The 72,089-nt window shown below is 38.0% G+C and overlaps 2 pseudogenes across 1 annotated transcript; one reads left to right on the plus strand and one right to left on the minus strand.

Moving 5' to 3' along the window:
* The first annotated feature begins 33,150 nt into the window (after nt 1-33,150).
* LOC114255845 (putative mitochondrial-processing peptidase subunit beta, mitochondrial) lies at nt 33,151-51,640 on the plus strand (annotated as a pseudogene).
* Nucleotides 51,641-52,616: 976 nt separating this feature from the next.
* On the minus strand, nt 52,617-55,462 carry LOC114255866 (sister chromatid cohesion protein SCC2-like; annotated as a pseudogene). Its single transcript, XR_014336860.1, has 7 exons — nt 55,455-55,462; nt 55,003-55,131; nt 54,634-54,924; nt 54,193-54,556; nt 53,997-54,059; nt 53,763-53,888; nt 52,617-53,209 (listed from the first exon to the last, which is right to left on the minus strand). The product of XR_014336860.1 is annotated as a sister chromatid cohesion protein SCC2-like (transcript).
* Nucleotides 55,463-72,089: the final 16,627 nt, after the last annotated feature.

Here is a 72,089-nt window from a genome sequence, read left to right on the forward strand (position 1 = left end):
TATTGAAATGCAACGTCCATCTGGGGCATCTGCCTCACATCCAGCGTTGGGACCCCAGCCAAACTTTGACCCACTTCCGCCAGTTGAAGATTTGCAGTGTCCGAATCCTCGAGAAAGGTTGACTCAAGCTCAGGTGCTCAGACCCCTGGTACAGCCTAATGAGCGGCTTTATTCCCTTGATGTTAATGAGCTCAATCCGACTGCAATGAAGATTGCGAACCTTGAGAAGCAATTCAAAAAACTCCATTCCCGACATTGAGGATGGGCACACCGAGGCTGCCGTTCGGCTCCCGGACAGATTCAAAATGCCATATATCGACCGTTTCGACGGGTCTGGAGATCCAATGGTACATATCCGACTTTTCTTGGACGTCCTGAAGCCGATGGGTTTGACCAAGCCACAGAAACTCTCCCTGTATGGAAGAACCTTGTCGGGTGTAGCAGCCACTTGGTACGCTAAGTTGGAAGATAAAGTGAAGCAAAACTGGGAAGAATTGGCTGAGGCCTTTGTTGATCAGTATTCTTACAATACCCAAGTTGAAATGACCATGCAAGAGCTTGAAGCAACCTGCCAGAACCCAGCAGAGCCTTTTGTGGAATTTGTTGCGAGGTGGAGAGCAAAGGCAGCACAGATGATAGATCGCCGCCCTTCTGAGAGGGATCAAGTACAGATGATGGTGCGAAACCTCGAGCATGATATGTTGCAAAAGTTGATAGTCGCTCCGCTATTCACTTTCAAAGGTTTGCATGATCTGGGGGTTCAGATCGAGAATGCGTTCAACAGTGGGATCATTCCCAGAACAAGTGAACCGACGAGGAAGGTTTTTGCAGGGAGTACCAATGCTGGTAGTAGCGTCATTCCCAAACCCACCGAGATCAATGCAGTCACCACAGCCAACCCTTTTGCCAAACCAAGCCTACAAACAGCCGGCCCAGCCCGAGCTCAGGGCAGAACTTTCACTCCCCTCTATAGGAGCCTGACTAGCACACTAAAAGCCTTGATGGAAAAAGGACATCTCAAACCCCTCGATCCTTAACCTCTTCCCAACCCACTCCCAGCCAGACATAACCCCGCCAAGTACTGTATGTACCATCAGCAGCGCGGTCATGGCACCGACCGTTGCTACCGCCTTCGTCATGAGGTCCAAAATCTCATTGACAACCGGACGATAGCTCCACCTTCAGACCCCAATGACCAAACATCTCCTGCTTACCTCAATCTCATCTACATACTGCCATCCACCTTTGACCCCAGCATATACATCACCCCGGCCCATCTACCCAAGCCTGAGGTGTTTATCCCAGAAAGCATGGACTTATGCATGATGGGTACACCCGAACCTCAACCATTTCAAACCCGTGAACCCACTACTTCTGAGTTGATGGGAATGATTAAAGATCTTCAAAAAATCGTGACGGATCTGGCCTCCGGGACATTGGCTCCATCATCGACCACACCACATACCGGGAACCTCATGTCGAAAGACTCCCCGATGTTGGGACGGGCTGCGTTTGAGGAAAGCCAATCTCTTGACAAAGTGGAAGCGACTAGTAGGAGCAAAGTAGGGGCAGGCATTGGTCTCCATGAACACCTTCGGTGGGATATTGAGGCTTTGAAAGCTAAGGGACTGAACAAAGAGCAAGTCCTCGCAGTTGTTGCAAAAGCTGTGGATGACACTTTCGCTGCTCAAGTTGGGGGCGGTCTGAATCAAAGGGAACATCGGGAGAAGGACTGTCATACTAGAGACGATCCTGCTATCTCTAATCCTCCACTCGGAAGAGATCGGCAAACCAGGCCAGCACCTGCCAATCCCTTTGCTGGTGCGTCCAGTAAAAATCCACAAGCCTTGAAGTACCAACCCCGAGGTCGGAGGGTCTTCCATGCCCTCTATATGCCTTTATCCAAAGCTCTCCAAATTCTTGTTGGACAAGGCCATCTCAAACCCCTTGAGCCTCGGCCTCTCCCGAACCCTCTTCCGGCTACACATGATACTACCCAGTACTGCGCGTACCATCAACAAACTGGCCATACTACCAACGCCTGCTTCCGTCTTCTCCATGAAGTACAGGATCTATTTGACAATGGAGTCATCCCCGCACCAGGTCCTGCAAAGTCTATCGGCACTTGATCAGTGAACTTGTAGGGGATAATGTGATGTGATCGAGGGATGAACCACCTGCGGGCAGCGCCCAATTACTCCAGATATGGTGGATGGCATGCACTGTTTTAAGCATTGGCGAATGCTGGTTTCCGACTCGGGTATTGGGTCAGTCTTGTTGTTTTGTTTTGAGTCTGTCTTTTTGTTTTGAGTCAGTCTCTTTTTTATTTTGGATCTGTCTTGTTGTATCGAGTCAGTCCTGTTGTACAGAAGTCAGGTGATTCCGGGGGTGTTACCTCGGGCATCACTATTTTGTTTTGTGTTTGTCTTTTCGCTTTCTTTTGAGTCTGTTTCTGCCATGGAGCCAGTTACACCAACAGTTATGAATGAAACAGCAGTGGTTTTTCATGCTTTTGTGCTTACTTCTGCCTTGTGTCAGTTGTACCAAAAAGTCGAATGGGACGACAGTGCATTTCACCTGCTTCTCTGTGCTTTTAAGTCATTGCGTTGACCTAAGTTTTTCGAAGCTGTTTTTGAACATTGTGATGAAAATGAAGAGGAAGGAATTCCTCAGGTTTTTGCAAAAATTTGATCATTTGAGAGAAAGAGAGGCATGCTAAGCCTTTAATGATCGAGATCATGCTTGTTAATATGAGTACTGAGAAGGATCCTGGCTTGATCCAGATTGGTCCCACACTGTCTTCAGCGCGAGCGACTAGTCGCTTTCTGAAAAGATTACAAAAAAAATGTTTTGCGCGATCCTGCGAAGACCTGTGTGGAATCGCTCTTGAGATTGTGCAGCCTAGGATTGCTCTCAGCCTCGAGACTCGACCCCTCATTTTCAAACCTTGAACTTGGATTCAGAAGGTTCAACGATCAACCACAATGTGAGGCCTGTGTGGCTAGATTTGAAGCAGCCCTCGAACAAGAGGCACCAAAGTTAGGTCAAGAAGATCAGATCTCATCAGAAGAAGCTTACAAAGCAAAGCAGCAGCCATTCTCCTGGATTCAGATGACTCCAGGATCTCAAAACCATTTGGCATGGACTTGTTATACTTTTACCCTTGAGAGGCTCGCTGGGCCGAAAACCCGGAAGGGCGACCCAGGCAAAAGTTAGAGCAAGAGAAAAATACAAAAAGCAAAAAAATGTAAAGAAAAGAACAAAAAAGAAAATCAAAAAAGAAATGAAATGAAAAGAAATGAAAAGAAAAGAAATGAAAAGAATTGAAAAGAAAAGAAAAACAAAGCTCGCAAGGTCGAAAACCCGCATCGGGCGCCTTGGCAAAAGTTAGAGCCTAAAAAGGAGAGGTTAAATACCCGAGTGTACCTTAACCCCGAACTACGTAAGGCTTGATTCCCATGTTTGGGATACGTAGGCAACTTCATTCTGAAGTCCAGCCGTAAAACACTTCAAATTCAACTGTGTCCATGTAATGGTTCTAGTCATCTTTGTCTTTTCTGTATTCGGGAGTTCGGTTGCAATCGTCGCTCTGAGGACTGATTATAATGCGCTACGGTGCCATTCAGACAAGGGGCAACTTTCCGTTGCCATTCAATGCGCTGCGGTGCCGTGCAAACAAGGGGCAATTTTCCGTTGCCATGTAGCTCTCTTCGAGCAAGGGGGCAATTTTCCTCCAAATCTGAGGTTGTGCGTCTCAATAGTGGGTTCCGTGCTTGTTAAGCATTGGCCGCTTGCAAAAATAGTTTTTGAGAATTTTTACTGAAGCTGACTACTTTTCTCGAAAATTATTCCATTTTTCCAAAAAACTGGACCATTTCTTGGACCCAAAAAAGGAAAATTTTCAGTGCTTATAGCCTAACTTGCATGATTTCAAATCAAAAATCGAACAAGTGTGTTAATCTAACTCTCATGTTGGTCAAAATTGTTTTAGTAGAAAATCAAAACAAAAAATGGTCAAAATAATGAACTAGGGGCACAGTTGAGTCAGGCTTCCTGTCTTTTTCCTGTTGTCAATGCACCTGCCAGAAAGGGCACTCTACCTACCAGAAAAGGGCACCACTGAAGCTGACCGCAAAAGGGCAGAAGGCTCTCACATCCTCCACGCAATGAGGTATCAAGCCAAGTGCGAAGCACGAACGGGAACGGATCAAGATATTCCACTCCTTTGTTTGGACAGATCTAATCACGTCCAAACTCCCCAGTAAGAGCATCGTCAACCAATGTCGATTGCAGATCTGCTGCACATCCAGCCGCATCGCAACCCCTCTGTGGGAGAAAGTTCACTATTGTGAGCAGAAGAAGAGAATCTAGCAGAATGCTTGGGGCAAGAACCCGCAACTTCCCGTTTATTCATCAACCACCTTGGGGAGGGATGAAAAATGAGAGATTAAAGAATAGAGAGATGTGCATTGAGAGAAAAAGTGAGAAAATGGCTTTTTCAGAAAAACAGAGCCTGAGGGCCGAGCGATGTGAGAATCACAAATGAGAAAGGGTGGGAAACAATACCTGGGGAAACAGGCTCCATGTGCACATTTGAGTCTTGTGTTTATTTTGTCTGTCTCGATTCTTGTTTTGAGTCGATTCGAGCGTGTCTCGATGTGTTTAGGTTGTTTACCTTTGTTTTTTCCCTTGTCGAGTCGTTTTGGCTGTGGCCAGTCGTCGGCTCAATACCCGGTTAAGAACTCATTTCTCAATTTCCAAAAAAATCATCTTGTGCTCAGAGTGCTGTGCCATTCTCCACATTTGTGCAAAACAGTATTCGTTCTTCCATAAAACTGCAGGGTCCACCCCCGATAAGTGTGAACAGTAGAACAAGGGCCTATCTGAAGCTATGTAGGTTCCAGACTGCAAAGCAAAAGAAAAAGAAAATTTGGAGCATCTTAGGGTGTTCCAGCTTTGGCAAGATCCAAGACTGCATTTCAGGTGCACCTTCCCAGACCTCGCCATTTCTCTGGAGTATGAGTGTATCTCAACCCCAAGTGTAAGCCTGCTTCAAGTCAGAATGGCAATTAAAGCAGCAACAGATGTTATCTCTCGCCAATATAAACGGGGTGTCCCCTTTTGAGCTGAGCGTATTGCCAAGTCCTCCGAAAGGTAAATCGGAGGCACCAGAGTACATGTTTGATGCCCTTCCATTGCATAGAACGTGCACTTTCATATACACTTCTGTGACATGCGTGCCGCACATCGTTATGATTCATGCATAGAATATGCTTGCTTTCGATTCTGCATAGAATTTTCTTTCAATATTGCATAGAATATGCTCCTATTTCTTACATAGAAAATGCTCGTATCTTTTGCATAGAAAATGCACTCTTCCATACTTGCATAGAAAATGCACCTCATTTACATAGAACATGCATTTGTTCGCGCTATCTTGCGCACCTTACTTGCACTTGTTAGTGCATTGTATTTTCTTCGCTCTATTTTGCGCATCGCACTGTTTTGTGCATTACATTTCCTTCGCGCTATTTTGCGCATCGCACTATTTTGTGCATTGCATTCACTCGCGCTATCATGCGCACCTTACTTGCACTTGTTAGTGCATTGTATTTTGTTCGCGCTATTTTGCGCATCGCACTTGTTAGTGCATTACATTTTGTTCGCGCTATTTTGCGCATCGCACTGTTTTGTGCATTACATTTCCTTCGCGCTATTTTGCGCATCGCACTATTTTGTGTATTGCATTTGTTCGCGCTATCTTGCGCACCTTACTTGCACTTGTTAGTGCATTGTATTTTCTTCGCGCTATTTTGCGCATCGCACTGTTTTGTGCATTACATTTCCTTCGCGCTATTTTGCGCATCGCACTATTTTGTGCATTGCATTTGTTCGCGCTATCTTGCGCACCTTACTTGCACTTGTTAGTGCATTGTATTTTCTTCGCGCTATTTTGCGCATCGCATTGTTTTGTGCATTACATTTCCTTCGCGCTATTTTGCGCATCGCACTATTTTGTGCATTGCATTTGTTCGCGCTATCTTGCGCACCTTACTTGCACTTGTTAGTGCATTGTATTTTCTTCGCGCTATTTTGCGCATCGCACTGTTTTGTGCATTACATTTCCTTCGCGCTATTTTGCGCATCGCACTATTTTGTGCATTGCATTTGTTCGCGCTATCTTGCGCACCTTACTTGCACTTGTTAGTGCATTGTATTTTCTTCGCGCTATTTTGCGCATCGCACTGTTTTGTGCATCACATTTCCTTCGCGCTATTTTGCGCATCGCACTTGTTAGTGTATTACATTTTGTTCGCGCTATTTTGCGCATCGCACTATTTTGTGCATCACATTTCCTTCGCGCTATTTTGCGCATCGCACTATTTTGTGCATTGCATTTGTTCGCGCTATCTTGCGCACCTCAATTGCACTTGTTAGTGCATTGCATTTGTTCGCGCTATTTTGTGCATCGCACTGTTTTGTGCATTACATTTCGTTCACGCTATCTTGCGCACCTCACTTGTACTTGTTAGTACATTGCATTGTTTTGAGTACAAACTGGCTTCGCGTGGCGTATAAGTCCAATTATCAAAGTCTTCCTGCATATCATTTGCATCCTGCCCCTGAACTACGCTGGTTTGATTCCTTGCAAAGGGATACGTAGGCAGCCTGTGGGCACAACCATTTATTTATCGGTATTTTGTTTGTTTGTCCAAGTCTTCGGCCTTGTCAAAAATGGGTCGTCTCTGGGCTTTGACATTCACTCCCGTCATTGTTATGACTTTCGAGTTCTGTCAAAGAGGGGCAACTGTAGACACCCCATTTTTGACCGTCCTCAAGACTTGGATGTCACTGTTTGAACACACGGTGATCTTCCATGATTGTGTTCGTTTGGAGTTCCCGGAGGTCTCGGCTCGCGCGCCTTGCCTCAGGATCCCCGAACTCGACTGTTTAGTGTCTGGTTTTGCACCGAACACTTTTGTTTTGCCTTAGAGGGGCAGGGAATGCCTTATGAGACATCCCCATACACCACCGGCAGTGGCTGGAGGCCACCGGCTGGTCTTTTTCTTCCATCGGCAATTTTGTTTGCCGGTCGGCACACTTTATTGCCGGTCGGCATAATATGTTGCCGGTCGGCACCTTTTTTTGCCGAAATAGCTTTTTTGGGCAGCCGACCACTGTTCCTCCACTTTATGGAGATATTTTGTGCCAGCTGTGATAGCTGGCACCAACTCCTTTCCCCTCCATACACGTGTATGGAGGGATTTCCCTCTAGCCAAGCTTGTTGAATAAGCTTTGCAAGAGGGATCCTTATAAGAGAGAGGCTTTCCTCTTGGTTCTAGGTTAGAAAAACAGAAGCAAAATCAGTCTTGAGAGATATAGATACATATTATCTCTATACCTCTCTCCCTCTCCCTTCTTGTGTGTGTTTCTTGGCCCAAAAGGTGTGTTTTACCTTACTTTTGCACCATTACACACACCATTACACCTTAGTCTGAGATTGAGGGACTTGGGGGAGTTGTTTCTTGAGTTTTGGACTGGTTTTGATCCAAAGAAGGAGGTTAGGCCATTTGTTCTTCAAGGGTTCTTCAAGGGTGAGCATCTTCCCTTTTATTCCCCAAACTTGCATTGGTTTTCTACCTATTTTGTTTATTGTTTTGGCTCTTGTGTATAACATAAAAAAGGCTCATATTTTCCTGCTCTAACACTTTCATTAAGGTCACTTTGTGGTTAGATTGCAAACTCACCCTCTTAGGCCTTGTTTAGCCTATTTTGGTGCCATTTTGATAAGGTTTTGTGCACTTCAGCCTCTTGATCTTCTGATCACCAAAAATCAGTGTATTTTAGTGTCAAAAAAGTTGGTTTGAAGTCTTGCATAGGGGAGGGACACCCCTCTCCCTTTATGGTTTTGTTTCCTTGCTTTTTGGGCTCAAAAGGATAGCATGTGTGCTTGTTGTTTCTTGGCTTCATTTCAGTACTTTTTTAGGCATCTTAGGTCTTACATAACCTCTGTTTTTGGTCGGATTTGGGCCCTCTTGTATGCTTGTGATACTTGCTTTGTATTGCTCCATCTTGCTTAGAAATACATCCCATGATTAGGCCATGATTTTTGTGTGTGTTGGCTTGGTTCCATGAAGCATTTAGCATTGTTTTTCCATGCTTAAAATCTGTTGGTTATCAACTTGGTCATGTTTGGCATATTTGTTATGGTTGCTATGTATTTTGGCTTGTGAGCCCTCAAGTATATGAGTCATAAGTGCTTTGGTTGGTCTACTTTGATGAGTGGAGGTTGTTTGCCATGCCATTTTAGTCCAAAAATCATGCCTACATGTGTGCATGCACGGTCTTTTCCATATCTTGAGGTTGTGTCTTCCTACGCCTAAGAATGAGCCTTGGTGTATTTGTTTCATGGGGTTTATTTTAGTTGCCATATTAGGAGTTTTTGGGGTCCTATGTTGCATGCCAAAACTCTGTTTTTACTTGTTTTAATCATGCCATGAATGGCCATGTTGGTGGGGTTAAGTTGTCTCCTTTAGTGCCTTAGCTTTGGGACCATAAGTTTGCTTGTTAACATGAGTTGATTGTCTATCATTTTAAGCACTTTTGGCCACTGTTTTGAGAAGGGTGAGGGCCTGCCCCTTTGCCACTTCGAGCCCTCTTGCATGCTTGCTCTATGTTTGCCGCATATTTGTTCCATTAAGCTTTGTAGCATATCAATTCCATGGTCAATTTGCTCCATGTTTGCATCATGTTTGTATCTTGTGTGCTTGGTATCATACATTTTTGTCATGATAGTTGCATATTGCTTGTTGTGTTTTCCATCTTGGTGGCATGACACATTTGAGGCTTGTGAGCATTACATGCATTGCATTTACTTGGTTTGGGGTGTCAAACCAAGTGCGGGAGTCAAGGGCCATTCATACTTCAAGTGATGTAATGTGCCTTGATCCCCGGTCATCGGGACCTTTGACTCCTACTTGATAAGGCCCCGGTTTTCATGTTGTTTGTTGCATGCATTTTCATATCAAATGGCAAATTCGATCCTTTGACCCACCATGTACCATTGATGGTTCAAGGATCGAAAGTCATGCTTCTTTGAGTTCAAAATATGATAAGAAGTAGGACCATGCTTACATGTGTCCAAAAACCCCATACTATGCACTGCCTGTCCTCTGTTTGCTGTCAAATTGTCTGTTGCAGGAAGTCTCTGCCGACCGGCAGAATTTAGTGCCGACCGGCACTATCTGGAGTGCCGATGAATCTGATAAAGTGCCGACGGGAATTTTGGAGTGCCGGTGGCAATTCTGTCTGGCCGGTGGTGCTCTGCAGGATGCAGAGAGCTTGTTCCAGCACTTTGGAAATTTTCAGAAAGACAAGGCAGTACAAACAGAGGCGACAAGAGTATAGTACGGGTTTTCCGGGCAGGACGGATTCGAGCATGCATCATCTGCGCGCCCCGAGGCAGAGGCTGTGGCCACCCTCTTCATTCTTTTGCTTCCTTTTTTTTAATTAATTTGGAAATTTTGTAATAATTTTATTTGTTCATTATTTTGGGACTGTAATATTAATTCGAACCCTCTGAGTGAGGGTAAACATGTAATAAGTGTGGGTGAGTGTGTGTATGTCTTCCAATCCCCATTTCTTTCTTCCCTTTTATTTACCAGCTTATGATGGTAGATTAGGGCATTTTTGAAATTAGCATACCTTATGATATGCATGCGTGCATTCATGCATCTGTTAACATGCACCGGGCTCGGTACATCATGCTAACCGCATTCGTATTTTCAAATTCCAAAATTGAATACATGAATTAGTTGGTTGCATATCGTATGCCATATCTAGGTTAAACGAGCCTAACTAGAATTGCACCTTGTATGTGTTGCATTAGGCAAAATAACATGAACTAGGACACGCACATTTGCTAACTAGTTTATTGTTTTGGCACGGAGTACAATGTAAGTGGTTATGCTTTAGCATCCAACATGCGTGTGAATGTTGCCATGACAGTATGCTTGCCATGCGGCTAAGTGCTTACATGAGATAAACTGCTTGAATGCCTGTGGGTGGAGGTCAAATTGCTTAAATTGGGATAATGCGTTAAAACTGTGATTTTTAAGCCCACTAGATAGTGGCAAAACCATCTTTTCCAAAAGCCCACTTGAGGGTGGCAAAATCTGCATTTTAGCCTACTTGCGAGTAGCAAACCATTTTCAAAACAAACATGAAATGTTTTGTTCCAATTTGGGCGATTTGGTCTATACTTGTTTGCTGCGCGTATAACATAGTAATTCTAAGCTAATAATTGGTTTAAGAACACGTAAAGTTTTCAAAAACGGATATCACGGTTAGTAGAGGCCGGTCTTTGGACCGGGCGAAAGGGGGTGCTCATAGCTGACCTTCCCCGATCGTACCCAAGCTCCCGAGCCGAGACAACTCCGGTGATGACGGACACGTGGCCTTCGGCACCGAGTCAGGGTTTCCTAAATTCTCCCATAAAAAATATTTAGGTGGCGACTCTGTATCTGGCAAAGCAGTCCATGTTTGGCACTACTTTTTCAAAAATCTGTTTCTCAAAACGATTTGCCAGATTTGGACTCTTTGGTTCAGATTAAGAACCGTGACACAAATCGAGTCCGAACTGTAGCACGAGGCCTCCCTCCGCGGGCGCCGTCTACAACAGCCACATCTCTCTTCATACCGCGCCACCAAAACTGGTGACCCAAATCCCGATACATCTTAGTACCTCCCGGATGCACCGCAAGGCGCAAATGATGGAACTCTCGGAGTACTGCCTCTCAACAAGACTCCGGCACAAACAAACGGTCTCGGTATCTCACACTCAGGTCGGGATACACCGTCAAACCCTTCTCAACCTTCCCACTGGAGATCTTCTCTCGGAGGGATTCTACCTCAAGGTTACCTCTCTGTGCCTCTAACACTCGTGTCACAAGTGTAGGCTGCGCAACAACAGAAAACAAGGCCGCAGCCTCAACGGATTCGCCAAGTAGCAAATCAAACTCGCCAAGTGCTCCCAACATCTCCCATTCTCGGATGGCTATACTAGCTACATCACTAATGGATTTCCTACTAAGGGCATCGGCCACAACATTGGCCTTTCCCGGATGATAATGCAACTCAAAATCATAATCCTCAATAAACTCCATCCACCTTCTCTGCCTCAAATTCAAGTCTCTCTGTGTAAACAAATACTTTAAGCTCTTGTGGTCCGAGAACACCTCGAACTTCTCACCATAAAGGTAGTGCCTCCAGATTTTCAAGGCAAAGATCACAGCCGCTAACTCTAGGTCGTGTGTAGGGTAATTTTTCTCGTGTATTTTCAACTGACGTGAGCCATAAGCTACCACTTTCCCCTCTTGCATCAACATACAACCCAAACCCTCTCGTGAGGCATCACAATAAACCGCATAACCCAACCCTCTCTCCGGAATAATCAACACCGGAGCGGTGGTCAATCTAACCTTCAGCTCTTGGAACGACTTTTCACAAGTCTCACTCCACACAAACTTGACTCCCTTCCGAGTCAGCCTAGTCAACAGTGACGCTAACCTGGAGAAATCTTTCACAAACCGGCGGTAATACCCAGCCAATCCCAGAAAACTGCGGATCTCAAACACACTCTTAGGCTGTGCCCAATCTTGCACTGCCTCTACCTTGGATGTATCAACAGACACTCCTTCCCCGGACACCACGTGGCCTAAGAATTTGACTTCCCTCAGCCAAAACTCACACTTCCCAAACTTGGCGTACAGCCTATGGGCTCTAAGCAATTCAAGCACCACTCTCAAGTGTTCTTCGTGCTCCTCCTCAGAAGGCGAATAGATAAGAATGTCGTCTACGAAAACGACTACAAATCGATCCAAGAATTCCTGGAAGATCCGGTTCATCAAGTCCATAAAGACTGCCGGTGCATTGGTAAGCCCAAATGGCATCACCAGAAACTCATAGTGGCCATACCGCGTACGGAATGCCGTCTTCGGAATATCCTCTTCCTGACCCTCAACTGGTGGTAACCCGATCTCAAGTCTATTTTAGAGAAACAACGGGAACCCTTCAACTGGTCAAACAAATCATCTATACGGGGCATAGGGTACTTATTCTTAACCGTAGCCCGATTCAACTTCCGGTAGTCTATACACAATCTCAAGGCACCATCTTTCTTTTTAGCAAAGAGGGCCGGTGCTCCCCACGGTGAAACACTAGGGTGAACAAAACCCTTATCTAGCAATTCCTGGAGCTGAACTTTCAACTCAACCAACTCTGCTGGAGCAAAACGGTAAGGTGCCATAGAAATCGGCACCGTGCCGGGCACTAAATCAATAGAGAACTCTATCTCTCGGTGAGGTGGCAAACTAACAAGATCTTCGGGAAAGACATCCGAATACTCACAAACCACCCTCGGCAATACAAGCTGGGTCTCACCACTCTCACCTCTCTCAAAGCTAGCAAGTAGACCACTAAGCTCACTTCGCCCTCTCGAATCATACCCTGGTGGTAAAACACAACCAACCCGGTCTCCCAAGAAATGGAACCACTCCCCGCTCAAGGTACATAACGTGACCCTCTGGCGGTAGCAATCGATAACAGCCCGGTATGACGATAGCCAGTCCATACCCAAAATAACATCAAAACCCTTCATGGGCATGACAACAAATGGAAAAGGAAGCTTATGGTCGGCGACCTCTATATCACAACCTCTAACACCTTGTTTCAAGATCAACTCACCACCCAAAGGCGATACCACACAAATAGGAGATGTAACGCCCTCAAAATAATAACATTAAACCCATTAAATAAGATTCATTAACATATGAAATAACCATATTCTTCCATTTATCAGAATTCCATTACATAAGTATTACATGTTAACAACAAAAGCAAAATGCCCTACGGGCTTACAGCTTTCCAAGTTAACACTTGGTTACATTAAAAGAGTACTAACTCAAACACATTAAGCCCTTGGCTTGAATTTACATGTAATACATCAAAAAGTAAAACAACAAAAGTATGTCCGCCTCTAGCCTCCTAAGCTATGTCCTTGGAGGTGGCATGCTACCTGTACCTGAAAATGATATTCCCATATAGGGTGAGCCACAGCCCAGTAGAAATACACTAAACCAACCATGAACAATGACTAAAATATTAGCAATTGATAGATGGCTAACACTGATACATTCACATAAATCACATATTTATGTCATACGACTTATGAGTCCAAGTTACCTTTCATTTTCCCTTTTTCAACGGATAGGCATATGAGCACTGCCCACATTCTCAACAGATATGTATAACAACAATATCCACATTCTCAGATAAGCAAATAAGCTATATCCACATTCTACAACAGATATGTATAACAACAATATCCACAGATAAGCATATAAGCTATATCCACACTTCACAAAGATAAGCATATGAGCTCTATCTCCACTTCTCTAGACAAGCATATGAGCTTTATCTACGGAGTTCATCCTCTATCTTCTCCCAACACTATCCGGTTTAGAGGTACATCCCCTGTCTTCCCCTAAACCGCGGAGTACATCCCCCATCTCCTCCTCTACACATAACGTACACAAACACATTGGTTCTATATACAATCACTCAATACATATAATTAATGTATTCTATCAACCGTCAAATTCCATGACACATTCCATTGATTAGTTTCCGTTTGCCTAATCATCATGCATTGTCTACAACAATCACGACTATCCTCCACCGATAGCCCAAAGCAATTATTTCAAAACAGAAAATAAATGCACAATGGATATTCAATCAACATTTCATTTCGGTGTGTGATAAACAATTCAACTACACCCTTTAACCCCATACATTCCCAATCTCGACAATTCCATTTCATTTCCTCATTTCTCACAATTAATTATCCCAATTAATCAAACAATGTAATTAGGTCATTATCCATAATTAACATTTCAACCCTTAGGTCCCATTTTCATCAATGATTCTACATTTATTCCATTTCTCTATGCCAAACATGCATCTAGGTTTATTACGAATAAAACCCTAACTTTTGTAAATTAATACAAAAGTCCCAAACTTTCACAAAATTACCAAACCAACCTCAACATCTCAAAATACTAAAATTTAAAGACAAAATCCATAGAGAGGAGTAAGATATCCCTACCTCAAATTCGGAGTCCCAAAGGAGAAGACGACAAAACCCAACGTGCTCCAAAACCCGAGATTTTCAGATTAAAATGTAGCCCTCGACGATCAACAACTTTTTTGTAAAGGCCAAAGGTGAGTAAATCACTCCTACTAGATCAAAACCTAGAGAGAAGGTAGAGTTCTAGAGTGAGAGGCTCAACAATGGTGATTTTGGAAAAGTAAGAGAGAGAAGAGAAAGTAAAAAGTGATTTGAAAAGTCACAATTTCGGGACTTAAACCCAGTCTCCCGCTCGAGCGTAAAACACCCCGCTCGAGCGTCACTCACAGACTCCCGCTCGAGCGTCCAAACTTCCGCTCGAGCGCCGGATGCACTCTCCCAGCACTTATACAGAACCAGGCCTCTGCTCGAGCTTCCAACTCTACGCTCGAGCGTCACTCAGACAACCCCGCTCGAGCGGCCAATCCCACGCTCGAGCGTAACGCTGCACAGGAAAATACTGAATGGGTGTAATCTCCGCTCGAGCGCCAAAACCCCCGCTCGAGCGTACAGGCCAAAATCTGGGCAACTAGTTTTGGTTTCTAAACTCAACCAACCTGTAACAAACCTGCCCAACACATCCTATAACTCAATTACGAAGTAAAAAGGATGTAAACAAAATAATAAACAACTACCAACATCCACGAACACATGTCCGGATCACGGTATAACAAGGGTAAACCCGGGATCGCTATAACCTCCCCCCCTTAAAGAATTTCGTCCCCGAAATTAAGCACAAGTTTTCAAAAACAAGTTTTTCTTCATTTTAAACAATGTTACACTTTACATTCAACAATTCAACCCATTACCGGTCACCCCTCCCTTTACCAAGAGGCATTTCACAATATGTAAACAACATATGTACTTCCAACATGCATCAACATTATGCACTATCTTTCCAATTTCAACAATATATTCAACATATACAATGTTACATTCAACTTCCATATGAGGCAAGTTCCAAAACATACTTCCAATAAACCAAAACATTTTCAATGTTTCACAACTTAAGACATATATAAAAGCTCTTAAGTTCAACAATAGTTCAAAATCTAAATACAAGATTACATATCAACAAACAAGTCCGGATATTTCTCGCGGACTTCCAACTCACGTTCCCAAGTGGCCTCCTCCACTCCGTGATGTTTCCACAAGACTTTCACCAAAGGAATGGTCTTGCCACGCAAGACCTGATCCCGCCTATCCAAGACCCGAACCGGTCTCTCCTCATACGAGGCATCCTCATCTACCTCTAAATCGGTCCAATCCAACACATGTGATGGATCTGGCTCATACTTCCGAAGCATACTCACATGAAACACGTCATGCACTCCGGACAACTGCGGTGGTAAGGCTAACCGATAAGCAACCTCGCCAATCCTCTCAAGGATCTCAAAAGGACCAATAAACCGAGGGGATAACTTCCCACTCTTCCCAAACCTCATCAAGCCTCGCCTAGGTGATATCTTCAGAAAGACATGATCACCTACCTCAAACGCCAAAGGCCTCCTCCTACGGTCGGCATAACTCTTTTGTCGACTCTGGGCTGTAACAAGCCTCCTACGGATAAGCTCAACTTTCTCCGTCATCTCCCTAACCAACTCCGGACCCAACAAAGGTGCATCACCCACCTCGGCCCAACAAACTGGAGACCTACACGGTCGGCCATACAAGGCCTCAAACGGTGCCATACCGATGCTAGACTGAAAGTTGTTGTTGTAGGCAAACTCTACTAAGGGTAAGTGCCTCTCCCACGTCCCACTGAAGTCCAGGACACAACCCCGAAGCATGTCCTCGAGGATCTGAATAGTACGCTCGGACTACCCGTCAGTCTGAGGATGATAAGCCGTACTAAAGGTCAACTTAGTGCCCAAAGCACTCTGCAAACTCTGCCATAACCTAGCAGTAAAACGAGGATCTCTATCTGAGACGATCGTCACTGGGACCCCGTGCAATCTCACTACATCCCAAATATACAAGTCGGCAAGATGATCTACCGAATCTCTCACGCGCATAGGAATAAAGTGCGCCGACTTAGTCAACCGGTCTACAACCACCCAAATAGCATCACTACCCCGCTGAGTCCTCGGAAGACCTACAACGAAGTCCATAGGTAAGGGTTGCAACAAACCCGCTGGCCTCTGATGCTCGGCCTTCACTTGCTGACAAGTAAGGCACTTCGATACGAAAACAGCCACATCTCTCTTCATACCGCGCCACCAAAACTGGCGACTCAAATCCTGATACATCTTAGTACCTCCCGGATGCACCGCAAGGCGCGAATGGTGAAACTCTCGGAGTACTTCCTCACGGCAAGACTCCGGCACAAACAAACGGTCTCGGTATCTCACACTCAGGTCGGGATACACCGTCAAACCCTTCTCAACCTTCCCACTGGAGATCTTCTCTCGGAGGGATTCTACTTCAAGATCACCTCTCTGTGTCTCTAACACTCTAGTCACAAGTGTAGGCTGCGCAACAACAGAAAACAAGGCCGCAACCTCAACAGATTCGCCCAGTAGCAAATCAAACTCGCCAAGTGCTCCCAATATTTCCCATTCCCGGATGGCTATACTAGCTACATCACTAATGGATTTCCTACTAAGGGCATCAGCCACAACATTAGCCTTTCCCGGATGATAATGCAACTCAAAATCATAATCCTCGATGAACTCCATCCATCTCCTCTGCCTCAAATTCAAGTCTCTCTGTGTAAACAGATACTTCAAACTCTTGTGGTCCGAGAACACCTCGAACTTCTCACCATAAAGGTAGTGCCTCCAGATTTTCAAGGCAAAGATCACTGCTGCTAACTCTAGGTCGTGTGTGGGGTAATTCTTCTCGTGTATTTTCAACTGACGTGAGCCATAAGCTACCACTTTCCCCTCTTGCATCAACACACAACCCAAACCCTCTCGTGAGGCATCACAATAAACCGCATAACCCAACCCTCTCTCCGGAATAATCAACACCGGAGCGGTGGTCAATCTAACTTTCAGCTCTTGAAACAACTTTTCACAAGTCTCACTCCACACAAACTTGACTCCCTTCCGAGTCAGTCTAATCAACGGTGACGCTAACCTGGAGAAATCTTTCACAAACTGACGGTAATACCCAGTTAATCCCAGAAAACTGCGGATCTCAAATACACTCTTAGGCTGTGCCCAATCTTGCACTGCCTCTACCTTGGATGCATCAACAGACACCCCTTCCCCGGATACTACGTGGCCTAGGAATTTGACTTCTCCTAGCCAGAACTCACATTTCCCAAATTTGGCATACAGCCTATGGGCTCTAAGTAACTCAAGCACCACTCTCAAGTGTTCCTTGTGCTCCCCCTCAAAAGCAAAACATTACCTGCTTGAGCGCAAAGGTACCCGCTCGAGCGTAGAATACACACATCTAGTACTTTTATAGACATTGAACACCCGCTCGAGCGCAAAGATACTCGCTCGAGCTCGACCCGCTCGAGTGTAATGGATCCCGCTCAAGCGTGAAAAGCACACCTGCAGTATTTTTGCAGACGCACAAAGTGCTGAAAGGATGCAAACTCCGCTCGAGCGCAACAAGACCCGCTCGAGCGAATCACTAAAAATCTGGGCAACAAGATTTGAGACCAAAACTCAACCAACCTATTCGAAACACGCCCAAGGCATTTCTAAACTCAACTTCAAAGAATTAAATAACGGAATTGAAATATATACCACAACAGACATCCACGGAACCAAGTCCGAAATACAAAATCAAAGGAAGGAAAACCGGGATCGCTATAGGAAAAATGCACAGTTGGAGAATGGAGTGCATTATTATGCAACGGTGATAATGCCAAGACTCACAGAAATCGAAAATAGAGAGAAGCATGTAAAAGAGGCTCATGACAAATTGTTGAGAGAATGTAGACATCCCCGAACGCCCCGGGAGGGTGAGTCCCGTTCTGTTCATTTGGGGTCACTACAGCTCGGACTCGATTTGTGTCACGGTTCTTAATCTTGAACCAAAGAGTCCAAATCTGGCAAATCGTTTTGTGAAACAGATTTTTGAAAAGAAGTGCCAAACATGGACTGCTTCGCCAGATACAGAGTCGCCACCTAAATATTTTTTATGGGGGAATTTAGGAAACCCTGACTCGGTGCCGAAGGCCACATGTCCGTCATCACCGGAGTTGTCTCGGCTCGGGAGCTAGGGTATGATTGGGGAAGGTCAGCTATGAGCACCCCCTCTCGCCCGATCCGAAGATCGGCCTCTACTAACCGTGATATCCGTTTTTGAATACATTATGTGTTCTTAAACCAATTATTAGCCTAGAATTACTACGTTATGCGCACAGCAAACAAGTATAGACTGGATTGCCTAATTTGGAAATAAGCATTGCATATCCGTTTGTTTTGGAAAAATGTTTTGGAATTTGCTACTCGCAAGTAGGCTAAAATACGGATTTCAACGAGTTTTTCCAACTTAAACAATCCAACCTTCACCCACAGGCATTCAAACAGTCTAACACATAAGCATCTAGCCACATGGTAAGCATGCTATCATGTTAACATTCACACGCATACGAGATGCTAAAGCATAAATACTTACATCGTACTCCAAGCCAAAACAATAAACTGGTTAGCAAACATGCGTGATCCTAGTTCATGTTAAATTGACTAATGCAGCACATACAGGATGCAATTAGATAGGCTCGGCTAATCTAAACATGGTATGTGAAATGCTATAACTATCACGTATTCAATTTGAAATTGAAGTACAAATGCAGTTAGAATGATGTGCCGAGACTGGTGCATGCAAGGCAAATGTATGAATGCACGCATGCATTGCATAAGGTATACTAAATTAAACATGACCTATTACTAACCATTAAAACGGGTAAGTAAAAGGGAGGAAAGACGTGGGGTTAAAAGACATGCACACACACTCAGCCACACTTATTACAGATTTGCCCTCGCTCGGAGAGACCGAAAGAATATTACAAATAATTAACCTACAAGCTAATTTACAAACCATCTAATTAGCTAAGCAAATTAACTAATCTAGGGAAAACAGATAAATCGCCTCAGGAGGAGAGCTCGATGCAATGCATGCTCGGTCCTACTCGGAAGTGCACCGCCATGCCTAGGCTGCCTCTGTTTTCCTTGACATACTCCTCTGGAGACTTCCAAAGTCTCAGGACTGCTTCCTTGGACATTGGGGGACACCACCGGCTAAATGGGATTGCCACCGGCAGTGGAATGCGGTCACCGGCCATTGGTGAAGCCATCGGCCGAGGGAGGATTGCCGGTCGGCACTTGGCACTGCCGGTCGGCAGAGAGTTCCTGCAGAACCGGCAATTGACAGCAACAGAGGGCAAGGCAGAGCATGGCAGTACAATTCAAGCCATATATGCACCAAACATGTTCCTTATCACGTGAATGAGTCAAAGGGACATGCTTCTTGGTTCTCAGACCATCAATCGCGCATTTCAATACGTGATGGCCCAAGAGACCAAGTGTGCACATTTTGATGTCAAATGCAATGCAAACCAACAAACCAAAGCCCAATTCCTATCACTAAATCAAGGAACAAGACATGCATGCTAAATGCAATGCAACCTAGGCATGCGAGCTAAGGATGCAACATGGTGATGTAAAGAAGCAAGCAATGAACAAGCATGCAAGCTAGTGGACATGCAAGATGTGATGCAATCAAATCATGCAAAGCGTAAGACATGTAACAACATGCAAAGAGTGGACTTAAACTAATTCGGGCAGCTCTAATTAGGCCCAAAACAGTGGCCATAAACTTAAGAAAAGGGACCAAACACACTTACACACATGCACATGTTAAGGCCTAAGCACTTAAGCATCAAAGGGCATCTTTTAAGCACACTTAGAAGGGAATAATCATGGATATGGGGCATGCATTAAACTCTGAAAATTATGCAAGAACATGGTGCCAAACCAAGCAAGCAAGATAGGCTAAACATGCAATAAATGGCCCAAGCATTCAAAGCAAACTAATGAAGTATTGAACTCCACTTAGCAAGACCAAACATGGCATGAACTTATTAACCCAAAACAAAGTTTTAGCACATTAAGACAAGGCCTAAAGATCACTTAAATGGCATCCAAATGACCTAAATTCAAAGGCATGCACAAATGCCAAAACATGGAGCATGCTACACAAGTTTTCAAAGCATTAAAGAGGTGTCCAAGGCAAGCATATGAGCATGTCAAAGGGACTGAAATTATGCTCTAAATGGTGCCAAACCAATAAAATAAAGCAAGTAATGCATGCTACACACTCATACACTTAGGGCCAACAAGCCAAAATGCAAAGGGGGCACAAAATGCATGGCAAAGTCGATCCAAACAACTATGGACAGACCTCAATCATGACAAAATAAGCACAAAAGCTTCACAAGGCTAAGCCTAAAACATGCTTGAACAAGGGTTTACAACCTAAGGCATGTTAAGGCCTAAACATGGCATTACAAGGTAGGCATGCTAAGCATGCATGGTGTACCAAAACCAACAAAAAACAGAGGCATATTATGACATAATAGGCACAAAAAATAGCCAAGGCATGATCAACATGAAGCTTAGCTAGGTGCTCCCTCAAGAGGCCAAAAATGGTCCTTTTCAAGGACAACAAGGAGAGGGGGTGGCCCTCTCCTCCCTAGGACCTCAAGGCACCATCCTCACCTCTGAAATCCCTCAAGATTTCAGTGGTGAGGAGGCCCAAACATCAAGGTCCCGGAGCTCACTCAAAATAGCACAAAATGGGGCCTTTCAAGGCCTAAGAGGGGTCAAACTCTTCCAAACCACAAAACACTCTAAACAAACTATTTAGAGGGCCTAAAAATAGAACTTTTTTGTATTATACACTAAGCACAAAAATAGTTCTAAGATAGGTAAAAAAAATAATGCAAAAATGGGGAATATAAAGGCAAGTTTCTTACCCTTGAAGACTTTCTTCAAAAATGGTGGACCAGCTGGTTCTTCAAGCTCAAAACCACCCAAGAACTTCAAGAACAACCTCTTGGAACCTCAGTAGCCAAGGGAAGGTGTAATACTATGTGCTTGTGTGCAATAGTAAGACACAAATGCACCTAGACACACACAAGAGGGAAAAAGATAGAGAGAATGTGTATCAAACCCTAACCCTAAAACTAGAGCTCTTCTCTGTATTTTTTATCTCTAAAATGTCTAACCCTAAAGCCAAGATGGGAGGGCTCCTCTTATAGAGGAGCCAATCTTGTAAAGCTTACAAGGTAAGCTAACAAGGAAGCCATCCCTCCATACACGTGTATGGAGGGGAACAAAAAGCCATACAGCTGTCCTAAAATATCTGCAAAAGCAGATGAACAGTAGTCGGCTGGCCAAAAATGTCATTTTGACAAAAATGACTGCCGACCGGCAACAAAGAGTGCCAACCGGCCACATACATTGCCGATGGAAACAAAAACCAGCCGGTGGCCTCTAGCCACTGCCGGTGGTGTGTGGGGATGCCTCACAAGGCATTCCCTACCCCTCCAAGGCAAAACACAAGTGTTTGGTGCAAAACCAGACACAAAACGGTCAAGTTCGGAGATCCTGAGGCAGGGCGCGTAGCCGAGACCTCCGGGAACTCCAAACGAACACAAACATGGATAATCACCGAGTGTTCAAACGGTGACGTCCAAGTCTTGAGGACGGTCGAAAATGGGGTGTCTACAGAGAAGTGAAAAAGAAAAAATCTATGAAGCCTTCTGAAAATTTACATGTAATCGAGTAATATTTTCCTTTTTTGAAATAAAATTTCCAGCATTTCTTCCTTTTTTATTTATTTATTTATTTATTAATTAATTTATTTATTTTATTTTTATTATTATTATTAAATTCTGTCTTTGTACAAAAAAAATTTGTTTGTTAGTGCAGATAAGGAGTATGGCAGATAAGGAGAAAAAAAATATGTATATATACTCCCCCTAAAGTTATGCACAGAATATACACACGCCTTTATATATATATATATTTATAATGATTGTTTATCTCAAAATATATGAGTCTCTCCCTGAATTAATGCACTAAAAATTACATAAATTTGAAGAAACAAATTACCAATCTATAATACCAAGGGCCATTAAGATCCGACCATAAACAACTACACCAAGTGCACTAGCATAAAAGGCGAAAATAAAAATAAAAACAATTTCTTCAGACAAGGTAGAAGCAACCATTATTAAATCCAAGAGAATTTGGAGCACATACAACAAGTAAAAAAATATAACACAGTGCAACAAAAATTTTAACATGTTGATCGGTGATGACCTTGATGATCGGAAGAAATAGAGAAGATTGGGTCGATCGGCGAGGAATTTGTGTAGATCGATAATGAATCTTGATGGATCAGTCACGGATCTTGATGGATTGGTAATGGAACTTGATGAATCGGTAAAGATGGTGATGTAGATTTCGGGTAGAGAAGTGATGGAGTTTGGAAGATTGGTGAGAGATTTGGGTGGATGGTGATAATGATGAAGGTGATGGATGATTTTGTGGATGGTGGATGGTGGAGTTGGTTGTAGGCTATGCTGAGGGTAGAGATGGAGTCGACTGAGGGAATGAGGAAGAAGGAGAGAGCGAGATAGCACGAGAAAGAGAAAAAGTGAGAGTAAAGGAGAGAGCGGGTGAGAGATAGAGACGGAGCGGTGAGAGAGAGAAAATATATGTATATAATTTTGTTATTATTATTATTATTATTAGAAATATTTTATTTAATTATTTATTATTATTAAATTATTATTATTATTACTATTATTATTATTATTATTATTTATAATTTTTTTAATATAAACACTATATTGGAGTATTCATCATACCAAGTTCAGTTCTAATATAACAAAATTGTTCTTCATTTAGAGACTTGGTAAAAATGTCAGCTAATTGATGATTTGTAGGCACAAATTTGAGTTTAATGTCACCTTTGAGTACATGATCTCTTAGAAAATTATGCCTTATTTCAATGTGTTTAGTGCATGAGTGCTGAATAGGATTTTTAGAAAGGTTAATGGCACTTGTGTTGTCACATTTTATAGGAATATGATCATAGTGAAGTCCAAAATCTTGAAGTTGTTGTTTCATCCAAAGCAATTGTGCACAACACCCAGCGGCGGCAATGTATTCTACTTCAGCAATTGACAGAGCCAGTGAGTTTTGTTTTTTGCAAAACCAAGAAGTGAGTGAGTGTCCAAGAAAATGACAAGTGCCACTAGTGCTTTTTCGGTCAAGTCTACATCCCACAAAGTTGGCATCTGAGTAACCAAAAAGTTCAAAGGTGTTCCCTTAGGATACCATAATCCCAAATTTGGAGTACCGACAAGATATCTGAAAATGCGTTTGACTGCGGTGATGTGTGACTCTTTTGGTGCGGATTGAAAACGTGCACATATACAAACACTGAACATTATGTCGGGCCTACTTGCAGTAAGATAGAGTAAAGAACCAATCATACCTTGATATTTCTTTTCATCTACAGGTTTACCTTGCTCATCTTTGTCGATTTTTATCGATGTGCTCATTGGAGTTACTGCAGGCTTTGATGATTCCATTTCAAACCTTTTGAATAGATCTTTGATATATTTCGTTTGATTCAAATGGATTCCATCATTAGTTTGTTTAATTTGTAGACCAAGGAAGTAATTTAATTCCCCCATCATACTCATTTCAAACTCACCCTGCATGTCTTTAGCAAACTCTTTGCACAAATTTTCATTAGTAACACCAAAAATGATATCATCAACATAAATTTGAACAATTAGCATATCTTCTTTTTTTATTTTTATAAAAAGTGTTGTATTAATTTTTCCTCTACAAAAACTTTTGTCAAGTAGAAAATTATTCAATCTTTCATACCATGCTCTAGGAGCTTGTTTCAAGCCGTATAAAGCTTTTGAAAGTTTGAAAACATGATCCGGGTATTTATGATTTTCAAAACCGAGAGGTTGTTCAACATAGACTTCCTCTGAAATATACCCATTTAAAAAAACACTCTTAACATCCATTTGATATAATTTAAAATCTTTAAAACACGCAAAAGCAAGTAACATTCTAATAGCTTCAAGTCTAGCAACTGGTGCAAAAGTTTCATCAAAATCAATTCCCTCTTCTTGATTATAGCCTTGAGCTACTAATCTAGCTTTATTTCTAGTAACAACTCCAGATTCGTCCATTTTATTTCGAAAAATCCATTTTGTACCAATAACGGGATGATCCTTAGGTCGAGGGGTCAAAAACCAAACTTCATTTCTTTCAAATTGATTTAATTCTTCTTGCATTGCTAAAATCCAATTTTCGTCATTTTCAGCTTCTAAAAATGATTTTGGTTCAATTTGTGAAACAAATGCTAAGTTACCACAAATATTTTTAACGGAGGAACGAGTTTTTATACCTTCCGCCGCATCACCTATGATGAGGTCTTTGGGGTGGCCATGAGCATACTTCCATTCCTTTGGTAGATTTGAGTCACTTCCTGGAAGAGCATATATTTCTTAAAGTTTCTCCATTGTCATTTCTTCTTCATGTTCGCGTAATGGATTTTCTTCATTTTCCTTTTTGTAAATGCTCTCCATGCTAGGTTGATTTTCTACAATATCATTACTTACAAGATTCTTGGAAATAATATCGTTAGATTCATCAAAAACAACATGCACAGATTCTTCAACAAGTAGAGTTCTTTTATTGAATACTATATAAGCTTTACTGGACATAGAATAACCAAGAAATATAGCTTCATCCGATTTAGCATCAAATTTTTCTAAGTTATCTTTATTGTTATTTAATACAAAGCATTTACAACCAAAAGCACGCAAGTGACTAATATTAGGTTTTCTACCTTTCCAAAGTTCATAAGGGGTTTTCTTAAGAATAGGTCTAATCATGGCACGGTTTATAATATAGCATGTAGTGTTAATAGCTTCTGCCAAAAAATATTTAGGCAAATTATTTTCACACAGCATAGTACGAGCCATTTCTTCAAGAGTTCTTTCAATCACACCGTTTTGTTGAGGAGTCCTAGGGGCTGAGAAATTATGATCTATTCTGAAGTCATCACAAAACATAATAAAATCATCATTTTCAAATTCTCTACCATGGTCATTTTTAATACTGCAAATATTAAGATTTTTATCATTTTGAATTCTTTTACAAAGTTTTGAGAAATTATAAAAAGCTTCATTTTTGTGTGCTAAAACTAATACCCATGTATATCTAGTATAATCATCAACACAAACAAGGGCATAAGATTTTCCTCCTAAACTTAATGTTCTAGATGGTCCGAATAGATCAATATGCAAGAGTTGAAGCGGTCTAGTAGTTGAAACAATATTTTTGGGTTTAAAAGAAATTCTAGTTTGGTTTCCAAATTGACACGCATCACAAAGTTTATCTTTTTCAAAAATAATTTTTGGTAAACCTATGACTAACTCATTTTTTGAAAGTTTGGAAATTAAATCAAAATGAGCATGTCCTAATCTTCTATGCCAAAGCCAACCATTATCATTTATAGCAGATAAACATTTAATGTTAAAATGAGAAGATAAATCATGTAAATCAAACACATATACATTCTCATGTCTATAACCTACAAATAAAGTTTTGTTTTCTAGGATGTTTTCAATAGTGTAATGAGTTTTCTCAAAAATAACTCTATAACCTTTATCATATAATTGACTAATGCTAAGCAAGTTATGTTTTAAACCTTTAACAAATAAAACATTTTCAATAATAGGAGAGGGATTTTTACCAATACTTCCTACACCAATGATTTTACCCTTGCTATTGTCGTCAAAAGTCACATATCCGCCATCCTTTGGTTGAAGAGTGGCGAACATAGCTTTATTTCTAGTCATGTGCCTCGAACATGCACTGTTGAGAGACCATCTATCATTACTAGATTTTGTCTTGAAACATACCTACAAAAATTTGATTTTTCTATTGGTACCCATTTTTTCTTGGGTCCATAAAAGTTAGAATTTGATATTCTTGAACTGTCCTTAGGGGCCCACATCTTTTTTATTTTAGCAAAATGATTTCTTTTAACAGGACATGAAGGTGAAATATGACCTTTTGTACCACAAAAATGACATGTGAGATGAGAGTGATTAGAAGATGCATACACAAAGCCAATTTTGACAGTTTTTACTTTTGAAATTAGTGAATTTTGAAAGGGTATTTTTCAAGTCTTCAATATTTTCTTTCAAAATAATTTGCTCTTTTTTTAAAGACTCATTTTCTTTTTGTAATACAACTAAATGTTTTTCAGAAATTGAAGACTCTTTTCGAGTTAAAATCTCATTTTCCTTTTTCATTTGCATGGCTTCATTTTCTAGAACATTTATCTTGGAAGTCAATGATTCATTTTCTTTTGATAAACTTGAAATTACTTTCTTTTGACAATTACTTTTCAAACTAAGTTTCTTAAATTCAGCATGTAATTCATCAAAAGCCAATTGTAATTCATCAAATGTAAAGGATTCGTCATTTATCTCATTTTCGTTTCCAAGTGCCATTAAGCATAGGTTAGCAACCTTATTTTTGAAAACTTCGGTTTCTATGTCGCTTTCATCATTATCTTCTCCCCATGCTGCAATCATAGCTTTCTTCTTATCCTTCTTGAATTTTTTCTTAAGTTTTGGACATTCTAATTTGTAATGTCTAGGTTTGTTGCATTCGTAGCAGGCTACTTCAGATTTTTTGTGATTTTCTCCTCTTTGAAAACCCCTGTTGTTGAAGTCTTTTCTGAAAAAATTTCGTACGCCTTGTTTCTTTCTCACAAACCTTTGGAACTTTCTAGTGATGAATGCCATTTCCTCATCCTCATCTGAATCATCTTCCTTATCCTCTTAATGTTTCAAGGTGGATTTGAAGGCTATTCCTTTCTTCTTGTTGTTATCCTCCTCTTCCTTTCCTTCTTGCATTATGAGCTCATGAGTTAAGAGAGATCCCATTAACTCATCTAGACTTAGCTTTGATAAATCCTTGGCTTCGGTAATGGCAATGACTTTTGTCTCCCAACTTTTTGACAATGACCTAAGCACTTTTCTTACAATTTCAGCATTAGTATATATTTTTTCAAGAGAAGTTAAACCATTAATAATATCAATAAAGCGAGTAAACATTTGAGGAATAGTCTCATCAGGCTTCATTTTAAAGAGTTCATAATTATGGACTAGCAAACTGACTCTAGATTCTTTAATTTGTTCGGTTCCCTCATGAGTCACTATAAGCTTGTCCCAAATTTCTTTTGCGATTTTACATGTGAAAATTCTATTGAACTCGTTGGCATCTAAAGCGCAGTACAACATGTTTGTGACTTTGACATTAATTTGGGCCATTCTAGTATCTAATTCATCCCACTCATCTTCAGGTTTTGGTACCCTAAGTTCATCTACGGTTTTGGTAAGAATTTTTGGACCATTGCAAATAATTTTCCAGCATTCATAATTATTAGATTGAACATGTATGGTCATTCTAGTTTTTCAAAAACTAAAATTTGTGCCACTAAATAGTGGTGGCCTATTGGATGCTTGTCCCTCGGGTAAAAAATAACTAGGGGTTGCCATGATCTACTCTAAGATAGTTAAGTCACACAAACTAAAGTTTAGGCTCTGATACCAATTTTTATCCCAGATAGGCAACCCAAGAGGGGGGTGAATTCGGTTATTAAAAATTTCACAATATTAAAATTAACACAATATTCAGAATTTTAATAAATAAAAAAATAGAATAATAATTATCAATATAAAAGTAAGAGAGATAGGGAGAGAAAATCAAACACTACGATTTATAGTAGTTCGGCACGCCAGGCCTACGTCCACTCCCCAAGGAACCTCCTTGAGAATTTCTTTACAATCAATTGTATAAACACACCACCAATCTTGTGGATTTGGCACAGGACTTACTCGTATCTATTGAGCCCCACTCAACAATAAATGTCTTACCCTAACAAAATCTCTCACGAAAATAAGGAATAAAAATAAGTGGTACTTAAACCCTCTTTTATAATAATTCTCTCACAAAGAGTAGATATGAAAGTGTAAGAATAAAGGCCAGACTTAGATCTGAAAGTGAAAGAGCAGAATACAATATACTCAGAATTTTGGAGCTCACAGAAAATTTTCTCTTCAAGTTCTTGATTTTTCTCCACACACAGCACTTCTATTTATACACAAAAATATACCCGTTGGACGCTCCTTGCTGACGTCATGGCTTACATAAGCACACTCCTTGATTTTAAATATTCAAAAAATGTTAATAATTAAAAAGATAAAAGTAAGACTAATTTTTTCTTTTCCTTTTTTGTTATTTTCAAACATGGTGCCACCGTTTTTGTAGACAATTTAATAAAAAGTTCACAACTTTCAAACAAACAAATGATTTGCTCCATCTTGTTTATAATATATATATATATATATACATATATATAACTCCATCTTTTTCTTCTTGTTTGATTATAATATGATATAATCAATGTAGTGTAAAAAGTTTAATAGCACATGTGATGTATTCTATTTAAATTATATGCATTATAAACATAATGTTCTAATCAAATATTTGCATACAGAAAAATCTCTTTAATAATATTTATGATGGATCTGAAAATATATGCCATCTTTAAAATATTGTATATGTTGTAGAGATTTTAACCTAAATATATCCTACCACTACATTTGGATATATCACTTTTGTCAAAAGAAGACAACTCATTAATATCATATTTGTCAAGATAATACAACCAATCAATCATTTTTGTCAAAATAATATAATTGATCAATTTTTAATTTTGTCAAAAAGTGAATAGTGATCAGCCTAAATTTTCAAAAAGTAAATAGTAAAGTTTTCAAAAATATTTTTATTTAACTAATATTTAATAAATATATATATATTTTAAAAATATAATATTTTGTGCCAAATAAATAGGTATATTAAAAAAATCCAAATTGTTACAAATAATATTTTAGGCATCATTAAAATTAAATAATATGATTAACACTTCAGAAGATGATTTTCTTATTGCTTCTTATTTGTGATAGCTTCCAAGACTTTCGACTTTTAGGTTCTCCTTTATCTTCCTTCTTATATATAGTTACGTCCATATCTATCTTTGTGTTTGTTTATCTCGGTTATATACAATTGTTATACAGGTTTCAAATTTCTAATTCATTCTGAAACTAAACGAAGTTTAGGGTTTGAGGATTTATTTTGATGTTTGTTAATTGCGAAAATCTTGATGAAGCTTGATTTTGTGAATTGTGACAAGTTCTTGTATGAAAGGAATTTCTTTTCTTGTCTCAATTGAATTATTTAATTATTTAATTTTTTATATATTTATTTTTGGAAAAATCTCTATTGGATTTTTGTCATTTAACTGTGTGATGCAGGGTAAAGATTTTAAATTGTCCTTGAAGGGTTAAGTTACTTATGGGTATTAATAGCAAAATCAAAGAATCAAACTTTGATTAGATAGTATATTAGTATCTGCTTGTGAGTATTATTATATTACTATCTGACTATAATTTTCATTTCTTTCACTGTTATTAATTTCCTATGTCAAATGTGTTACAAAGAGATTAAATAACTTCAATTCGAGTCCTGCAGCAATTAAGGAAGTTGAGAGCAAATCAACAAGCATGATTACATCTGAAAGTGGTGAGCAACAACATCGGAAGTTGTTGAATGTATCTAGTCAAACATTTAGTCACATGAGTGGACTTTTGTCATCTCTAAAGGTGGTTACTCTTAGAAAAAGTTGTGTTACAAGACAAGCATTGAGGGTTGAAATAGTTGGTGGGAGGCAATTAGAAGGGTGTAAATCTTCCTCGGGAAAATCCAGTGTGGGTTCCTCTTCACACCCTAGTTATGATTTTAAGAACACGACACTTCGTGCATCACTGAACAAAGTTGTAACACCTGATAATAATCGAAATTCCATGAGAGCGCCTCAAGAAAATTGCGACAAAGTAAGAAAGTCAAATATGTCCAAGGAATCTATTGCTAAGACTTGGGATTTGACTTTTAAATCCGGATGTGGAAGTAAAACCAATGCTGTTGCAAAGTCAACCCACCTAGAAACTGTAAAATCAAAGGTGAGAAGCTGCAACATTTTGATTAATGACACCAAACTAGTGCAAAATCTTGAAGAAATCTCGAATTACTGTTGACTTACTCATCAGCAAACACGGTACAATTTTTCTATATGCAATTCTAAACTTTTAGATTAGTGGTAAATACCATGAATGTTGAGAAAATTTCTCGTATGAGCTAGTTACTTCTCAATGATAAATGTGATTTGCAAAATACCCTACACAAATTCATTCTTGTTGTTTTGGGAATTGATTATTTTATTGGCTTTTTGACTTTTTATATAAAAAAAAAAAAAGTGCAAAAAAGTAGAGAGAATAGTTGATTTTTTAGCTTTTTGAGTAAAATAGTAGGTTCCAAAAATAGGCTGATATCATATCATTAAAAATTTTCCTTGTTAATTATTTGGATTCTGGTTTGATAATTGCAATGAACGAATCTTGAATTTGACACCATAATCATGGTTAGTCAGCTAAATTATGCAGAAAATTTTCAAGTTAACAAAGTTGTGCATTCTAAAGCCACGGGGCTACATAGAGACCCAACACTAGAGCTGGAGGCACGATTCAGCAGGTTCAGATAGTGACAAAGCAAAAAAGTATTGTTCCAAAGGTATATCAATTGTTAGTTAATTGATCTCTTATGTCTTGTTTTCAATATAATTTAATTCTGTTTGAAATCCATCTATTCACCTTTAATTTGCTACTTAGTTTTCAATCCTGAATAAGTTCAGCAGACTAAACACTTGGCATATTAAGTCCACAAACATTTTTTTAAACAAGAAAAATCAGAACCAAAGAAACATATATTTACATGTATTTGAAGAACACAATTATAAAATTCCACCACTTAATAAACTAATTTGCGAGAGACCATTGAGGATCTACTGTGATAATTCTGGAAGCTGTGTTCTTCTCTAAGCACAACATTAATGTAAACATAAAAAATAAAATGAAAGGGTGAGAAATGCCCATGCTAGCTGAATATATAACTTCGAAATATGATTCTATGTTATGAGTATTATTATTTATTACTTACAAGTTACAAGTTACAAGCTATAAGTTTGTCCAGCATTTGGTAGTCTAACATGTTGGATATTTAGACACAAGATTGTGTAAGGAAATGAAACGGTAACTCTAGGATATGAATTAACTGACTCAAATTAATTGGATCAATACAAGATGCTGAAAAGAATGGTGAGTCTAATTCATTTCCTCATAAGCCACCCAAGATATTAGGCAGGATGAACATGGTGTCAGTAGGACAAAGATTTTCAATGGGTAAAGAAGACCCAGAAATCGCCAAAAACAGAGATACAGTAGTTACTCCTCCGAGGAAGAGCGTTGTTGAACCAGTCGATTAGTGGGCTTTTCTGGTAATTCCTGGTTCTTCATTTTCTTCGTGGTTTACTTGTTGATTCGCTAATCTCAGCCCGCATTGATTAATGGTTGGTTTGAATCTTGGAAATGATTGAACTCACTAGTGTTTCTTATGATTTTGAAGAAATTTTTTTATAGGTTTCTTCATTCTTTTTTTTTTTCCTAGTTGATTGGTTATTTTTTGATCTGGGAATGGTATATTCACTTCAATATGTTATGGATTCTTGATATTGGTCTATTTGGGTTCATGTTTAAAGTTGGCTTTTGATCTTCTTGGAATTAATTATTGCTTTGAATCTGTTGTTTTTTTTTTTTTTTTGTCTCATACTATTGACCGCCCTTTTCCTCTTTCTTTTCCAGCCTTTAATAATTTTTTTCCCTTCATCTTGCTTCCTTTTTGTTTTAAATATTCATCATGTCTACTTTGCATTTTGTCTTGTTTTGAATCCAATAATTGTGAGAATCTAAAATCTGTCTTTTGTGTTTGTATTAATTTCCAAGTATGTTTGGTGTTACATTACTGTTGATTTTCACATATACAGGATGAAATCAAAGTTCCCATGTGGGTAGATCTCGATCTAGAAGTCGTGCCTGGTTACAAAGACAAGTGGGTTTCTTTACAACTAGTTCTAAAAATGGTTCCTCCACGTGTTCTTGTAAAGTCATAGCTTGTAAGTCAATTGTAAGACTCCACATCTTGAATCCAAGTGTAATCTTCTTCTGTTATATTACAGTGATGATAACTGGTTCAAAATAAGCCATTTGTAAGTACTTCACCTTTGTTGTATTATAAATTTTCTTGGGGTGTTTTCTAATCGTAGTCAATTAAATGAGAATGGAAAAATGTATGGCTTTCAGGTTCCATCAAAGTTCTTCCCGACTGCTAATTTCTGCATTTTCTTGTGTTGGTGAGGGGAATACAAACAAAACATCTTCTCCAAAGCATCCACGATCAGTCCCAAGATCAAGCGGCAAAAACTACAAAATCAAGGATTGGGGACAGAGCAATTGTTGTGGTGTTGCATCAAATAAGCATCACCTAATCAAGAATTTATTCATTAAATCTTCACGGTTGAATTCCAGTGAGAAAATAAAACCCAAACCAAGCAATGGAAATTGAAAAGGAAATGCTAGATCAAAAGTAAATTCAGTTTGCAGCTATCCAAATCCATCATCAAATTTTGGGAATTCAAAAATTGATTCGAGTCCTGCAGCAATTAAGGGAGTTGAGAGCAAATCAGCAAGCACGATTACATCTGAAAGTAGTGAGTAACAACATCCGAAGTTGTTGAATGTGTCTAGTCAAACAGTTAGTCGCACGAGTGGACTTTTGTCATCGGAAATGGATAGTTTGAATATCAAGAGAAGGAGAGAGAAATTATTGGAAGAAGCAAGAGAGAGTGTGCCTGAACCTAGGTCAGGAAGAGTGACGCATTTGGTTAAGGCCTTTGAGAAGCTTCTTACGATAACAAAGGACTCAGATTAGATGGATGAGAAACAATCAGAAGATGTTGGTGATGATGATGAAAATGATAAGAAGGGAATGAAATGGGCATTGCCAGGACTGCAACAACCGAAGTTGCCCGAAACATTGGTCTCTTCTTCTTCATTCTGTCCATCGGATTTTTTCATGACATCAGAGAGTTTAGGTTTGGATTTGCATGTTTCGTCTTCATTAGATGGCAGCCATGGAAGGTTGGTTATAATAATTTGATTAATTTTTATTCTCTTATTCCTTCTTTCAATCGTTTCAATTTGGATCCTAATTGGGTTTGCTTTGAATTATTTTATAGCTTCACTATTTCAAACAAGACTTTTGGTGGTGGTCACAGAAGCTGACGAAATGTAAGCACTTTTTTTTCTAATTTTAAAATGAAAAATGAACCTATGTTTTTTTTATTTTTAATATTCATTTTTTTTTTTCAATGTAGAGCTCTGAATCATCTGGGACCTTTGGTGGAAGTTGTTGGAAGAAGAAGCAGCTCAAAGCAACCTACCAAAAACTGTTCAAGCTTCGAACAGAGGTGCGTGTTTATGGTTTTGTGAAATCAATTTTTTCTTTTAAATCCTTCTGTCTTTGCCTCAATTTACTTGAAATCATGCTAATTTTGGTGATTGATTTTTATTGCAGCAAAGGGGAAGATACAAGGAGGAAGAATCCGTTAAGAAATTACAACAAATGATGATGGAGGAAGAAAAGCAATGAATACCAATTGCACAAGGTCTCCCATGGATAGTAGATGAGCCAGAGGTAATTCCATTTAATTTGAGAAGAAAAAAAATTTGGAAGTTTCGCTTTGTTATGCAAATGTTTCTATCTCTAATTTCATGTGTAATATTTTGTTGAAATGTGTAGCATGAATATATGCTTTTTGTTGGATGTGCTATGCCAAAATCCATATTGAACAAATTTTATAGACTCTGTGTCATCTTTCCAAATGAAGTCAAAACACCATAATCACGAAGGTTAAGATTGAACAACTACAGAAAAAAAGCAACTCATTTCAAATGCTATCGACTTCCGAAAAAAATGAAATATTAGTGGGAATGTTCAAATGGCAACTTACTGGATATATATATATATATATATATATTCTTTTGGGTTGCAAAAATGCCAGGTTGAATTATTTTATGTCATGCTTTGCCAAATGCTTGTAGTCGACAGTTTAAGTAATAAGCCTAATATACATGTCTGGACTCTCCCATGTTCATTTAAATTGATGTGGTTGATGGTATTACAGTGCTTAATAAAACATGCCGTCAAAGAAATCACAAGGCCGATTGATTTGGTGCTGCATAGCGATGTGAAGGCTATGGAGTGTGCTGAGTTTGACCAACAGGTGCATTTTTAACTTTCTTTAAATATTTTTACTCAGGGTTTTCACGTATTAATTAGTTGTTTTGGGCATAATGACCATAACTTCACTCACCTATCACATATAGAGTAGGCATTGTGTCATTACTAAAGTCTTTGCCATTCACTGAATGTACAAGATTCCACGTTCTCGCGCATATTACATGGCAATAATGAAATTCCTGTTATTGAATTACCTTTTAATTTTGCTTCTGTGATTGCATATTAGGTGGCTGAAAAGATGAGCCTTATTGAACAGTACAAGGATGACAAGGAAAGACAACAAAAAGTACATGACAGAAAAAACCTTATGGGTGTGTTTTGGTGATATTAGTCTTGGTAGTTTACTGATATATGTGTGCATGTTGGATTTTGCTCCTGTAGTTAGTAGAAGAAGAGGAAATCAGGAAACTAAGAAAGGAGCTCACTCCAAGAGCTCAACACATGCCCTATTTCGACAAGCCTTTCATCCCTAGAAGGTACCAGATAAAATCCAAAATTTTTAAAAACTTCTTTTGCTATACATGGCTTTCCATTTGAATATGGATAACCAAAAAACCTATTGTATAGAGAAATTATCTAGTAGGTTTGGCCTATAGGACCCATGGTGTGTCTTTTCAATATTAGAAAAACATATGATCCACTTGTTTCTATTTTATATACAAGAAGATATCATGTCTATTTGGGTGGGCACGAAAAGCTAAACCTGCCAGATAACTTCTCCTACTAAAGACTTCAAATAGACCCTCTCCTTCAAATGATTCTTAAAAAGCAATATGTAGTTTGTATACATTGCTTTGTTTCTTCTTTTTTTATATACATTTTTTTCCCTCAATGTCACTCACTGTAGTTGCAACTTTTCCAACATATTTTATTGATCAGGTGTTGTTTGGATCTCTAATTTTATAAAATAAACCTCAAATCTAGAAGTTTTCTAATGCATCATTTGACTGGCATAAGTGGTGTAAACATAACGATGTTCCTTGTTTGTTTCGGGTTATTTTCAGGTCGATGAAGCATTGCACCATACCCAGAGAGCCAACGTTCCATATACCACCACAACACAAGAAGATCAACTGTGTCATGTGTTGGGATGATATGTTCACACACCAACAATGAAATGCAGAGAAGGAGAAAAAATCAAGATTTTTCGTAATTTTTTGTTGTCAATTGCTTAATAACGCTAAGCTTTTTTTTCTTCTTTATGTGGTCTCCAATATTCCTTGTGTATATGAAAACAATCAATTTAATAGCAATTTTGATGAAACAAGTGATTGTAGTGTTGTATGCACAATTGTGTGCTATTTCAATGAATATTATCTCATAATCATTCATTTCTCTAGTGTTGTTATTTACCTTGTTTTCTTTTTTCAATCTTTGAAGCACAAGTCATGTATGCATCTTTATTTGAAGTTTTGCTCTTACCCTTTGTTTGTTTGAGCATTTTTTAGATATGTGTTGGTTAGACTAATCACATAGAAATCCAAACAAAGCCTATATATTTAATTAGCACAACCTCAATATACACATTTTACTGACTTCTTCTAATGTACGACAAGGTAAACTTGGGTAGTTAGGACTTAGGACAGGAATAATGAAGTTTAGTTCACACCACCTTCCAAAAAAAGAAAAAGAAAAAGGTGGTGATTAATATGCCTGTGCCCTTTCTAATTCACTCTCTCTTGAAAAGTTTGATCAAAGGCCAACCACAATTTGGCCAGCAACTTGGTCAAGATCTCATTGGCCACTAGATGTGATTCTTCTCCCTGATACAACCAAACCACAAAAAAATAAAAAATAAAATAAAATAATAAATTAGCGAACTAATTGACAACCTAGCAATAAGATATATGCTTAAAGAAAATCATGCATTACATGTTACTTGGTTGGTTACATGCTGGCTTCGCCGTCATTTTATCATCAATTATTTTACTCTATTGACTTATTGAAGTCTTAATCATTGGTCTTCTAGTTTAGGTAATTGCTGCTTCTAGAGCTGTGAAGCATGAAGACATTGTTGTGCAAATAAAGAAATTGTTTACCAAGTTGTCAACAGATCCAACTACAGCGTCTAAATTAGTTGCTAAAAAGAACCAGCAATTTTTACAGGTTCCACGGTGTGCTTATATCATATAAATATTTCACGATTTGTTTAATTTAAGCATTCTCTTCCATCTTGTCTTTCTACAAAATTTATTAATTGGCATTCATTATGTGAAAATCAGGTTAGGATAATTGATGATGATATACCTTTGGCACAATTTGCAGTTGCTTTCAATGGGGCTTCTTGGACGGATCCAGATTCCATTGCTTTGATGGTCATGCAGTCAATGTTGGGATCTTGGAATAAGAATGCAGGTGGTGGGAAGCACATGGGGTGAGTTGTTTGAACATCATTTGTGGGGTTTTAATAACCAAGTTGGATATTTTCATGTGATATGACCTGTGAGTGCATGCATTAATTAGTTTTTGACAATTTGCAAGATTTTCTGACCTTGCCCAGAGGGTTGGCATTGATGAGATTGCTGAAAACATGATGGCCTTTAACACCAACTATAAGGACACTGGTCTGTTTGGTGTTTATGCCATTGCCAAGGTGAGATTATGTCCTATAATTATGATTTTGTTAGTTTCAGAGCCTTCTTTCCCTCCTCATATCTGGTTCTTTTGAATTTTTGATATCTTTTTGCCATGACTCCATATTTTGTTAGCAAATTAAGAACATCTATAAGTCACTCCCTGAAATGATTAGGTTGTATCTCTTGTTCCCTCTTATTCCATTTCTTTCCTCACTCACTTTTCTGATGGACTAGGTCTCCATTTGGCACTACTTTGTGTTTAGCTTGGAATTACTTTTTTTTCTCTTGAAATAATGCTTTAGGTTATGTTTGGCTGCATCCTTAAAGTACTTTGATGTGTAGAGGCTCCCCTAATGGCACTTTTTTAGTGAAATAAAACATACAAGAGGATATGCAAGTGCTTTTGAAGTGTGGCAAATAAACACTCCTAAGCCTTTTTACAACAACATCTTCTATAGAGCTCTTAACTTATTGAAGGCCTATACACCACAAAACAAGCCTAAGAAGTGCAACATATTATTGGATGTTGAGGTGGACACTGGTTCCTTGCATTCTAGGTGAGTTCAGACCTGAAATATAGTCAAAAGTAAAACAAAATAGCCCACTTGGTTCTCTTGTGGGTGATTTAGGTATGTCGGAAAGGGAAAAAGGGAGAACTGTGCCGGGGGATGAGGTTCACCCCTTCCAGTAACCTTTATTGGCAGGGATTAACACTAGGATAGTGGTTATGGCCTCTAAGAGATTCTCAAAATCAAGAGGGTGGACACCAGGAGAGTAGGGAAAATTGCAGTAAGTCAAGCGAGAAGAATAAAAGGCTGACAAGTGCAAAAAGTTACAGTGGAAATTTTGAAAAATTGCAATTCTTTCTCTTCTTAAATTAATATGATACCGAGTTAACTTTTAGAATGATTTCCTTTCCACTAATACCTTGGGACCAAACTGTTATGGCTTAATAGCCAATACCTAACAACTCTTGATCATGGTAATCTGTAGCAAAAATATTATGTATCAGGATTTTGCCCAGACTGAGATGCCCATTAATCATAATTTTACAGCATCACAAACATGATAAAACAACTATCTGTATTGCCCAGCAGTTTCCACATCTGTCATGCGGAGCTTTAGTTTGATTGATTTTAATTCACAATTGATGTTGTATGTTACGCCTCGATAATTCTAGTTATTCATTTTCATTTTCACATTTTGTTTTTAGCCGAATTGCTTGGATGATCTGGCTTATGCAATTATGTACGAGATGAGCACGTTATGTTATCAAGTTTCTGAAGCTGATGTTACTCATGCTTGAAACCAGGTAGTTACCAGTTCTTGTACTGAACCTTGATATTATCTGCTTGCGTGTTGTGAGAACCCAAATATAAAAATTAAGTAAATAATTAAATAATAACAATAATAATATTACAATTTCAAATATTTTAATGGTGAATCTTAAAGTGCAAATTAAATATTTGGAGAGTCTTGTAATTAATTTTAAAACCTAAAATAAATTTATGGTGAAAGTCTTCAATTTAAAGGCAAGATTTATTTTTATTTTGATCTAATAGTAGTTGTATTTTATTTAAATTAATGAAGAGATAAAATAAAATAAAATAAAACAAAGGGCATTTTTATTTAGAGTCATTTATGTTATGTATAACAAAGAAAAGAAAAGAAAAACCTAGGTTCCTAATCAACACTATAACAGCAGCCACAGCAGCCACGGGAAGAGAGAGAGTTTGAGAGAAAAGAAGAAGAAAAAAAAAGGGGATTGCAAACAAGAAGGATTTTTGGGTGTGTGGTAGGTCTTTATCACTCTTCTTCCTTTTATTTTTGTTCTTTATCCTTACTCTATTATTATTTAGTTCATTGATGGAGAGGTTGTAGGTTTATGTATTTTGTATATATATACATATATATATATATATATACTGTTAAGAAATTTGAGGAGTTAAATTCATGTATAAAGAATGGGTATTATTCTTAGTTCAAAAATTCTGCACAGAATCACAAATTTTAAAAATCAAGAAACCATATCAAACGGATGAATTTTAATATGAAATTTATATAGTAGATTAATTACATATTGAATTGCATATCTGAATTTTTTCATAATTTTTGGGAGTCAAAATCCATGTAAATTGAGGTATTCAAATCTGTCCAGGAAACCAGTCTGAAACAGTAAATTCGGGCGTGTTGTTCTCTTTGGGTATAAATCTAAAAATTATCAAATTAGTGTCATTAGAACCGGTTATGAGTCTAGTTTCGTACATTTTTGGCCCTGCATTGATTGCTCGTGTATATTAAGAGAACCGTCAATTTCTTTAAAGTGCTGCAGAAAACAACCTGTTTGGATATAATAAATTGTAGAAAATTATTTTGATAAGCAAATCAAGTGAAACCATTTGGGTTTGAAACTTAGGATATATTAGATCATATCTGGATGTTATTGGAATTTTTCGAATAGCGTGGAGTGGGTTTTGTAATTTTCAAATTTAATGAATAGGTTGGGAAGGCTTGTTTGAAATTCTGTTTTATCTTAAAGTCACAATTAATTAAGTTTTGACCGGAACCCATGTCTTGGGTGATTTTAAACCTTGAAGAACATGAACTTAGGTAATATTTAAGAGTAACGGTCAGTTGGGTTGAGCCGTGTTAGTGCGCTTTAGTTGATGTTATTTAGTTCCTATTTTTTTTAGTATTTTTAAATTAGTAGTGACGTGTAGTTTTCATATTGGTTCAGGGCACTAGTTGGACTTTCATACTCTATTCGAGGATTATATTATTTTGTTTCAAGGTGAGTAGTTTCATGCTACGTATTTTTATAAATGTTCCCCTACCCTAAACTGTTGGAAAATTAAATTGTTGTTTCAAGACTAAACTGTTTTGATAAATTATTATATTATCAATTGAATCAAATTATTTCTAAAACATGTGTGAACTTGGCATACTGTAAACTATTTGTTTTGGTCTCATGTTTATAATGATGAACCATCATGTTTTGCGAAACTGATGTGTATTGATTATTGGGACCATGTGTGTATTTAGTCCAGGGAAATTATTCCACTATATGTGGTGACTCTGGCCACTAGGGAACAGATCCGGGTTGGGCTGTGATGACTCTAGTACTCAACGATTGTAAGGAAAAGACCTTTAAAAACAACTAGGTGACCTTCAATCGAATCGTCTTTGAGAAAAGGCCCAGGTGCAACCTTGAGGATGACTCTTAGTTCGGTATTGGATCCAACGGGGCTTATAGCCTTGAGAACTGTGTGGCATATTATTTGTTTTTCTTGGTACCCAGAAAATTATTGGTGTTCATGTCATAATCTGTTTTAAGTGAAAAATGTCGTTTATCATGTTCTTGCGAGACATGAGTATTTTAAGTGTTGAATTGTGAAACCTTCTTTTTGAAACAGATTGTATTTACCAAACTATATGCCAATCTAGTTTCTGTGATATATATCTTATTTTGAAATTGAACCATGTTTTCAAAACTATATTTACTATCCATGTTGCTACTCACTGAGCTATCAGCTGGCTTAGTTGTTTACCATTTCCAGGTGTTAGAAGGACTTAGAGTGGACTCATGGCATAACGGGGACTCAATTGCATGGACCTCTAGGGCATTTATTTAATTTTTTTTAGGTTGCTTTGTCGAGTTTTGTGCATACATTGTGGTTGGGTTTTATTTAGAATTATTTTATTTTGTGGGCGGTTTGTGTCCCATTTAGTATATATATATTTTTAGGAAGTTGGTTATGACTTGTTTTTCACCTGTGGCATGTCACTAGATTGAGTTTTGGTTATTTATTATTGGACTATTGTTTAATTGTTCAAGGTGATATTGAATGCGTGTTTAGGCTTACGTGTGCCTTGGGCTAAGGCCCTGTGGGCCACGGCCGGTCATACCCAGGTTTGGGGTGTGACAATTGTGGTATCAGAGCTATAGATTTATCAAGTTACATACCTTGCATTTCATCATTTAGACGAGGTCGGAGTCCCTATAGTCCTTAGTAGTGTTTGGTTAAGTTAGTTTTGTTTAAGCTTGTGTTGAATCGTTCTTGATTTCATTTTGAAGGTTAAGAGTTGGCACATTGATATTTACACAGATTGTCTATTCTTTGTGAGCCTTTGATGTTTGTATTATCGTGTCTACTCCATTAGGAGAAACAGTTGTATTGGGAGATATCTGTAGATCTTGTGTGGTAAACTTGGATGGTTGGATTTTTCTAGTGGATTTGATTTCTTTAGAGATGAAGGATTTTGACATGATTTTGAGTATGGAATTGTTGATGAAGCATCACGCCTCTGTTGATTGGTTTAGAAAGAGGTCAGTTTTTGCTATGCCAAGGCAACTTCAATTTTTCTTTCAGGGGGATAGAAAAGGGTCTTCTATTTGTTTTACTTCTTCCCTTTAGGCTAATCGAATGTTAAGTAAAGGGTGTCATGATTATTTAGCTTGTGTGGTGAGTATCGAACAACCAGAGTAGAAGTTAGAGGAGTTGCATGTAATAAGTGATGTGTTGATGTTTTTCTAAAGGATCTACCTAGACTTTCTCTAGATCGTGAGGTAGAATTTTCCATTAACTTGGTCCCTGACACAACAATTATTTCTAAAGTGCCCTATATAATGGCACCATTGAAGTTGCGGGAGTTACAAACTCAGTTATATGAGTTGTTAGACAAAAGTTTTATTAGGCCTAGTGTCTCACCTTGGGGAGCACCTGTGTTGTTTGTTAAGAAGAAGGATGGGTCTATGAGATTGTGTATTGATTATAAAGAACCGAACAAAGTCACAGTGAAGAATAGATATCCTTTGCCATGTATTGATGACCTATTTGACCAATTGTAGGGAGCTTAGGTATTCTCTAAGATGGACTTGAGGTCAGGCTATCACTAGTTGAAGGTAAGGAATAAGGATGTTCCTAAGACAGTTTTTAGAATCCATTATGGGCATTATGAGTTCTTGGTGATGCCTTTTGGTCTCACAAATGCAACAGCCACATTCATGGATTTAATGAACAGAGTATTTAAACCCCAACTGGATAAAATTTGTGGTAGTGTTTATTGATGACATCCTAATTTATTTGAGGAGTAAAGAAGAGCATGAGTAGTATTTGAGGGTAGTATTTTAGATCCTTAGGGAGAAGAGACTGTATGCAAAATTTAAGAAGCATGAATTCTGGTTGAGTAGTGTGTCCTTTTTGGGTCATGTGGTGAGTAAAGATGAGGTATCTGTGGATAACACGAAAGTGGCAGCAATTGTTGATTGGCCACGACCTACTTCTGTGACAGAGATACGTAGCTTTTTAGGGCTTGCTGGATATTACAGGCAGTTTGTGAAAGGATTCTCCCGTATTGCTTTGTCACTTTCCAATCTCACCAGGAAAGGGGTAAAGTTTGAGTGGAGTGATGATTGTGAGCGTAGCTTCCAAGAGTTTAAACAGAGATTAACATCAACTCCAATCCTTTCCTTTTCGACAGATGGAGGTGGTTTTGTGATTTATAGTGATGTTTCACGATAGGGTTTAGGATGTGTGCTTATGCAGCATGGGCAGGTGATTGCTTATGCGTCATGATAGTTGAAAGTAGATGAGAGAAATTATCCTACGCATGACTTGGAGTGAGCAGTAATGATTTTTGCTCTTAAGATTTTGCGACATTATTTGTATGGAGAGTCATGTGAGATTTACACCGATCATAAGAGTTTGAAGTATATTTTCACATAAAAGGAACTAAATTTGAGGCAAAGAAGATGGCTTGAGTTACTACAAGATTACGAGGTGAATATTTATATCATCCGGGGAAGGCAAATGTGGTAGCAGATGCCTTGAGTAGGAAGGTCGCAGTTGAAGATGTAGCAACTTTTTCTATTGAGAGTTGTTTGGTGGAAGACATGAGACATTTGAGGCTTGAGGTTGTTACGCCTGGTGATAGGGCTTATTGTAGTCAATTGACAATTCAGCCAACCTTGAGAGAACAGATTTGGTTAGCTCAGGAGATTGACCCCCAGTGTGAGCATATTAAAGGAGAGATGACAGAGGGTATGCGTATAGACTTTGTGGTTAGTGATGATGGGTTGCTTAGATTCCGTGGCCGAATTTGTGTTCCTAATGGTGGTGATTTGAGGATGGAGATTATGACGGAGGCACATAGTTCTAGTTATAGTTATAGCATTCATCCCGGAAGTACTAAGATGTATCGGGATCTTTATGAACATTTTTTGTGGAATGGTATAAAGGGAGATATTGCAGAATTTGTGGCTCAGCGTTTGGTGTGTCAACAAGTTAAAGTAGAACATCAGAAACCTGTGAGGAAACTACAACCCTTACCTATACCAGAGTGGAAGTGGGATCATATTACCATGGACTTTGTGTGTGGTTCACCTTGCACTAGTAGTAATCACGATGCAGTTTGGGTTGTTGTTGATAGATTAACCAAGTCAGCACATTTTATTGCAGTACGGATGACCTATTCTCTAGCTCAATTTGCACAGTTGTATGTGAAGGAGATTGTTAGATTGCATGGTGCACCAGTGTCAATAATGTCAGATCGGGATCCTCATTTTGTGTCTAAGTTTTGGGGTGCGTTACAATCAGCTATGGGTACTAGGTTAAATTTTAGTTCAGCTTATCACCTTCAGACAGATGGGCAATCAGAAATGACTATTCAAACCCTTGAGGATATGTTGAGGGCTTGTGCTTTGGAGTGGAGAGGTAATTGGGATGATTATTTGCCGCTCATGGAGTTTGCCTATAATAATAGTTATCATTCTAGTTTGGGAGTAGCTCCTTATGAGGCTTTGTATGGGAGGAAGTGTAGGTCTCCTTTGTGTTGGTATAAGGTTGGTGAAAGGCAAATGTTGGGAACTGATTTGATGGAGGATGCTACACGAAAAATTATCACCATCAGAGAGAGATTATTGACTGCTCAGAGTAGACAAAAAAGTTATGCTGATCATCGTAGGAGGGACTTAGAGTTTCATGTGGGAGATATGGTATTCTTGAAAGTATCACCATGGAAAGGAGTGATTAGGTTTGGAAAGAAAGGAAAGTTGAGTCCTAGATACATTGGTCCATTTGTGGTATTGGAGAAGGTTGGTGAGGTTGCGTACCGTGTTGCTCTACCCCCTAGGTTGGCAGGAGTGCATAATGTGTTTCACGTGTCTATGCTGAAGAAATATGTGCACAGCCCGTCGCATGTGATAGATTATGAGCCGCTTCAGATTAGAGAGGATTTTTCGTATGAGGAGATACCTGTTCAGATTTTGGATTCAAAAGAGAAAATGTTGCGTACAAAGGTCATTAAATTGGTTAAGGTACTGTGGCGTAATCATCTAGTTGAAGAGGCAACTTCAGAATGCGAGGACGAGATGCGTGAGAAGTACCCACATCTATTCTCATGATTTACTCAGGTTAGTTTCGAGGATGAAACTTTTTTTTAGTGGGGGAGAATGTGAGAACCCAAATATAAAAATTAAGTAAATAATTAAATAATAACAATAATAATATTACAATCTCAAATATTTTGATAGTGAATCCTAAAGTGCAAATTAAATATTTGGAGGGTCTTGTAATTAATTTTAAAACCTAAAATGAATTTATGGTGAAAGTCTTCAATTTAAAGGCAAGATTTATTATTTAAAAAATAAATAAATAAAATAAAATTAAGTGTCAAATTAGTAAGCATATTTTGATCTAATAGTAGTTGTATTTTATTTAAATTAATGAAGAGATAAAATAAAATAAAATAAAACAAAGGGCATTTTTATTTAGAGTCATTTATGTTATGTATAACAAAGAAAAGAAAAGAAAAGAAAAACCCTAGGTTCCTAATCAACACTATAACAGCAGCCACGGGAAGAGAGAGAGAGTTTGAGAGAAAAGAAGAAGAAAAAAAAAAGGGGATTGCAAACAAGAAGGATTTTTGGGTGTGTAGTAGGTCTTTATCTCTCTTCTTCCTTTTATTTTTGTTCTTTATCCTTACTCTATTATTATTTAGTTCATTGATGGAGAGGTTGTAGGTTTATGTATTTTGAATAAATATACATATATATATATATATATATATACTGTTAAGAAATTTGAGGAGTTAAATTCATGTATAAAGAATGGGTATTATTCTTAGTTCAAAAATTCTGCACAGAATCACAAACTTTAAAAATCAAGAAACCATATCAAACGGATGAATTTTAATATGAAATTTTTACAGTAGATTAATTACATATTGAATTGCATATCTGAATTTTTTCATAATTTTTGGGAGTCAAAATCCATGTAAATTGAGGTATTCAAATCTGTCCAGGAAACCAGTCTGAAACAGTAAATTCGGGCGTGTTGTTCTCTTTGGGTATAAATCTAAAAATTATCAAATTAGTGTCATTAGAACCGGTTATGAGTCTAGTTTCGTACATTTTTGGCCCTGCATTGATTGCTCGTGTATATTAAGAGAACCGTCAATTTCTTTAAAGTGCTGCAGAAAACAACCTGTTTGGATATAATAAATTGTAGAAAATTATTTTGATAAGCAAATCAAGTGAAACCATTTGGGTTTGAAACTTAGGATATATTAGATCATATCTGGAGGTTATTGGAATTTTTCGAATAGCGTGGAGTGGGTTTTGTAATTTTCAAAGTTAACGAATAGGTTGGGAAGGCTTGTTTGAAATTCTGTTTTATCTTAAAGTCACAATTAGTTAAGTTTTGACCGAACCCATGTCTTGGGTGATTTTAAACCTTGAAGAATATGAACTTAGATAATATTTAAGAGTAACGGTGAGTTGTGTTAAGCCGTGTTAGTGCGCTTTAGTTGATGTTACTTAGTTCCTATTTTTTTTAGTATTTTTAAACTAGTAGTGACGTGTAGTTTTCATATTGGTTCAGGATACTAGTTGGACTTTCATACTCTATTCGAGGATTATATTATTTTGTTTCCAGGTGAGTAGTATCATGCTACGTATTTTTATAAATGTTTCCCTACCCTAAACTGTTGGAAAATTAAATTGTTGTTTCAAGACTAAACTGTTTTGATAAATTATTATATTATCAATTGAATCAAATTATTTCTGAAATACGTGTGAACTTGGCATACTGTAAACTATTTGTTTTGGTCTCATGTTTATAATGATGAACCACCATGTTTTGCGAAACTGATGCGTATTGATTATTGGGAAATTATTCCACTGTGTGTGGTGACTCTGGCCACTAGGAAACAGACCCGGGTTGGTCCATGATGACTCTAGTACTCAACGATTGTAAGGAAAAGACCTTTAAAAACAACTAGGTGACCTTCAATCGAATCATCTTTGAGAAAAGGCCTAGGTGCCACCTTGAGGATAACTCTTAGTTCGGTATTGGATCCAACGAGGCTTATAGCCTTGAGAACTGTGTGGCATATTATTTGTTTTTCTTGGTACCCAGAAAATTATTGGTGTTCATGTTATAATCTGTTTTAAGTGGAAAATGTCGTTTATCATGTTCTTACGAGACATGAGTATTTTAAGTGTTGAATTGTTAAACCTTCTTTTTGAAACAGATTATATTTACCAAACTGTATGCCAATCTCATTTCTGTGATATATATCTTATTTTGAAATTGAACCATGTTTTCAAAACTATATTTACTATCCATGTTGCTACTCACTGAGCTATCAGCTGACTTAGTTGTTTACCATTTCCAGGTGTTAGAAGGACTTAGAGTAGACTCATGGCGTAACGGGGACTCAATTGCATGGACCTCTAGGGCATTTATTTAATTTGTTTTAGGTTGCTTTGTCGAGTTTTGTGCATACATTGTGGTTGGGTTTTATTTAGAATTATTTTATTTTGTGGGCGGTTTGTGTCCCATTTAGTATATATATATTTTTAGGAAGTTGGTTATGACTTGTTTTTCACTTGTGGCATGTCACTGGATTGAGTTTTGGTTATTTATTATTGGACTATTGTTTAATTGTTCAAGGTGATATTGAATGCGTGTTTAGGCTTACGTGTGCCTTGGGCTAAGGCCCTGTGGGCCATGGCCGGTCATACCCAGGTTTGGGGTGTGACAATTGCTTCTTTTTTTCCTTCTCTCAAACCCTCTCCCGTGGTTGCTGTGTTGTTGCCCTATGTGGTCAATAAATAATAGAGTAGGGTTTGTGTTTATTTTATTTTATACTAGTGGTGGGCACACATAGGTCAAATAAATAGATAAATATATAAAACATATATATAAGTTATTTACAACTCAAATGGTAAGAGTCTTATATATTAACCTTGTGGTCTGGTGTTCAAGTCACACTCTTCTCTCTCTCTCTCTATATATATATTTTATATATTTATCTATTTATTTGACCTATGTGTGCCCACCACTAGTATAAAATAAAATAAACACAAACCCTACTCTATTATTTGTTCACCACATAGGGCAACAACACAGCAGCCATGTGAGAAGGTTTGAGAGAAGGAAAAAAAGAAGCAATTGTCACACCCCAAACCTGGGTATGACCGGCGGTAGCCCACAGGGCCTTAGCCCAAGGCATATGTAAGTCTAAACACGCATTCAATATCACCTTGAACAATTAAACAATAGTCCAATAATAAATAACCAAAACTCAATCCAGTGACATGCCACACTTGAAAAACAAGTGATAACCAACTTCCTAAAAATTTATATATACTAAATGGGACACAAACCGCCCACAAAATAAAATAATTCTAAATAAAACCCAACCACAATGTATGCACAAAACTCGACAAAGCAACCTAAAACAAATTAAATAAATGCCCCAGAGGTCCATGCAATTGAGTCTCCGTTACGCCATGAGTCCACTCTAAGTCCTTCTAACACCTAGAAATGATAAACAACTAAGTCAGCTGATAGCTCAGTGAGTAGCAACATGGATAGTAAATATAGTTTTGAAAACATGGTTCAATTCCAAAATAAGATATATATTACAGAAACTAGATTGGCATATAGTTTGGTAAATACAATCTGTTTCAAAAAGAAGGTTTCACAATTCAACACTTAAAATACTCATGTCTCGCAAGAACATGATAAACGACATTTTCCACTTAAAACAGATTATAACATAAACACCAATAATTTTCTGGGTACCAAGAAAAACAAATAATATGCCACACAGTTCTCAAGGCTATAAGCCCCGTTGGATCCAATACTGAACTAAGAGTCATCCTCAGGGTGGCACCTGGGCCTTTTCTCAAAGACGATCCGATTAAAGGTCACCTAATTGTTTTTAAAGGTCTTTTCCTTACAATCGTTGGGTACTAGAGTCATCACGGCCCAACCCGAATTTGTTCCCTAGTGGCCAGAGTCACCACACACAGTGGAATAATTTCCCTAGACTAAATACACACATGGTCTCAATAATCAATACACATTAGTTTCGCAAAACATGGTGGTTAATCATTATAAACATGAGACCAAAACAAATAGTTTACAGTATGTCAAGTTCACACATGTTTCAGAAATAATTTGATTCAATTGATAATATAATAATTTATCAAAACAATTTAGTCTTGAAACAACAATTTAATTTTCCAACAGTTCAGGGTAGGGGAACATTTATAAAAATACGTAGCATGAAACTACTCACTTGGAAACAAAATAATATAATCCTCGAATAGAGTATGAAAGTCCAACTAGTGCCCTGAACCAATATGAAAACTACACGTCACTACTAATTTAAAAATACTAAAAAAAATAGGAACTAAGTAACATCAACTAAAGCGCACTAACACGGCTCAACCCAACTCACCGTTACTCTTAAATATTACCTAAGTTCATGTTCTTCATGGTTTAAAATCACCCAAGACATGGGTTCCGGTCAAAACTTAATTAATTGTGACTTTAAGATAAAACAGAATTTCAAACAAGCCTTTCCAACCTATTCGCTAACTTTGAAAATTACAAAACCCACTCCACGCTATTCGAAAAATTCCAATAACCTCCAGATATGATCTAATATATCCTATGTTTCAAATCCAAATGGTTTCACTTGATTTGTTTATCAAAATAATTTTCTACAATTTATTATATCCAAACAGGTTATTTTCTGTAGCACTTTAAAGAAATTGACGGTTCTCTTAATGTACACGAGCAATCAATGCAAGGCCAAAAACGTACGAAACTAGACTCATAACCGGTTCTAATGACACTAATTTGATAATTTTTGGATTTATACCCAAAGAGAACAACACTCCCGAATTTACTGTTTCAGACTGGTTTCCTGGACAGATTTGAATACCTCAATTTACATGGATTTTGACTCCCAAAAATTATGAAAAAATTTAGATATGCAATTCAATATGTAATTAATCTACTGTAAAAATTTTATATTAAAATTCATCCGTTTGATATGGTTTCTTGATTTTTAAAGTTTGTGATTCTGTGCAGAATTTTTGAACTAAGAATAATACCCATTCTTTATACATGAATTTAACTCCTCAAATTTCTTAACAGTATATATATATACAAAATGCATAAACCTACAACCTCTCCATCAATGAACTAAATAATGATAGAGTAAGGATAAAGAACAAAAATAAAAGGAAGAAGAGAGATAAAGACCTACCATACACCAAAAAATCCTTCTTGTTTGCAATCCCCCTTTTTTTTTTTTCCTTCTTTTCTCTCAAACTCTCTTTCTCCCCGTGGCTACTGTGGCTGCTGTTATAGTATTGATTAGGAACCTAGGGTTTTTCTTTTCTTTTCTTTGTTATACATAACATAAATGACTCTAAATAAAAATGCCCTTTGTTTTATTTTATTTTATTTTATCTCTTCATTAATTTAAATAAAATACAACTACTATTAGATCAAAATATGCCTACTAGTTTGATACTTAATTTTATTTTATTTATTTATTTATTTATTTTTTAAATAATAAATCTTGCCTTTAAATTGAAGACTTTCACCATAAATTTATTTTAGGTTTTAAAATTAATTACAAGGCCCTCCAAATATTTAATTTGCACTTTAGGATTCACCATTAAAATATTTGAGATTATAATATTATTATTGTTATTATTTAATTATTTACTTAATTTTTATATTTGGATTCTCACACTTGTCCTCAGGTTTTAAGTGCTTTTGGTAAAACTATGTTGCATATATATATATATATATATATATATGTATATTGTTTTGTAATTCAAAAACAATACAATATATGTGGCTACCACCCTAATTTGTGGATCAATATGCCTTCCATATATGCTGAGGTCTGAAGTCTTTATTTCTTTATAGTTGAGTTCTAGAGATAATGAAGGCCATAAGTTATGGATTGAACTTTCAATATACTTCTATTAATGACTAAGAAGTATTTATAAAGTTGGGGATGTTTAAAACTGTTTTTGATTCACCAAGCAAATAACCCTTTACCAAGCATCCCATATTTTGCCTGTAATTATAACTTATCTTAGATAAGTAATTGTTGTGCCAGAGTGAGTAAGAGCTACATCATTTGTTGAATAAAATGTGTTATCCACATTTTTTATTACACACATTAAAACTAAAATATGGACAAATGAGGTGTGGTAGATTAACTTCTATCCATGCAACATGCTTAGTTTTATGAAAGCGAAATTGATTTTAGCTTGGCCACTTATTTTTTATCTTGTGGTGTTCAGTATATTGGCATTCACTTACAGTTCTATTGCGTTGTAGTTGAAATATTCTTTGCTGCTTCACATAGATGGAACCAGTCCTGTTGCTAAAGATATTGGGCGCCAGGTAAAGAACTTGATGCATTTTTCATTTGCATATGGTAAAAAAAAGGTGGATAAAATAAAATGAAAGAATGCCTCGTATATTACTTGCAGAAAATAAAGGATTCCCTTGTATTACTTTTGAATCTCTTGGATAGTCTACTTAAGAGCCTGCTAAGTGTGTAGCGTTGGATAAAGACGGTTTAGTTTAGTTTCTAAAACATGGACTCTTTTTATCAAATGATAATTACTCTCATGAAATGTTGTCAGAAGACACGAGCTTTTGTTTTAAAAAATTTTCCTTCCCGGCAAAGACCCAGATTGTTTGGTGTAATCCATTATGTTCTTGTAGCTACTTACGTACGGGAGAAGAATCCCATTTGCTGAATTGTTTGCCAGAATTGATACTGTAGATGCTAGCACTGTCAAATGTGAGGCAAACCATTTTATTTTTGGTCAGGTAAGGATTAATGCATCCCCATTGCTAATTGCAAATTTACCTGTTACGAGGGAAGAATGTTAAAAAATTATTGTTTTCCTCCGTACATTCAATATTTGTTCTAAGTCATGTTTGGCCTTTTTGCAGGATGTTACCATCACTGCCATGGGACCCATCCAGGGTTTACCTGACTACAACTGGTTCAGGCGTAGGACCTACTGGCTCCGTTACTAGGTTCTTTCGCATTCAGTTTTCTTCATTATTACTCCTCACCTTATTACCTTTTTCATGTAGTCTCCAAAACATTTTGCTGTTTCATAATGCAAACCAAATTCCTTGGTGAGTCCCTTGGAGGGTGGCCCCTTTATTTAATTTTTGTTCCCAGATTTTTTCTCTGTAACATTGCTCTATCAGTAAACGATAATTAAGCTATTTTCAGTGATGTATGAGACAAAGATCAGTGTAGCTAGTCAGAGTTTTGAATGTTCAATTTTTTTCATTAATGCTTTGGTTGTATTATTACTTACAATTGTCATGTGGGTGAGTGATATGTGATGATACAAGCCCATTCAACTTTTTGTGTGCCCATGTCCCTATTAATGACTCTGGGTGCCATGAAATTGAGTTTTAAGTTATGTGTTGTAAATTGATCATACTTGTGTAGTTTTTGAGCCAGAATGAATGATAGGCATGAGTTCATGACTCTAAAGCTTTTCATCTCACCACCACTCTTAATCTCTACACCGCCAATGGGCTTCTAGCTAGTGGCGGGCCTCACATATGAGAGGTTGGGGGTATAACTCTCTCTGGCACTGCTTCTATAGCTCATCTGTACAACTTGTCACTCATTGCAATTGTAGCTCAGCAGTTCTCCTTCGCCACAACCTTAATAGTAGGCTAGATATATAAATTCTATTGGAAATTCTATATAAAAAAAATAATTGTTATATCTACACCAATGTTGCTCCATAGCCTTCTAAATTGTACCTACTCTCTTTTTATACAAGTTGATTTGAGAGAGAATGCAGTTACAGTCATAATGGTTGTGGATTACATTTATCAATTTCTATTAAATTTGCCAGAGAGAGTTAAGTGATGGTAAAATCCCTCACTCTTTATACTCACCAGGGTCATTATAAAAAGATACACAAGTCTCCTAATCATATGACGAGAATTTCAAAGTCTACCATATGAACCATATTAGAACTCACTAAAGAATTATCATTGCATAAAAGTAAGTAATGTCACATTTGCAAAGAACGTCAGTAAGCCCACATTTTGGCTCCATCCATATCTGCACATCTTACCTATATAACATGCTGGTTTATTAAATTATATGCATATTCTCTCATATGCTAATCATATTTAAGATGTCTAACCACACAACGAGTTGCAACAACAATGACGAACCAATGAGTTCTGTCTCAACATGGCATATACACATTAAACAATGGACACAAAAATGGGATAATTAATACCATTGACCCAACCAACTTACATGATTTCCAGAAAAAGAAAAGAAAAAAAAAAAAGAATTTACATGAGGGAATCAATTACAAAAATCGCTCCTCTGCCACACAACCTTCTGAAATATATGGCAGCACTGGTTTTGCATCAATATTCTATTCCTTTTTTTTTTTTTTTTTCTATTCTCAATTCTAACCTCCTTTTTTTTCTTTTCTTCCCCCCCTTCCTACATAATATACATGATGTTAGATTTACTTGTAAATGTATTTACAAACTACGGCCACTGCCTACCTCTACTACTGTTGCTTTTCCTCCCACTGTTATTTAGCCTCCGAGCCCCACTTCCATTTCCTCCCCAATCTTCATCGTTATCATAATCTTCATCATCCCTACCTGTACCACGCCCAGACCTCCCCTCTCTCCTCGAAGGAGGCTGTCTCCTCTTGATGTTCACTGTGTATGTTGAATAGTCAATAATGTCTTCCTTCGAAGCAGTCTTGAATTCTTGCACAGTAAAAAAAAAAAAAAAGTTCGGATCGTAAAGACAGAACAAGAGTTCTAGCTCAAAACAGGCCAATCGATTCTTACACAATGCGTTTTTTTTTTTTTTTTTAATATTATGATTTTGGGTTTTTTTTATCAAGGCGTATCTATCAAAATTCCTCCATTACAAGAAAAGATAAAACTTGCTAAGTCATTAGAATGAATCCTAGCAATTTCTAATAGGGTCACTGCTAGCTTCAAACCAAATATGTCAAATGTCAATCAAGTGAAGCACAATGAAGCTTGTCCCTGTATACTATTCAACCAGTTGAGCAATGGACAAGGTAGAAAATCTATAAATGCAATAAAGCTACTTTGCATGTTCATAACGGTTTATATCTATGCTATTAAGAGAAGAAAAAAAAAAAGTATTTGCAACCAAGCACATAGAAAGACACTGATCATACTTTCTAATAAAGATGCACAAAGAGAACTAGATAAGTAAAAAGGTAGATGTTCTTCATTATGCAAGAAAGCTTTGCAGTGACTCAAAATGTCAGTGCTCACACACTACCTGATATCTTTGCAACACTTCTTGATGATTGATAGGCAGATCAATGTGTGTTTCATTGGTGTTGAAGGGAATGTTCTGCTTTGAGAGAGCCTCCCCCGATTTTAGGGGTTCATTTGGAGAAAATTCCTGGTTAAAGACAGTAAGATATTACATGAAAATTAGGATCATATATGCCACTCTAAAGTAACAAATCTATGATACATGACAACAGAAACCACTCCAAAGAAGATTTACCTGACATCGTGTATCATTTAGACCATACACAATTTGTAGATGCCTCTTTAGTTTCAGAAGTAGCTTTAGCGCAATAGCCGAGAGACAGTCAGCCCGTGTAAACACCACGAATTTGAATGCCAAGTGAATTGCATTAAGTCCGAGAATGCAAATTTGAATCCATAGAAGACATAAAAAGCAAGACCTTTAAAATTACCTGTATTTTCTACAAATCATCTTCAGATATGCCACGTGAATTGCATGGACTCCTAGAATGCAAATTTGAATCCACAGACATTGAATGATTAGAAACAGGCTCATCAGTTGTCTCTTCCTTAAATGTCCCATTAAGATCCATTGATATAGTATGACTGGAAACAGGTTGAAAAGATGGCCACTGTGGAGTTATCCCATTACCATGCACTATCTTTGCATCTTCTTGTAATGAATGCGAAAAGGTTTTCATATTTGCTTCAAGTGTACCGGCTCTAACTTGTATAACTTGATTCATGGCATAAATCAAGTAAAGCGGCTCATCAGGCAATGGGAAAGGGGGTAAAGCAAGGATTTCAGTACAGTACCTGGGAAAAGCAAATTGAAGTCAATATATGTAGTAGAACCACACAACTCTAGGATGGGCACCAAAGAAATAACTCACATCAGAAAAGGGATGACTGAAGGATTCCAGCTTGGAGTATCGAATTTGTGCACTACCGACGACATAAATTTGTTCCTTGAAACACGATTCCCACGGATCAGCTTGTAGATTCAAGAAACACCAAGCCTTGCATAGTTGAAAGAGCCATTATCGAATTTCCCTTTCATACTATCAGGTACCTTGAGTTGGACTTTTGGGTTTGAATTTTCAGAACTTCCACCCATGGACCTAATGAAAATAAAGGACATTTGAAGGCCATCTCCCAAACGGCTTTCAAAAAATGCTGGATACCTGGAAAGATGCTTTCAATAGTTAGAATAATTAGATTAACAAGATACCCAAAATTTTGAAGCATAGAGAGGGAAATACTTTTCATTCAGAAGATGACGAGCCAGCTTTGAGTTCGCCTCCTCAGGATCTGTTTCAAGAGCAATAAGGTATGGGACACAAGTAATAGGATGAACTAGACCTTTTTTTTTGAACAGCAAAAATGAAAGACTTTATTGATGAAAACTCATACAGAGTATGAAAAGATACATTAATAAAGAGGAGCTTGGAGCAAAACGAAGCTCCAACCTCCTAGTTGGTGAGAAGCCAACAAAGAAGACAAAACCAGCAAAACTAGAGGAAAAGGGCCAAAATAAAACTACAGTTAAAATCAAAGAGGCAGCACAACCCTATAAGTTCGAGAGCAGCCAAGACAGATCAGATCAGAGCATGGAAGGGCCAAAACAAAAAACATCCACAAGACACTAGCAGCCAAGACCAGAGCTAAGCAGATCAGGCCAGAGCTAGACAGATCAGGCCAAGCAGATCATCACCAAGACATGCACTAGATCAGAGCAAAGCCCGAGCAAAACAGATTAGAACGGGCCCAGAAGATCAGCACCAAAACCAGAGCAAAACAGATCAGAATTGAGCCAAGCAGATCAGATCAGAGCAAGACAGAACAAGCCAAGCAAATCATCACCAAGAACATCACCCAGAACAGAACTAATCGCAAGACATGGACCAGAGCTTCACCAAATTTAACAAGAACTTCTTAAGATGCAAATAGCATTGACTGCAAATGGACTCAAGGACCTACCACCAAATTCAATCAGACTACAGGGACCTACCACCAAGGCAATATCTGATCTGATTTGAGGGAAGTTGAAAAGGAAGTCAGGAATTGAAAATTGAAACCTTTTGGATGCAGCTTTATACCAGAAGGCTAGTCTGGTGATGATGAGTTCATGAAAATCCTAAAGCTGTGGTTGTGTGCCTTGGAAGAGACATTCATTTCTATGTTTCCACAATGACCACAGAGTCACCAGAGGAATAGCACTCCAAATCCTCCTTTCTTCATTTCTGCAGCTATGCCCAGCCCACCACTGGAACAGCCCTTGTATGGACCTAGGGACCACCCAAACTACCCCCCACCATTGCAGAAGCTCTGACCAAACTCTCCATACCATGGGGCAGAAAATCAGCACATGATCTACTGATTCTTGCTGGGACTTGCAGAAAGTACACAGGGTAGAAGAATCCCTGTCCAAAATACCAAGTTGTTGTAGGAAAACCAATGTTTTAACCTTATATCTCCAAGCAAGCCAGCCCAAGAATTTCACTTTGGGAGGAAGATAATTAATCCACACCCATCTACTGAAGATGGCATTAGCCCCAAAAGCAAGGTTGGTATGCTTATAGAAAACAGAAACAAGGGACTGACCTGGTTTAGCAGCAGACCAAAGTGCCAAATCATTGACCTGAAGATTAAGAGCAGGTGCACGACTTAACATTCCATTTAGTCTTAGTAGCTCCTCTTTTTCCCAATCAAATAGAGGTCTCCTGAAGGTGACTGGCCAATGGTAAGAATTTCCTCTGATCTCCACAAGGTCCCTAACAGATCCCTCCTTATCATTAGCTAACCGAAATAGCCTTGGGAATTCATGTTTAAAAGAAGTAACTCCGCACCAGTTGTCATGCCAGAATTTCAATCTGCAACCATTGCTCACTCTTAATTGTAAGTGGGAGACATAAAATGTGAATAAAGATACCTTCTGCTCAACTACTGATATAATATCACTCCAAAGTCTAGATAGAATATTGCTTGAGTTAAGATGAGGCAACCATTTTCCTCCCAGAAATCTATATTTACTGCAGAGAACCCTCTTCGATAATGAGTCATGTTCCGAAGCAAATCTCCACCACCACTTGAGAAGCAAGCACACATTCACATCTCTAATTCTTCTTATACCTAGCCCACCTTGGTTGATACTTTTGGTTGCTTCCAACCATTTCACCAGATGAATTTTCCTCTTCAATTCGAAGCCCCCCATAAGAATGAAGCTTGAATTTTGTCTAACTCGTTAGCTATACCTTTAGGTAGTTTGAACGAAGACATAAAATACACTGGTAGACTAGATAGCACTGCCTTCACAAATGTTAATCTTCCTGCAAAAGATAGGAATCTCCTTTTCCACCCGGCAAGTCTCATTTTGAATTTATCAATAATAGGTTTCCAAGTCTTCTTTCTCCTAGGACATGCACCCAACGGCAGGCCTAAATAGTTTGATGGCAATCTCTGTGTCTTGCAATTAAGGAGGAGGGCAAACTCATGAAGATCTGGATCTGAAAGGCCAATCCCACAGAGCACACTTTTATGATAGTTGATTTTTAGCCCTAAAGCTATTTCAAAGCATCTAAGAATCTGCTTCAAACAAAGTACTTCTGATATTTCAGCTTCACGGAATAATAAAGAGTCATCTGCAAATTGAATGTGAGAGATCACAACACGAATGGATCCAATGATAGCCCCTTGTAACAAATTTAGTTCTCTAGCTCTCTGCAGGAGTATATTCAGTGCTTCTGCAACCAAAATAGATAGGAAAGGTGATAGTGGATCACCTTGCCTAAGGCCTTTTTGAGGACTAAACTCCATGGTAGGTGAACCATTAACAAGGACTGAGAGTCTTGCAGTAGAGACACATTCTTTTATCCAAGAAGACTACTTAGCACCAAAGTCAAAATTTGCTAGCATTGAGAAAAGAAAGTTCCAATTAATGAAATCAAAAGCCTTTTTGAAATCTAGCTTAAACATCAGCCCTTTTTTCTTAGATTTTGACCAACTATCACCACCTCATTTGCAATTAGAATACCATCAAGTATATTCCTTTCACCCAAGAAAGCTGATTGAGTATCTCCTATAATTATAGGCAAGACTCTTTTAAGTCTGGAAGCAAGGACTTTTGAGAGAAGTTCGTAAATTGCCCCAACCAAGCTAATAGGCCTAAACTCATTCAAATTGATGGCTTTATCTTTCTTAGGAATGAGAGAGGTGAAAGTACTATTCATACCTCAGATTAGTCTGCCATGGGTATGAAATTCCTTCATAAAATTAACCACTTCCTCCTTAATCACCTTCCAATATTTTTGGAAAAACATCAGGTTGAAGCCATCTGGCCCTGGAGCTTTATTCCCATTGCAATCTCTAACCGCTGCCCAAACCTCCACTTCAGTAAATTCCTCTTCAAGCCTACGGAATGAGTCACTGTGCCTTGCACTTTTAAAGTCCCCAACAAGCACTGGTCTGATCAACCATTCTTCTGTGAAATGCTTTGAAAAATAGGCCCAAACTTCATTCTTAACTTGACTTGGCTCGTCAAGAACCAAGTTTCCTTTTGTGATAGAGTTGAGTGAATTCCTATTTTGTCTGTTGGTAGCCGAAACATGGAAGTATCTTGTATTTCTATCTTCTTTTAGATTCCAGTCAAGCCTTGATTTTTGAAGCCATTCCCATTGCAACTTCCTGCTCAGCCTCCACATATCATTTCTGGTCTCCCTTCTCAACTTCAGTTCCTCCTCGTCCAGAGGCCTGGTTTCAGCTATCAAATCCAGTTCATTGAGTTTATATTCAGAATTTTCAAGTTTGGAAGTTACGTTACAGTGGATACTGATAATAGTAAGATCATGAATTTCACAACATGAGAAATTCCATTTATGAATTCTAGCCCAGAATTTATAATTAAAATAATGGAAAAATCAATGCCTCTAGCTTTTAGACTTTTAACGTCCTTGTTTTCATGTTTTCGAACTAACCAAATGACCAATAAATCCACAATAAAAAATAAAAAAATATTAGTCTGAGACTTCCTTCTCATGTTTCAGTAAATAATTAATATTTCTGTATACTGATTGGCTTGTTTGGGCAGACCAGTTCACTTATTTGAATCAAAAAAATTTAGACAAACAACCAAGGATAAGAACACAGACAAGATTTTAACTTCACAGCAGATTGGCGAACTTGTTCATTCACATCTAAACATCTTCCTAGGATGTTATCCCAATACAATTGAACTATTCCCCCACAGATATTAGTATCACCGGCACCTGCAGCAACAGGAACACTATGGTCACCATCTACGGAATAATTAACCGCATTATTACTGGTATTATCAGTTGCCATTTGACTTTCTGCATCAAGAAGATACTCGTAGATATTTTGCAACGCTTGCATCTGTACAACAAATCAATTCAGTATATGGACAGGAAGTCAAGAAGGAAAACAGAAAGAGAAATTATTACCTTAATGGTGTGTTTGGTTGGGGATTTGGGGAGAGATTTGGAAAGAGAAAGAGAAAAGGTGTGTGAAATTATGTGAAATATAGGCATGATTTATTCACATTTTACCTACCTTTTCCATTTCTCTTTCCAAATTCCTCTCCAAATCTCCTAACCAAACACAGCATAAGTCGCATGTCAGTACTAGAAGAGAGTGTTGCCTCCAAAATTTTCCCAACATCGTTTTCCAACATATATTCAGGCCTAGCAATCAAAACATAACCTAATGCCTATAGAAATTAAAAACTTACAAGTTAAATAAGACGAGCTAAAATCCCTCCCTTGCTCTTTCGTGGTGGGGGGTGCACACGCACATTTATGGGCAAATGCTGAAGGGGCATACCTGCAACGATCTGACCTTTAGAACAAAATCCTCTGCATGAAGATACTTTTTAAACAAGTTGAGGCTGTTCTTGACATCTATATTTTTGTTACTGGAGCAGGATGTACTCAGCAAAGAGTTTCCATAACGAATAAGCAACCCAAGGCAGAAAAGAGATCGCCCAACTAACTGGAATTTACAGAAATTCAACAATTTCTAAGTTTGTCAAGTAAATAAATAATTTCTCAGATAATCATCACAAAAAGCATTAAAAATTAAATCAACCAAAGGAATAATTTATCAGCAAAAATAAAAAAATAAAAAAAATACCCAAAGGTATGATTTTAAACTGCATACGCAATTTTCTCTGCATAGGAAATGGTATATCAAAGGGGTAGTCCAAAGCACACCATCAGCCATGATGCAGAATGATTCTGAAAAATAAAGCTATAAAAAGCTATGGTCCATTTTCCAATAAATTATATAATAATCAAACTGTCTAGCAAGTATGTCCAACTCAACTGTGAATGTCAACAAAACAGAGAAGGGTGGCCCAATGGGTTACGAGATCCTTCTCATATGAGAATAATTGAGAAGTTAAAGTTTTCAATAGTTACAACAGTATCTGAAATTGGAAACAGATGGCTTTCCAAAGCGAAAAAAACTAGGATAACAAGCATAGGTACTATAAGGGAAAAATATAGAAGATAAGGACAACCAAAACTAATAATGTTCAACTACCTCTATGATCTACAACCTATTGAGTGACAAGGTCAGACCCCATCACGAGTATACACATTTCAAAGAGATCTCTTAGGGGAGGGTGGGAGCAATTGTCCCTAGAAGATTCAGTGCTTGGGAGCATGAAGCAAACATTGTGATATATATAGAACAATTCTAACAAAAAAAGCATGTAAATTCAAAACAATGTAGAAAATCAAAGTTTTTAAAAGCGAATGTGTAATGTAAGACATTTTACCCCTCATGAAGAAAGGTGTAAGCTTTAAGGTGTTGAGGCATAAGTATTTCAAATTTCAAAATTTTATATTTAGTAAATAATTTAAATATTTTAAAACAATAAATAAATATATCAAAATTAAATATAAAGGTGTAAATACTTTTCTTTAGAAGGAAGCTTTGTGTTATTGAAAGTGAAATTGATATTTTTAGCTTTAGTGATTGAGTTTCTAATTGAGCATCAACTTTGTGTTGTTTTTCTTGATTGGTCATTTACTTAATTTTTTCCATAGAATATAGTTGCAAAATGAGTTATTTTTTTATTTTTTACTTTTTTACGTTTAAACCATCTACTAGACTAAGTTTAACAAGAGCTTAAGCTAAACTTTTCATATGCGTACTCCTCACATGCTTATGCATAAAAGGCGTACAAGACTCACCTAAGGCACATGTCTCAAGACTGTGTGCGCAAGCCTTTGGGGAGTAAAGCCTAAAAATCAAAGTCTTGAGGCGTTTTGCCTTAGCCTTAGTAAAGTCTTTTAAAACTTTGTAGAAAACATAATTTTCAACTTTTGTAAGAAACCATTTACAAAGATCTCTTTCCCTACAAAAAAAGCTGATAATAGGTTGTTACAATTATTGTAGTGATTTTTCAACAAATATTTTTGTGTTCTAAAGAGGAAATTGTTTTAGTTGTTAAACCCTTCTGAACCCTTCATCATTCTTTGTGAAGAGAGAATCGTCGATGATTCCAACCACTCTATGGTTTTATGGATGGCCTATATATTTCTTCCTTTTTGGGGAAAAGGAAAACCACAGGAGGGCAAATGGATTTTTTGCTGGGAAAAAAAAAATACAAAAGATGTAGTTATTTCAAAATATCCAACAACCTGCTTGTTATCAAATCCTAAGGCATCCAAAGGCTTGAAAAACACCTGAACAAGATACTCAACTACAGCTGAACCTTTCCCTGCCACTTTACTCACAGAGCACAGGCACCTGAACAGAGAAGAGAATCAACTGGTAAATATAATAAAGTGTAAAACATTAATTTTATGGAGCACACGTTTAAAATTATGCATCAATTCATTAAACATGACTCAACTAAGAAAACATTATCTCAGTTTGAGATGGTACTATTCTTTCCCACCATTCCACTATCTCTATGGCCATACCCAACATTATTAGCTACAAGATAAAGATGACCTAAAATGGCAGGGAAAAGATGCACTTATTTGGATCCTAACTCCATATATGGCTTATAAACCCATCATCATTACCTTGTTTATTAGGATCCTCTCAGAATAATGATCTTTACCAAACCAAACCTTGCATCCCAATCAATTGGAGTTGGCTGTATGAATCCTTTTTTGTCATTCTACTATATCAATGGCTATATACCCAGCTATTTTCTTATTACAACATCCCATGCCAATTTAAGTCTGAGATTCAAGGGTCACTTCAAGCCAGTGTAATTGTGATATTCCTGTTCCATAATATGCTAACTGGTCCTTAACATGAATGTGATTATGTGTTTAGTATGATTCTGTGTGCCAATTATGTGAATATATGTGGTTTTGAATTTCTATCTATTCACCGTAGGAATATCTGTTTGAATCGTCTGCTTTGGAAATTAAATTGAAGGCCTTATCGGCCACAGAACCTGAAATTGATTACACCATTGTGATTGGCATAATTTTTAGAGCCTACGGTAAAATTGAATTGGAAGTTGATTCGAATCAGATTAAATTGATTTAATTAATCAATTAAGTGCTCAATTAGCTAATATTAAATTAAGGTGCTTGAGTGGGGTTATATAAGGGACCATTATATGCTCAATTCCCTTTTTTATTTCATCTTTGGCTGAAATCAACTCCCTAGAGAGAGAGAGACCCGAAATTAGAGGGAGAGAGGGGAGATAATTCAAGTTTGGTCTTGAAGCTTGAATGTTTGAAGGCCAACTCTAGATTTGACCATAGATTGGAAAAATTGAGCCTCTAGGTAAGTGAATTCACGAGTTTAATGTTGTAAATTGTGAAATCAAGTTTTAATAATGGTCGAGAACATGAATCAGTTTGATTATAAAGAAATTGAGTTGTATTTGTTGAATTTAAAGTCAATAGATGCATGCATGTAGGAAATTACTATGAATTTCCTTATTTGAGCACAATGTGTATGACCCATGTTGAATTTTTGGTTTAAGTCCATAAATTTGATCACCTCTTCACCAATTAAGTTGAGGATATTGTGCATATTCCACATGCAAGTGCAAATCATGGAAGTATGAACCTTGAATGTTTGAATTTAGTGTGCTGGTGATGAGTTTGAGTCAATTTGGGACATGCATGTGTTTGATTCATGAAATTGAGCTTCATTGGGTTGTAATTTGGGGTTTATACCATGTTAGTACAAGTGTATTTGAAGTTTGAGCTATTGCATGCAAGAAATGTTAGATGGAATGTCGAGTTGAAGCTCAAGAACATAGATGGAAAATCCAGAAATTTTGGTGCCCGCTCGAGCGTGAAATTTGGGCTCCCAGTATATTTTGCAGACATGGTGTCCGCTCGAGCGGGGAGCCATGTAGCGAGGCCTTCTACTCGAGCGCCCAACTTCACGCTCGAGCGTAAATTTGATGTAACCAGTACTTTTGCAGACCTCATGGGTCCACTCGAGCGGGAAGTCCACGCTCGAGTGGGGACCCTGTTTTCTGAAATTTTGAAAAGGCATTCTATGATTCATTTTCCGTCCTCTTTCACTTCTAAGTACTCTTAGGCATGCATTGAGCATTGTAATTGAGTTATAGAAATAAGAATGAAGCCTAAAGAGGAAAATGTGAATTTAGAACGGATTGAACTGTTTATGGCCCTTTTGTGTTCATGAAATGTGTAGGGTCGAGCTCCAAGGCAAACCAACCAACAGACCACTGTGAGTAATATCTTAACAAAGATATCTGAAATATGTTGTTGTCCAAATTACTTACTTCTACGTAAGTTTTATAAGTTCGTTTATTCGATTGGTGGACAATGTTGCTATGCCAAATGAATGAATGGGCCAGAGGCCGTTTTGACATGAGTGAATGGGCCAGAGGCTGTTTTGACATGAGTGAATAGGCCAAAGGCCTTTTTGACCCGAATGAATGAATGGCCCAGATGCCATTTTGACATGAATAAATGAATGGGCCAAAGGCTAGTTTGATACGAATAAATGAGCGGGCCAAAGGCCAGTTTGGCATAAATGAAAATATGAATTGGGCCTAAGGCCGTTTGAAGCATGTTGTTCTACATACCATTTGCATAACTCCTTTATTTGATATTATTCACTGGGCTTTCGCTCACGCTCATTCATATGTTTGTAGGTGAGCCAAGATAAGTCCAAACCTAGCCCTAGTGAAGTCTGTGAGGAACAACAAAGGTTTTGAAAAGTTAGCCCTTGTGTCTCATGCACGAGACTCGTCTTCGCCTTTTTGCCATTCTGCTATATTTTGTCATGTGGGTGAAGTCTTTGAATATGTTATATATAGTTTTCTTGGGTTGACTTAGACTTATATGATCCTGTATGTACAGAACCTTGTGTAGTACATATTTTGTTGTGAGTTATTAATATGCATACGTATGGTTTGTTATGATGTGCCATGTAAGCACAGCTCTATGGACAAAGTTTTAAATTGCTTTCGTTTGGCCCACATTAACTCTGTTAATATACGTTTGGTTTGGTTTGAGGCCGTAGGTGATCTCATTATTACTGGCCGGTTATGTCCTTAACCCACGGGGACGGGTTCGGGTTATGACAGAGTGGTATCAGAGCACGAGTTAATAACTCACACACTTGTCCAAAAGAGCAATAAGCATCTAGAAAAGATCTAGGATGCATTCATGTGATAAGTATGAATTTGGGAACATCGAGAATATGCCTAACTGTTTTGATATGAACGATTATGTGCTATAAGTTGTGAATTGCTTTGTTTGAATATGTGTGCTTTCTAGTATATGCATACTTGTGTTTCCTTGTATAAAGTATAATGTAAGTTTAATCAGATGGTGAGAACAAGAGGTGATGAGATAGAGGAGTCCTCTACTGCCAGAATGGACAGAATGGAAAGATTGATTCAGGAAATGGCAGAAACATTAAGGCAACAACAAGAGTGGCAACAACAGCGGCAGCAACCACATCCTCCACCACCACCTCCGGTACCTCCTGTGCCAGATAATCAGAATGATGATCGGATAATAGCACTCACCAAAGAATTCAAGAAAATGAAACCACCACAGTTCCACGGGGGACTAGATCCGTTGAAAGCCGAAGCATGGGTCCTCGGCATTGAGAAACTGTTTGAAGTGTTCCCGTGTTCGGAGACACATAAAGTACTTCTAGCCACTTTTATGCTAGAAGACGAGGCAAGAAGATGGTGGATGTTAATGCGAGAAAATCATAAGGATGTTGACTGGGTGAAATTTTTGGAGATTTTCTACGACAAGTACTTCCCACAATGTGTTCGGGATAGGAAAATAGCAGAGTTCATGGAACTAAAGCAAGACAGTATGATTGTAGCTGAATATGAGGCCAAATTCACTGAATTGGCCAGGTTTGCACCACATGTGATTGACACAGATTATAAGAAGGCGAGATATTTTGAAGGTGGACTTCAAAGTGACATTTTAGAAAGAGTGAATGTCTTGAAGCTGGAGACCTACATTGGGATGCTAGACAGGGCCATCATATCAGAGGCTAACATAGCTAGACAAACTAAGTCAACAACTGACTAGAAAAGTAACAAAAGGCAAGGCTTCTTCTCAAAGAAGAAATTTTCGAAAAACCAAAATACGAGCTCCTCAAATACTTCAAATTCTTCCCGAGACATAGCTCCCATGTGCAATATTTGTAGCAAGAGGCACCGTGAAGTTTGTTACCGTGTGTCAGGAGCCTATTTCAAATGTGGAAAACAAGGACATATGGCCTGAGATTGTAATCAGAATGGTGGAAAGCTAGCTGCTAGCTCAACTGCATCGATCCCGAAGTCAGGAAATACTTTGAAGTTTGCTACCACTGGGGATACCGTGAGACAGGGGAGAGTTTTTGCGCTTGTTCTGGGCGATACACGGAATGCCAACGCAGTTGTCTCAAGTACTATTTCTATATGTAATCAGGATGTCTTTGTGTTAATTGACTCTGGATCAATGCACTCATTTGTAACATGTGCATTTGCATCTAGACTGAATAGACCTTTAGAATTACTGCCATATCTGCTATGTGTGTTTGCTCCATCTGGGGAATCTGTATTGTGTCAATCTAAATACCGATTTTGTGATATGCGTGTTGAAGATGCTATCCTATATGTAGATTTGTTACCCTTGAACTTTAGGCATTTCGATGTAATTTTGGGCATGGATTGGTTGACCAAATATGGTGCCACCGTTGATTGTGTGACAAAACGGGTTGTATTTAAACCACCAGAACATAAGGAAATTGTGTTTGTGGGTAATAGGGTAGTGCCTCTAGCTTATTTGATATCTGTAATGAAAGCATGTAAACTGATTAGGAAAGGGTGCTAGGGTTATTTGTGCTATGTGTTGTCTGAACAATCAGTGAATGTTGAATTGAATGATATCCATATTGTCAAAGAATTTCCAGATGTGTTTCCAAATGAATTACTAGGGAAATTGGTAGATAGGGAGATAGAGTTTACTATTGAAATTGTGCCAGGCACCCAGCCCATTTCTAAAACTCCCTACAGAATGGCTATTGCCGAAATGAAAGAATTGAAAGAACAATTACAAGACCTACTTGACAAGGGGTTTATTCGACCTAGCACTTCGCCTTGGCGTGCACCAGTATTATTTGTGAAAAAGAAGGATGGAACCCTATGCCTTTGTATCGATTATCAGGAATTGAACAAGGTAACAATAAAGAACAAATATCCCCTACCCCGTATTGATGATTTATTTGACCAGTTGCAGGGATCACAGGTGTTTTCTAAGATTGATTTGAGATCCAGGTATCATCAGCTGAAAGTAAAGGCAGAAGATGTTGAGAAAACCGCATTCAGAACGAGGTATGGACATTTTGAGTTTCTTGTTATGCCATTTGGAGTGTCTAATGCTCCGGCAGCATTTATGGACTTAATGAACTGAATTTTTAAAACCTACCTTGACGAATTCATTGTGGTTTTTATTGATGACATTTTGATATATTCTAAAGATAGACTTGAACATGAACATGATTTGAGAACTGTCCTACAAATACTTCGGGAAAAGAAATTATTTGCTAAGCTAAAGAAATGTGAGCTTTGGTTGGATGAAATTGTTTTCTTAGGGCATGTTATCAACAAAGAAGGGATTTCAGTGAACCCACAGAAAATAGAAGCGATTATGAATTGGCCCACATCGACGAATGTAACAGAGGTTCGTAGTTTCACGGGCTTGGTCGGGTACTACAAGAGGTTTGTGAAGGACTTTTCGAAATTAGCTGTGCCTCTTACCCAATTGACATGAAAAGGGCAACCATTTGAATAGAGTGACGAGAGAGAAGCTGCCTTTCATGAACTGAAAACAAGATTGACCACCGCACCAATTTTGACACTACCTTCAGGTACGGAGAATTTTGTAATTTTCAGTGATGCGTCTTATAAAGGTTTGGGATGTGTGTTAATGCAGAACGGAAAGGTTATTGCTTACACCTCCTGGCAGTTAAGGCCACACGAGAAGAATTATCTAACACACAACCTAGAATTGGCCATAGTTGTTTTTGCTTTGAAAATCTGGCGGCATTATCTGTATGGAGCAAAGTGTGAAGTCTGCACGAATCACAAAAGTCTGAAATACTTCTTCACACAAAAGGAGTTGAATATGCGACAGAGGAGATGGCTGGAACTGATAAAGGATTATGATTTAGAGATTCAGTATCACCCTGGGAAAGCAAACACAGTTGCTGATGCCTTGAGCGGAAAATCAATGGGGAATATGGCTTGTTTGTTTACTGAATAGAAAGAGATCTTGCAAGATTTTGAGAAGTCTAGAATTGAAGTGGTTTTGTGTGAACAGGGCGGATTGATAACTGCCATTACAGCCGAGCCGACAATTATTGATGAAATTAAACAGAAACAAAAAGAGGATGAATTCCTCAAGAAGGTGATAGAGGAATTTGGGACAAGTCCGAAAGCAGAGTTTGGCGTTGTAAATGAAGTGTTGAGATTCTGAAACCGAATGTGTATCCCAGAAATTCTGGAACTAAAGAAGAGGGTTTTAGATGAAGCCCATAGATCCGTATTTGCTATGCATCCGAGCAACAATAAAATGTATCGGGACTTGAAACAGACCTATTGGTGGCCTAAGATGAAGAAAGAGATTGCAGAATATCTGTCCAAATGTCTTCAGTGTCAGCAAGTTAAAGCTGAACATCAGAAACCAGGCGGTCTACTGCAATCTCTCCCTATTCCTAAATGGAAGTGGGAGCATGTGACTATGGATTTTGTTGTTGGCCTACCTCGGACTTCTCGAGGTATGGATTCTATTTGGGTTGTAGTTGATAGACTGACTAAATTTGCACATTTTCTGCTCGTCAAAACTACATTTAATGCTTATAGATTGGCTACTATATATGTTGATGAGATCGTCCGTTTACACGGAGTTCCGGTATCTATTGTGTCGGATAGAGATCCAAAATTTGTATCCAGATTGTGAAAAAGTTTGCAAGAAGCCATGGGGACAAAACTAAGGTTCAGTACTGCATTCTACCCACAGACAGATGGGCAGTCAGAACGGACTATACAGACTTTGGAAGATATGCTACGAATGTGTGCTTTGGATTTCCAGGGGAGTTGGGAAGACTATTTGCCACTTGCAGAATTTGCCTATAATAACAGCTTCCACTCTAGCATCGGTATGTCACCATACGAGGCTTTGTATGATAGAAGGTGTAGATCACCGATTTGTTAGACAGAGGTTGGGGATCGAGCTTTACTTGGGCCTGAAATTGTGCAAGACACTTCTGAGAAAATCAAAACCATTCGGCAAAGGCTTAAAACAGCTCAGGACCGGCAAAAGAATTATGCAGATGTTCAAAGGAGACCTCTCGAGTATGAAGTTGGTGACCATAAGTTTATTATGAATCTGATGAAGGGCCAAATCAAGTTTGGAAAGAAGGGCAAGTTGTCGCCCCGTTACATTGGGTCGTTTCAGATTCTGGAAAGGCTTGGTCCAGTTGCTTATAGAGTTGCTTTGCCACCGGGATTTGAACAAATCCATAATATGTTTCACGTATCGATATTGAGGGGTTACCTCCGAGACCCGTTTCATGTGATTGATTATCACCAGGTAGCTATTGATGAAAATATGAAATACGCTGAATGGCCGGAGCGAATCGTTGACCGACAAGTGAAACAACTGAGAAGCAAGTCCATCCCAATGGTGAAAGTGGAATGGAAATGTAATAACCCGACCCTCATACATGTTTTTTGGTATGCTTTCGGTCACTTATTCTGTATATTTGTATGCTTATTGTGAAATTTCATGTGAAATTAAGTTTAATTAAGTGAATCTTATGATTATAGATTCATATCTATGGAATAAGAGAAAAATCTATTGCAATTATAATGTTTGAGTTAGAAATTGGAGGCCTTAGAAGCTTAATAATCTGAAATTGATTTTACATTTGAGATCAGTATGATTTTTAAGTCATAATGTGATTTTTTGTGAAATTTTAGTTTGGAATGATTGAACTGATTGATTTCCGTCCTTGTTCACATTTTAGATATATATTTATATTCTTCATATAATTGACTTGGAGCCATTATGTAAAACATCTCCTGAGAGATAGAGTTAGAGAGAAAAGAGAGCTTGAGAGGGAGGGGAGTAGGAATTGAGAGAGAGTTGTGAAGATTTGGCTCAAGGTATGTATGAATCACCTCCTTTCTAACCTTTTTTTAAACTTCTCTTACTTTCATGGAGTTTGACATTGAGATCAAGTATATGGGTATTATTTTCTTGAGAAGTATTCTTACCATTTGGTTGTTTTAAAGGTAAATTAGAATATAAAGAGGAGTTGTAACTTATCCTTTGAATTTTCATGTAGAAATTACACATGGCACATGAATATTGTTTGTATGATGAAGAGAATTGAGTGGTGTTGTGAAATTGGAAAGAATTAATGTAATTGAGCTTGTAGTTCATGAATATTGTGGCATCATACACTTATAATCCATGTTATCATGATGTTAAACTATTGTATTGCCTTAATTTCCCCTACTTTGTGCCTTAATATGTGCCTACCAAGTTGTGGGTTTTGTCTAAATTTTGGACTGCAAATTACCCAGAATCGCCGCACGTGCGGGAAGCCTTGCCATACGTGCGGGGCTCACAGCCGCACGTGTGGCTCGTGCTGCAAAATTTTGTCTGTTCTATTTTACGTGCTTAACCCTCTAGTATTTTTGGAATTTGTGTTTTATGTCCTTAAGATGCCTGTAAATTCATTCAAAGTAAAATGAAGCAGGGAATAATTAAAGAAAGAAAAAGAACTAATGTATAAGTTGTGCACCTGTGTAGGTTGCAACCCGGGAGGGTCAAGCGCTTCGCTATAGCACTGTGAGTAGTAGTACTATGGTCATACATTTAATTATCGTTAATGATTTTTATTGTCAACATTTCGTTCCTTGCAAGTGATTGTGCTAATATTATGTTGATTGGAAATCGAGATGACCTTATGTAACGTTGAAAGATTTTGTGTATGTTGGTATGACTCTAGAACTATTCTGTATTCCGGTTACGAGTAATGGCTATTATTAATGTGCTAGAATCTGTAAATTGTCTATGGCTTCGCATGAGAAGCTCATACGAACTATTAATAGTAGATTGGTTTGAAGACAAGCCTAATCGAGTCCATCAGGATAAAAAGCAACCAATGTTATGGAAAGAAGCTGTGTGTTTTAAGGGAATGATTTTACTGTATTTTTGCAATCGGGAATTAATACCATGAAATTGGTTAATGGGAAAAATGGTAAATATGAACCCTCCTTTTGGGAACATAACAGTTTGGACATTCTATGATAAATCATCAAACTGGATAATCGAATAGAACGGTGGATAGTATTATAGTGGTACGTTTTGCTTATCGTTAATAGGTGTTATTAACGTTCTGTTATCTGTAAGCTAACCATATTGATTCATGGTGAACAAATGGAACAATGATGCATGTGCCTTCTGTCGATAAGTATTGTTAATATTCTGATATACGTAAGTTGACTATTTCAACTTGTAATAAACTAAGAAGTGATTTGTGTACACTATTGTGTGATGGTATTCTTATGAACCTGGGGTTATTCTGTTCTGCTTATTCGTTCTGTTTATGAAATGAGACGACATGATTTCTGGTATGGAACAAAGTGCTGTACGGAACTAAGTGCTGCAATGCGAGTCACCTCTAGAATCCGTACGAGACACCTCTTGAATCCATACATATATTTCTGGGCCTATGGCCGTTCTGTTATTTTTGGGCCTACGGCCATTCTGTTATTTTTGGGCCGATGGCCGTTTTGTATCTGTTAGACCTATGGCCGTTCTGAAACCTATACAGCCTAAGGCCAATCTGTGAAACCTATACGGCCTAAGGCCGTTCTGTATATCGCTGGGCTTGAAGCCGCTCTGAATAAAATCTGGGCCTGAGGCCATTCTGAAAAGGTTTACTAAATGGAATTTAAGCATGTATCTACGTAACTTTATGCATTAGTAATCTAGTTTATATAAATGTCAAATTTAAGTACTACTATCCATTGGGCTTGGCTCACTCTGTATTTTGTCTGCCCCTGCAGGTCACCAACGTGGAGGTCAGTCTTAACCCTGATGCTCGTCTCTCTTGTGTCAACCTCAGTGTGTCCAGGCATTTAAGTGAAGCCGGTGTGTTTTGTGGAGTTTGCCAAGCTTTTGGCCTTGTATTTTGAGGGGTGTATATCCTCTTCCTTGCTAATGCTTTTGCTACACGCCAAATCATGAGGCTGGGCTTGTATATATGTATGTCTAGTATTGATGTGCAGGTGTATGTTTACTGTATGTGTATCTACATTATACAATGTTTATGGTCCTGGCATAGTAGTGGTAGCTCAATGGATGTTGTTTTATGTTATTATGTGTTGTTTAATGCTTCCGTTCAGGCCCCATATGATATGTATATCACGTTAAGTGTCCGTTTCTGAATAGGTCATGCCCAAATTTTTAAGGGCGAGTTCGGGGTGTGACAGGAAAGAACACTATGGGACCGATGCCACGTGGGAAAAGGAGGATGAAATGCGACTACGCTATCCGCATTTGTTTCCTGACGAAGGAAAATTAAGTTTGGAGGACCAAACTTCCTAAAGGGGGGAAGACTGTGATATCCCTGTTCCGTAATATGCTAATTGGTCCTTAACGTGAATGTGATTATGTGTTTAGTATGATTCTATGTGCCAATTATGTGAATATATGTGGTTTTGAATTTCTATCTGTTCACCGTAGGAATATCTGTTTGAATCGTCTGCTTTGGAAATTAGATTGAAGGCCTTATCGGCCACAGAACTCGAAATTGATTACGCCACTCGAACTCGAAATTGAAT

Source organism: Camellia sinensis, chromosome 7 (genome assembly GCF_055761805.1).
Source record: "Camellia sinensis isolate YWXY chromosome 7, ASM5576180v1, whole genome shotgun sequence".
NCBI classification, from domain to species: Eukaryota; Viridiplantae; Streptophyta; class Magnoliopsida; order Ericales; family Theaceae; genus Camellia; species Camellia sinensis.